General features: G+C 38.5%; 1 protein-coding gene across 8 annotated transcripts; it reads left to right on the top strand.

The window, feature by feature from the left end:
* The first annotated feature begins 24,009 nt into the window (after window positions 1-24,009).
* Window positions 24,010-69,757, top strand: LOC138165487 (DBIRD complex subunit ZNF326-like). 8 transcript variants are annotated; one of them, XM_069093863.1, is made up of 12 exons: window positions 24,010-24,216; window positions 34,264-34,337; window positions 42,787-42,822; window positions 42,915-43,041; window positions 45,225-45,630; window positions 48,563-48,761; window positions 55,283-55,391; window positions 57,132-57,279; window positions 61,259-61,358; window positions 64,465-64,595; window positions 65,940-66,035; window positions 68,666-69,757. In XM_069093863.1, exons 4-12 carry the CDS (start codon window positions 42,962-42,964, stop codon window positions 68,843-68,845), a joined length of 1,449 nt encoding a protein of 482 aa, XP_068949964.1. In that variant the 5' UTR covers window positions 24,010-24,216; window positions 34,264-34,337; window positions 42,787-42,822; window positions 42,915-42,961; the 3' UTR covers window positions 68,846-69,757. The 8 variants fall into 8 exon arrangements, with proteins under 8 accessions (XP_068949964.1, XP_068949963.1, XP_068949967.1 ...); XM_069093862.1 differs by lacking the exon at window positions 34,264-34,337; XM_069093866.1 differs by lacking the exon at window positions 45,225-45,630.
* The last annotated feature ends 2,332 nt before the right edge of the window (window positions 69,758-72,089 follow it).

Here is a 72,089-nt window from a genome sequence, read left to right as displayed (position 1 = left end):
ACATTCCACTCTATTCAGATACAATTATAATAAAACTTTGGAGCATGCCCAGAGTATCTAACATGGAGGCACCTTCTCTTTTTTCCCTATCTTATGAGTGGGAAAGTCTATTCAAACTCCTTTGATTGGCTGCATAGTCAGAACAGGCCACATCTTTAAAAGCTGCTAAACTGGAACAGGCTCTTTCTTTCCTGTGTGTTCTTTTCCTAATGCATCCCAGAGGGTAAAGATCACACTGTTTACCCACAGTGCAGAAGACATGAAATGAACTAGGAAGAGTTAAATAACTTCACTGCTTTTTAGGCTCTGTGGCTTCATGTGTTTCAGTTTTTGTTGTTTTCTTTGTCCTCAGTTTCAGGTGCCAGCAGTGATTCCCAGTGGATCCAAAAAAGTGAGCTATGACAACCTTGGAGCCAAGATTCCAGGTGGGATGCTATTGCCAGCCAGCCCAGCTGGGTACCTAGGAGTCAAAAACAAGGGTGTCTTTGCACTTGGAACTGTGCTATCTAGGAACCAAAGTAAGCTTTAAACATAATTCCCTTCCCCTCCCCAGAGACAGGTATATATAGAGAGATCCCACATGTTGGGGAGTAAGCTTGTGTATATTTTATTATACCTTTGAAGTAATTTTTTTTTGTAAAAGCTAATCTGGCTTTTAGAGATTAAATAAAACTGAGGTACAGGGGATTTATGCCCTATACTTGAGGGAAGACCATCTGTGGGGTCTGGAGCCATTAGTAGAGAGTAGATTCCCCTAAACCTCTTTAAAAGAAACAGAGAACCATATAGAAGGGGTGAGATGTAACATGTCTGGTCTTTAGGCAGTGGGGGCTAGAGTAATAAGGATTAGACCATAATTTGTCTGGTCATTTCCTACTCAGTGGGCATCTCCTTATTTTCCAGTTTGTTGCAACCACAAAAGGGATGCTATAATTATCTTTCCTAACATGGGTAATTTTCCTCCATCTATAATCTCTTTGGGGCATATGTCTAGTAGTGGTATTGCTGGGTCATTAGTATTGCTGGGTCACCCAGCAGATCAGCTGCTATTTCTGTTGTCAGGGAATAGATAGGTCACCAGAAGGAAAGCTGGAGAGCAAAGAAAGCTATTGCCTCCATACCTTAGTGAATCAGTAGTTCGTCCTTTTCCTATAAATTGTCAGAGGTGATAGGCCTGATTGACAGGATAATTCTCTGCCTGAGACAAATGTCTCCGCCAACTCAAACTCTCTCAAAGTGTATGGACGGCTAAGGAAATGTGTATTGACAAATCTCAAAATTTATAAAACATAAAATGTATTTAAATTGCAAGTCACAGAGCCTAAAACAAAGTTGCCCATCTAAATTTTCATATAGTTTGATTTTACTTATGCAAACAGATATATTTAAAAATTTTTATTAATGTATTTTGTTTCTAAATCACCTTCATTGTAGCAAAGAATAAAAAAGAAGGAAGGAGAGAGGGATTCAGGTGGGAAGGGGAGGAATTTTGCAAAATCAGGAATTATGAACTAAAACTGACAGTTTGCAATGCTTTTTTTTTAAAATTAAATCTATTTTTAAAAAATAATGGTTCTCCCTATCTCAACCAGGCTGGAAGATCAGCAGCTATTCACAAGGTAGTCTCATTCTAATCAACATGGAAGCTTTGATAGGCTCCATTTTGGACCAATTTATGCTTCCTTAGACAACCTGGTAGCTTGTATTTTCCCTTCTGGGCTCACTCTATTAATGCTGAATTTAGTGTGGACACCTGATCAACATAACCTACTGCATCTCAGAACTCCCAACTCAAGAAATCTGTCAGTGTCAGCCTCCCAGTGAGAGGGATTACAGGAATGAGCCACCATCTCTGGTGTATGCCTTATTCCATAACCATATTCTCCCACCTCTGCAAAGAAGGGAGGGTGATGCATTCTCTTCTCTCTTATTTGGGGCCAAGCTTATTCATCGTAATTACACAGCAGTTTCAATTTTTAAAAAGCTCTTGTTGCATTTTCCATTTACATTATTGTAGTCTTTGAATATATTATTTTCTGGATTCTGCTTACTTCACTTTGATAAGTACATACACGCTTTCTCATGGTGAAATAATAATCTATGAACACTGGTATACCACAGTTTATTTGTTTATTAACCTCTCCTTTTTTATATTTGTTGTTGCCCTTTTCTTTGTACAAAAAGAACAATTATGAATATTTGCATATGGATAGTTGATCTTTTCTTTTTTCTTTTCTTTCCTTCGCTCATCTCTTTTCCTTCTTTTTTATTTTTAACCTTAGAACATAATCCTAGCACTGCTATCAGTTTTATGAAATCTCATCTCTTCTCTCATAATAATATTAGTAATTAGATAATAATAATAATAACTAACATTTATATAGGACCTCTTATGTGCCACAGGCACTGTACTAATTGCTTTACAAATATCCCATTTATTCCTCATTACGATCCTAGGAAGTAGCTGTTATTATTATGCCCATTTTATGGATGAAGAAACTAAGACAAATGGAGGTTAGGTGACTTGCTCCGAATTGCACAGTAGCTGTTTGAGGACAGAATTTGAATTTGGGGATTCTTTTCTTGTCACCTAGTTTCATCTCTTTTCCCTTCTCCTCTGCCTTTTCCTCCTTCATACTGGGTTAGAGGGCATGATCAATTTTGTAACATTATGACAGTTCTAATAACAGTGTAATGGGATGCTTATTTCCCCATGGCCCTGTCAGTGTGCACAGTGATTTTGATGTTTGTGCAGCAATTATATCACACTCTGACCACTTCTGACTAAAGATGATGTATTCTTTCATTTTCTCAATCTGCCATCAAATTGTTTTCAAACCACCCCAAGGGTTCAACATTTAAGTGCAAACTGATCTATAACAGATGATCAGATGCATGCTTTTATTCTCTTTTTTGTTCTGTTCACAGCATTAAAGTAGCCCCTTCATTCTCCTGCTATTCCATATTCATATTCAATTAGCTGTAAAATCAAATGATTGGGATCTTATTTACATAGGTTCTTAACAGTGTAAATGTAAGACTGAAAACCAATTGCTGGGCATTACAAGTGCCATCTTGAAGCCATTTTAAGCCATTGTGTACCATTATAAATGTTCTCTAGAAAGAAATTTTATATTGCCTCTCATTATACTATCAAGGCTGTTTTCTGATTGAAACTTATCCTCTGTTTCTGTTACAGTTCTTTTGTCTAGCAGTTTTTCAAACAAACTAATTGGCAACACTGGTCAGTCCTTCAGTAGAGTTTCTGTAAGAGTATAGTCAATATGTCAGTGGTAGAAGAAAATCATATTTGAAGAGATTATTTCCTTATAAAGATTAGTTTAATATATAAATATTATTCAATATGAAGTAGTCAGTAAGTCAGTAAACATTTATTAAGCATTTACTATGTTCTGGTCACAAGGGTAACCTTTTGAGGTACAGAGAAAGGTAAAAGAAAGCCCCTTCCCTTGAGAAGCTCACAATGTAATGGGTGGACAACATGCATATAATTATGAACAAACAAGTTGTATACACAATGTGGAAATATACAAGATAAATTGGAAGCAATATATGCAATTGAACTTTAAGTACATTTATCATTTAATATAAAACTTGTCATTAGCCAATAGAAAAGTAAATATTTTATATCATAACTAGCTGATCATTTTACATTATTAGGTGGTTAAAATTTTTTTAAATGAATTTCCATCTCAGCAAAAGATTCCTTTGCCATTTTTTTTACTGTGTATCGGTGTGAATGAGCATTTTCAATTTTTTTTCTTATTTTAAATGAAAATACAGCAATAAACCTGATACAGAACCAGATTAAAGACTGTCTTTGTCTGGTGTTGAGATAAATATTGCAGACCTTTGTTCAAATGAAAAGGACAAATATGAAAATTAAATTTGCACATGATTATTATAGTTATAATATGTTGAACATCTTCCAAGTTGTAAGTTTTTAAATTAAAATGTTATTTATGTTCAACAAAATTTTAAAACAAAGAAAATTTAAAATAAAATCTTGCACAGAATAAAAAATATATGAGGCCTTTCTGGATTACTTTTAATTCTTACAGAATGGTCCATATAAAATATATTTTTTTACTGAGTTTTATAATTTTATGTTTAGAGTTTTCATAATTATAGGTAAAATAAGATTTTATATATTAGAGTCATAATTACATAATGTAGATTTTATTTTTAAGCTTTTGGGGGCCCATAAGGGAAACATTGGATAGACTAGGAAATTGAGTAGACAGGATATAGTCATTGGGTTCCTGAGGATTACAGTGATTAAGTCACTTGTCCATAGTCACAGTGGCAGAAGCAAGATTTTAACCTAGGTAATCCAATTCCAATTCTAGCACAATTTTTGTCAATATGACTATGAGGCTCTGAGCATGTCAAAGGGACCAACATTCTCCTGGTTATACAAATTTAGGGAAGACCAGGAAGAGGAACAGGTTTTGAGGAAAATGTGATAATAGCCAACATCCTCACAGCTAGAGATAGGAATGTGCCAGGAAGTGTAATTTAATTGCTATAAGTGCCTTTTGTAGTCAATTCCATTATGTTAGAGTGGGGACTGATTTTCAATATGTATAACTGGAGACCCAGCATCTGAGGGCTGCTAATGATAAGAATGAGTCCCCTTTTCCTCAGGAAAAGGTGGGATGGGACACTATTGTAGGCCAGACCTAAGTCAGGTTGGTGCAGTAGGTTCAAGGTTTAAAATGAAATAATTACTCATGGACCAGAAATTCCAATTAAAACCCAACTTAATTAAAAACACAATGCTGGAATTTAAAAGGATATAATATACTCCTCCCCTATTCAGTCATCATCACAAACAATCAACTGGGTCAGGAAAGATTCCTCTAGAGAACAGTAAGAGCTAAGATAAAACTTCCAACAAAATTTTCCCCAGTCTAAGTCTCTTATTTTTCAACCAGTAGAACAGTTCCTTTCTTAAGTACTAACTACCTGAAGTTAGATACAGGTGTTTTTAACCTTTAACCTTTTTGGTATGTCATGGACCCCCTTGCCCATCTATTGAAACCTATGAACATGTACTCAGGATAGTTTTTAAATGAGTAAAAGAAATCACATGAGATCATAAAGGGAACCAGTTTTTGAAATACAGCTGCATCGTTTTTTTATGGTAACATGTCTTAGCACTAGAATATAGAATATAGGGCTATTCATAGAAGATCAAAGAGGTAGGGACAAAGGAAAAATGGGAAAGGGTTTTATTCAAGACTGGGGCTGAGAAGGAAGCACAGATGTAAGCTGCCCTTGACTATGGCGGCCACATAACCTGGTGACAGTCATCAGTATAAAACAAACACATCTCCTACCACTGGAGCTCACAGTGGAACTCTGGGGCTGGGGAGAAGTGAAAAGAATTTACTTAGCTGACAGCTAGGAATAAGAACCTGGGAGCCATCTGTGAGGGGGATGGGAGTCAAATAATTGAGGTCTTGACAGTTGCTTTTATTTCCCATCCAGATGTGCAGGAAGACCTAACTAACAAAGTGTTGATTAGCTCCAGGTATATTGGCCTGAGGCAAAAATAGTCCTTCCAGAAGAAGAAGCAACCTTACCAGTAGACCAAACCTTTCATAGATGGCGGAAGTAGCTCAGGGCAGAAAAAGAGAAGGATTAAGGAGGTAGAAATGAGATATTACTAGGCACAGCTGATTGTGAAGAGATGGAAAAGTGAAAGTCACAACAACCTTCCCTCTGTGTCAGAGCAAGACCTTCCAAAGGAGGTGCTCCCTTCCTGCCTTCCCCACCCCCATGGGAATCTGATCAAACTTGCTCCTGTTTTAGAGGAGGAACAGGTTAGCTTGATCCTTTTGATAGTTTTTTTTTTCTGTTACTGACAGTAGGCTGACAATTAAACTTCATCAGAATATAAAGCAGTTTGTAGACTTGTCAAATAGGCATGGCTGAATTTTACCTCCTTTTACCAAACAACTCCCACTTTCTAGCCAGCGATCACTTTCTCTGTTCTAATTAACTGCTGTTATTGATTTAGGGCTTCTGCTTGTTCTGTTAGTGGAGTTTTCTAGGTATTCCTATCCCTGGAATACTTTCCCTCCTCCTCTTTTCCTCTTAGAATTTCTGATATTTTTCCAGGTTCAATTCAAGCATTACCATCCACAGGAAGCTTTTACTGCTCTTCCCAGATGCTATGGTCCTTTCCTTCCAAAAGCTACTTTCTTTTCTTTCTTTTTTTTTTTTAAAGCAATTGGGGTTAAGTAACTTGCTCAAGGTTACATGGCCAGTTATTTCTGGGTGTGGTGCTAAGTATCTGAGCCCGGATTCGATCCCCAGGTCATCCTGACACTGGGGCTGGTGCTCCTACTCACTGTGCCACCTGGCCTCCCCCAAAGGCTACTTTGTATTACTACTATTAAGAAACCAACTTCTGGGTTCAGAGGGCTGGGGAACATTGTGCCCACTCCTTTCTCTGCTAAGAAGCATGAGGTCCATACTAAGTTCAATCATTGGGGAGTCTAGCCTCCAATAAGAAAAGAGTCAGGTGTTCCCTCTTAAATAATCTTTGGCTTGTTTTGTCTACCATCCCAATCCCCTGGGGACAAATTATTTAAAGTTCATATTTTGGTTCATGTATAGATCTCCCCAGAAAAGGCAGCAGAAAGAAGTATTTACTTTCTATCTGTGGAGGGGAAAGGGAGGGGGAAGTGCTTATAGACACAAAGGACTCTACACTCATTGATAGTGTTATAGGAATATTTTATTATTTAGGACTCAGGGCCATCCCTCCTGCAAATTTTGTTTAACTAAAAGCCTGTCTTCATATTAACCTCATCTGATCAAAGCCTGACTCACAGAGTGATAATGATAAGGGGAGATTTGGGCCATTTCTCCTAGTTGAGACATATTGAGTTGACCAGAACCTGTCCTGTGGGGTGTGACAATTTTCTTGAGGCCTTAAACATTCCTTAGGTTAGAAGTCAGAAGAAGAATCTGAACTGTCCATGACTTCTTGGAAACATGTAAATTTTTCTTAATTAGACTATTTGTGAACCTTCTAAATGTCATGTCATTTGTAACTTGACTTAGTTTGCCCATAGAGTTTGTTTGATGAGGTTTGTTTCCTTAGGGAATGTGTGAGATTATATCTATTTAAGATTGTTCAACATTTATGACATCGAAGGAACTATGCTTGCAAGGAACTTAAGCTTAAAATTATTGATCACTCAGTCAACATACTAATAAATACTTAATAAGTCTAGGCACTGAGCACAGCATTCCCAGTACAAACAAAAATTGAAAATAGTTCCTGCCCTCAAGCGTCTTTACTTTTATTCAAATACAAAATGCTAGATACACTAGATAGCATGTCTGCATATGGTTTTATATCACAATTTAAAAATTAAATGAATACTTAAAAACTTTAATGTGGTATTTAAAAATGAAATCCACAAGAAATATAGTCTTCTCTTTGAGAGAGCACATGATAGGGACTCCACTAACATTGTCGTCCATAAATGGAGACAAGCCCACTTCAAATCTTCCTCTATATCAGTATCCCCTGGTAATCAATCAGTCAATTAATCAACAAGCATTTGAGCACTTATTACTTTTGAGGCACCACAACACTAAACAGCAGGATACAAAATGAATTGGAAAAAAAGATCCCTGCCCTCAAGGTGCTTTCATTCTAATGGGTCAGACAAGCTGTGCATTAAAAGGCACATACCAGATGCATGGAGAAGTAACCATACATGCATACAAGTACACAAGGAAATCGGGAGGGGAAGACACTAGCAGCAGGAGGGTCCGGGAAAGGCCAAGAGCCTGCAGAAATGAGAACTAGAGAAGCAAACCAGACACTGGGTTCTTGGCCTTAACTCCATGTGGTGTCTGCTGCCCTCTACCGGCTTTTTGTTGAACTATTTTGTTTGTAAGTGTTAAAGGGGTTTGGGGACATCCTAGATTTGGGGCCAAATGGGGTCCTTATAGGTAGTTTGAAAATGAAATTAAGGTCCACAAAGGTTAATAGACTCGCTAAAGGTCACACAGAAGACTCAGGATTTAAACCCAACTTCTTTAAAGACCACCATATGAAGGAGTGTGTGTATGTATGTGTTTGTGTGTGTACAAACTTGTTAAAAATCCTTCACAATCTTCCTCCTCTGCTGCCCCACCCTCATTTCCTTTGCCAGGTTCATTTTAGGTTATTTTACTTTTCCAGGTCTGTGTTTCAGCCAGACTATAGCTATTCTGTTTCAGAATAGATTATAGCTGTTCTTTGAACTCTACACTCCATCTTCCTTGTATTGGCAGAAGCCACTCCCATCCTACCATGATTGACATGCTTTCTTTCCTTGTTTTCACTTCTCAGAATTCATTGGCATGTATAGTTTGTGGGTCAGGTGAACCAGGGAGTATGAGAAAAACCTAATGCCCTTCTTTTAGGGCTCAGGCTTCCCACAAGGTATAAACCCAGTCCATTTGAGCCACTTAGTATCTTAGGAACCCAGTCCCATGCCACTTAGTAAATCAATAAAACTATTTATAGTAATCAATAAAATTAATCACAATAATTCAGGCTCTAGTGAAATCCAATGAAGGAATTAACTCTGAGTTGCTCAATCTCTACATACTTTATGTGATAGGGAGTGGACCTGTGATTATATGTACTCATATAATGAAACAATAATAATAATTCACATTAAAAAAGCTTTCAAGTTTGCAAAAGTGATTTTGCTCACCAGAACTCTGCAAATTTAAAATATGAGACCATATGTAGGAAGTTTTGCATAAACTTTAAAGCATTATATAAATGAAAGCTATGACCACAATGGATTATGATTTCCACACTGGATTCCATTCATCCATGTTTCATTTTGAAACCTCTAATTCATCATCTTGCTACTTCATGGGTTTTTTTTCTTTGTGAAGGAAGGCCTTGCAACACAAGCCTCCTTACCAGGTTAATGTAAAGGAGATTCCTACATGGGGAGAGGAGTCTAGATGAGGGGATTGCTACAATCTGTTCCATTCTCTTCAGAGGTCACAATATGATGGTGGCTTATGAATCATGACATGCAGCAAAGTGAGGAGGAGCAGGAGAGAGTTCTGTGCTTCATCTTCAGTCTTTATTATGTCTTTACTAATAATTAACACTTAAAGAGTGCTTGACGATTCCACAGAATCCAGGAACCTTGAGGTGAAAGGGACTATAGAAGTTATCAAGATCAATCTGACACTGGACAGGGATCCTCACCAACACTGCAGACTAGTGGTGAGTCATCCAAACAATCTGTTTGAACATCTCTAAGGGGAGGTAACCTGCTGCCTCCTAGGCCCAGCTTCTGTATGACCACCTTTTGAATACTTGTAGATCTAATCCAATTTATCAAGTATTTTTTAAATTCCTGCTTCATAGTTGGTCTTGATTCACCTGGGTTTGCAGCTAACTGTCTCCAACTTGCTCCAGGCCTTGCCCTGAGAGCCCTACATGAGCCTACATAGGGAGCCCAGTGTCAGCCCCCAGACCCAGTCACCTGACCCAGGGCTCTTCTTCCTGGGGCTTTTCCTAGTTCCTTGCCTCCTCCCACAACCTTATCCTCTTCCTGTCCCAGTTATACTGCCAATATACTAACCCCATGTCCTGTCACCAACTATTTACTCCTTTATCCCATCTTCTAAAACTACCTTCCTTCTTCCATGTCCCACTCCAGATCTTTCTGCCCCTTCCAATATGCTCTCTGAATTGTGCTTGCTTTCATCTTATACCTTTTCTTTTCTCCTTTATTTATTTTATGGTATTCACTGATACCTAACTTCATCATAACCCATTAGCTATGGTCATCCTTTCCAGTACTGGTTGCAATTTTACTCATGGCCCTGGTTCACTGGTCATGGTGGGTGGGATGGGGTATATAGGCTCTGGGAACCCCCTTGAACTCTCCTTGAATCTTTCCACTTGATCTGGCTTTTCGTGCTCAAAGTTACCCTTAACCTAGCCTAGACCTCCTTTGCCTCTGGATTGCTTCCAGCTACTTCCCAAACTTGATCTCATCAAAATCCCATTTTCTTGGTTCCTGGTGTCTGACCTCTAGTTACCTCAGCTACTGGCCACTCCCATCAAGACCCTCCCTAAACCCCTCCTCCCTTCCCCCCCAGACTACTTGGTCACCCCTAGATTCCTCCCACAGTCTTTCTGTATATAAGATCCATCTTGCCTCCAGGAAGGTGCTCAGATTTATTCTGGCCGGCTTGTATAAGTGTCACAAATGCTCAGATTCCTCAAGAGTCTAGCCAATGGTAAGAGTTCTTGAGAGTCTGGTGGATCTTTAATAAACTTTGTTTTTCTTTGACTGAAAGAAAGCTCGACTCCGATCCATTGAGGCAGGACCTGGTGTGTCAGTATCTGGGGTCCTGAGCATCCCTAAGCCGGAATCCTCTACTCCCAGACTCTCTCTCTACCACCATCATTAGCAACCTCTCCTCCTTTATTGGTTCACACGATTCAAATTTATGACCCAATCTAGATCATAGTGGCCAACATGCAGCAACCCCCAGAACATTCTCCTTATTTTACCAATGACGTTAGTGTCTGGCTCACAGTTTTTCTTTCCATCCCAAATTCTGCCTGCCTTCTACTAGGAAACATTGTGCCCTTAAAGGTTCTTCAGTCTACTCATTTCCCATGACCTCCATTTTACATCATTCTAGGTTGTAGGCATAGATGATTATGATGATGCTAGTGCCCATGACAGTTATAGAGAAGGTCAGAAAGGGGTAAGGTTTGGGGTGGCTAGGTGGCACAGTGAGTAGAGCACTGGCCCTGGAGTCAAGAGGACCTGAGTTCAAATCCGGCCTTTTAGACACTTAACACTTACTAATTGTGTGACCTTGGGCAAGTCACTTAACCCTAATTGCCCTGCCCTCCCCCCTCCAAAAAAGCAAAATTAAAATAAAGGGGAAAGGTTTGAGGGAAAAGACTTTCAGTATCAGAATCATTTTCAAGTTATCAGGCACAGCTATTTTTTTCATGTGAAAAATTCTAGGACATGTTATATACACTGTGACCAAGATAAAATGATCTCCTTCTCTCTATTCAATATAATTTCTCCACAGCTACAGTCCTCCTGGTTAAGTAACCCAAGGTGATTGTGTGTGAACAGCTTAACTATCTCAGACAGTTTATCTGACATATATCCCTTCCATATCCAACTGCAGAAAATGTCATTCTCTAATCCCACTTAGCTAATTGTTCAGTTTAAAGAAGTGGATAAGATCTAGCATTAAAACTTCCAGGATTAAGTGCTATAACATAATTTGGAATCTATAGAAAGAGATGGCTCAGAACAACTGTGTTAAATGTTGCTTTTCAAGACCAGTAGAGTAACACAAAGCCATAAATGCTGAACAGAAACCTGAGTTCTCCATCCCTTTCTGGTATCTGAGTCTTGTATTTACTAATATTTCAAAGTTCTTATTCAGCTCTGGTCCTTTCATCAGGAGTGCTTGAAAAGCCTCTATTCCATTAAAGGTCATTCTTCCCCCCACTCCAGTATCATTCTCAGCTTTGTAGAATAAATTATTTTGGATTATAAATATATGTATAGGAGTTTTGAATATTGTATTACAAAATCTTTAATTTTTAGTAGAAGATGATAGGTCTAGTGTGATCCTAACTTTTTTTTTGGTATTTGACCTTTTTCCTTCTGGCTGCATGTCTTTTTTCTTTGATCTGAAGTTCTGGATTTTGGCTATGACATTTCAGGGTCATTTCCTTTTAAAATAAATTCCATTGAATGTGATGGGTGGATTCGTTGTATTGTCAGTTTTCCCTCTAGTTCTATATCTGAGAAGTTTTTCTTTATGATTTCTTGAAATATAGTATCCAGGGTTTTTTTTCTTTTCTTTTTTTTTTAGTCAGGTTTTTTTTTTGTGAATACAGTGATTCTTTTTCTTTCTTCATTTTTTTTTTGAGGCAGTAAGGTTTAAGTGACTTGCCCAAGGTCACATAGCTAGTAAGTGTCAAATGTGTGAGTCCGGATTTGAACTCAGGTCCTCCTGACTCCAGGGCCTATGCTCTACCTACTGAACTGTCTACTTGCCCTAAGTACAGTGATTTTTAAATTGTATCTCCTTGACCTATTTTCTAGGTTGGTTATTTCTGATATGTTATCTTATTTCCCCCCATTTTTCAATAATTATAATTCATTCTAATATTTCATAGAGTCTTTGATTTCCTTTTCATCTATTTTAGCTTTTAGGGAGTCTTTTATTTTGGTAAGGTTTATCATTCTCACTTCCTTTATTTATTCTCCTTGTAATTTTTTCCTAAAGAGATTTAATTTCATTTTGATCTCTTGCATCATTTCTTATAGATGTTCATGAAGTCCTTGTGGGAAAATCTGTTTTTTTTTTTCCTGAGTTTCTGCTTGCAATTGTTATAGAATTATTCTCTCCTTTTAGGTTGGAGTTTTGGGTAGTTCTGGATTTACAATAAGTTTTTATAGGGTTGATGTCTTCATCTGTTCATTTATCTCTCCAGCTTTAGAGCCAAAATTGATATTTTGTGCCAGAGCCAGGCCCCACCCCCTGCATACTTTTAGCTGGAATGGACAGCACCTTGCATTTCACTTTTGGTTACCTAGGATGCTGTGCTAATCTCTACCTCTTGGACCTTTGATGTTCAGAGCATCTTTTCTTCTATAGCATTTTAGGACATAATGTTGCAGATCTTGATTCCCTTGGACCAGAATTGTTGCAGTCATGACTACACTGGTCACTACTACTCCCATTGGCTTCCAAGTTCCTTGCCAAGGAACTTGTACTACCATGAATCTTTCTTAGGGCTCTGATTCTGGATTCAGAACCTGGAGGAATCAAAGTGTCCCTGGCTTGCCTTGGGTGGCTAGTGTCTTTTTTGCTTACTTTGGTACTAGCTTTTCTAGAGGCACCATTTTTGATGGTCCATGGAATTCTGACTTATATTTTTGGTCTTTCTAGGGTGGAAAAAGTCAGTTGCAGTAACTTTGCATTGTATTTCTTGAGCATTATTTGGCCTCATGTAATTTTTGGCTTTTTACTAAAGTAGATATTTGGGAGCTGTCTGACTGCTTCTATTCAGGCAGCAATCTGGACTGAAAGTCCCTTAGAACTCTTTTTCACCACTTTTTTTTCTTCTTGGACTAGAAACAAGAGGAAGTGGTAGACATTTCTCTCCTGTCCATCACTCCAAGAATAGCTTGTAGCAGAAGAATATGTCAGTAGGAAACATATGCATACCTAGGCAAACCTTAGACTAGACATCAAGTCTAGGGATTCCTTCTGTCTTCTTAACATTTCGTTTTCTCAGCCTTGGTCAGTGAACAGAAATGATGAGAAACACTTTTCCAGCTGTGGTAGCTGTGGTTCCATTTGGGTTGAGAGTTCCAGAGATTGACAGTCAGACACAAGTGGAAACATATTTCCCTAATAGAAGACTTCTCAGACAATGGGGCTGACAACAGGAAAATTCTGTAGCTGGAGGAGAAAAGAAAGCCATGTGGTAGCTGACCAGGAGATATTGTCTTTCTGAGAGGCTCTGGTATTGCAGGACTGAGATGAATTGAAAATATCTGTTTTACAAAGGGATTATAATAAGATATAGGAGTATATGTTTTTTTTCTGACATTTTATCCTGAATTAACTAATTTACACTTTAATTTTATTTTTTAATCGACCAAAATCTGCCTTCCCTGCTTCCTATCCACATGACAATTGAGAAACAAAAAAAAAAGAAACCTCCTATTATAAATTTATGTAGTCATGTAAATCAAATTTCTGCATTAGTCATGTTAAAAATATGCCTCAATTTGCACGGAATTCATTATTTATCAGGAGGCAGGTAGCATGTTTCATCATGAGTCCTCTGGAATTATGGTTGGTCATTGTATTATTATTAGAGTTCACAAATTGCTTGTCTTTACAATATTGCTGTCATAATATAAAATGTTCTCTGGGATCTGCTCAGCTTACAATTTACATGTCTTCTCAGGTTTCTATGAAACCATCTCCTTCATCATTTCTTATACCTTATACCTTAATAATATTCCATCTACCATAACTTTCTCAGCCATAACCCAATCATAGGTACCCTCTTAGTTTCCAATTCTTTACCAATGCAAAAAGAGCTTTTATTTTGTCCATTTTTAGCATTTGTTTTGTTTAGGAATAATCTCTCCTTTAATCTGCTCTCACTCTAATACCTTCCTCTTTCCTTTCCTTCTTGTGTCCCCATTGAGTGTAATGCATTTCCATATCCAACTCAGCATGTATATTTTTTTTCCTCCTTTGGCCAGTTCAGATAAGAGTGACCAAGAATCAACTGGTCCTCCTACTTCTTCCTTCATATTTGTGTTGACTACTACTTCTGGACCCTGATTATGTGATATAATTTTCCCCATCCTTTCTCTCCCTCCTCCCTCATCCACCAGTAAATGTATCCCTCTTCTCATTACTTTTCATTCTTCTTTCAAGATCATCTAGACATAACAGAGCCACTTCTAGGCCCTCTATGTTATTAATCTCTCTATGACCTCTGTTTATGATAAGGTTCTGAGAGTACTTATGTATCATCTCTTAATAATAGGATGTAAATAGTTTTTCATTTTTTAGCTCCTTGATTGTTCATTCATGTTTACCTTTCTGTAATTCTCTTTACACCTGTGTTTGCACTTAAAAGTTTTTATGTAGCTCTGGTCTTTTCATGAAGAATGCTTAAATGTATATGTGGAGCCTATATAGAATTGTTGTTCACTGTCTTGGGGAGGAGGGAGAGAAGAAAGGTGGTGAAAACTTAAAACTTAGGGAAGTGAATGTTGAAAACTAAAAATAGATAAATGAATTTATATAAAACAAAAACAAAAAACAAGTGCTTGGAAGTCCTCCATCCCATTAAAGATCCATTCTCCTCCCCTCCCACTATCTCCCTCCCACCTCCCCCCGCAACCTGTTAGATTATTCCTGGTTTCCTGGGCAAGCTCTTCTTGGTTTTAATCCTATACACTTTGCATTCTGGACTATTCTTTTTTGCAGCTCTCCACTCCTTTTTGTGGTTGCTGCTAAATCTTGTATGAACTGACTGATTTCGCTGTACTTGAATTCTTTCTTTCTGGCTGCTTGTAGTATTGTTTAGTTTGACCTAGGAACCATGACCATTAGCTATAATGTTCCTGGGAGTTTTCATTTTGGTTTTTCTTCTGGCGTGACTGATGGATTTCTTTTATTTCCATATTACCTTTTGGTTCTAAGAGACTGGAACAGTTTTCTTTTAGGATTTTTGTGAAATATGGTGTCTAAACTCCTTTTTTTCATGGCTTACAGGGAGGTCAGTGATTTTTAAGTTATTCCTCCTCAATCTCTTTTCTAGTCCAGTTGTTTTTCCTTTTAGGCACCTCATATTTTCTTCAATTTTTTTTAGTCTACTGGCTTTATTTTAATATTCCTTGCATTCTCATGGAATCCTTAACTTAGGGAGTTTCTTGCTTAGGTAAGTTTTTGTATTTCTTGTGCTTAGCTGGTATTTCACTTTTCAATTCGTTCTTTCATAACTCCCATCTTTTTGTCAATTTTTTTTCCTCTAGCATTCTCATTTCATTTACAAAAATGTTGGAACACTTTTTGTAAACTCTTGCTTCATCTCTTCCAGGAATGCTAGTTGAACTTGTGCCAAAACTGTGGTTCTTTTTTGAGGTTTTCCTTGTAAAAGCTGCATTTTAGATAATTTACTAGGAGAATCCAGATGCATTCATCAATGAGCCAAAGAAAATGTGTTCTTCCAGTGGGATCATGTTCCTGGGGTAAACCTTGACCATATAGGTCCAGAATTGCTGATGAGAGCCCCTGAGTGAGGGTTTCGAAAATGTTGAATTGGAGATCCATGGGGGTCATAAAAGGACAATGTATTGACAATATCTAGAAGCCATCTGGAGATGTGGGACTGGAACTTAGGAGAGACGTGGGAGTAATCTGCATAGAGATGGTAGTTGAAGCCGTGGTAGCTACTGAGATCATGAAGAGACAGCATATAGAGAAAAAAGAGAAGGGCCAGGAAAGATTCCTGGGGAATACCCATAAAGAGAGTCTGGGATATGGTTGATGATGCTGTGATAGAGACAGAAATGGATCTGCCAATTAGAAAAAGAAGCACAAAAGAGAAGTGTCTGTATCAAGCCCTAAGGAGACAGTCTATAGTTAAGAGCTGTTGATATGAGCTGATAATTTATAGACTAGGAAACACAAATTGATAATAATGACTTGGAAAAAAGGTCAATGAAAAAAGGCTTCCAAGACAGGCAAATTAAGACTCAGTACCTTTGATTCAATATTTCTATTCTTGAGATATACCCCTAAAGCAGGGGTTCTTAACTTGTTGTGTCATGGGCCCCTTTGTCAATCTAGTGAAGCCTATGAACCCCTTCTCAAAATAAGGTTTTTTAGACATAAATCAATTATATTGAAATAAAATATTCAAAATATTTTTAAAACAAACCCACAGACCCCAAATTGCGAATCTCCGTCCTAAAGTTAAAAAGAAAAACAATCACAAAAAAAAACCCAAGAGCTATCTATTCAAAGATTTTTATAGTATTATTATGTGTAAATGCAAAAATCTGGAAGCAACCTATATACCCTATGGGGAAATGATTAGGTAAGTTATGATACATTGATATAATAGAAGACTATAATAATAACTAGCCTTCATACATTACTTTAAGGTTTACAGAGCACTTAAAAATATCTCATTTTATCCTCACAAAAATCCTGAAAAGTAGGTGCTATATTACTACCATTTTACAGTTGAGGAAACTGAGGTAAGTAGGTTTAGTGACTTGCCCTAGGTCATATAGCCAGGAAGTGTCTGAGGCTAGATTTGAATTTGGTCTTTCAGATTTCAGGTCCAGTATGCACCATATACCTGCTTTTCTCTGTTTCTGTCTCTTTTTCACTGTCATTGTCTCTATCTCTGTCTCTCACTGTCTCTGTCTATGTTTAGAAATTTTAAATTATATATAATTTATAATGCAATTTGGATTTAAATAAGAGGACTAAAAAGTTATCTGAGAGAACTTTTATAAAGTAATACGTAGTCCAAGGGAATCTTGTCTTGTTTTATTGCTTCTAAATCTATGGTAGGCATGATGATTTACAGAGGGGCCTTAGTGGACCAGATTCTCAGAAATGACTTTGTCCCTCTGGGATCACAGTGATCCTTGTGCAAAATGTGACAGTATTCAAAGGGAAGTTTTCTGTGCCTCTACCTTCATCTTCTTATTTGGACTTCTTGGGGAATGGAGTGAAGGAAGTTAAGGCTGAGCTGTGGCAACCAGCTAGCTACTAATTTATCCCATCAGTGAGAAGCTGATGGATGGTATAACCAGCAACACCCAGAGTCTGGAATGATGAACTCCCGGTGAAAGAAGAGGGGAATCCTTGTCCCTCTTCTTCTTCCTTTAGTTCTCAGAAGGGAGAGTGAAATCTCTCTCCTCCATTATTTTAAGGGGGCAGGCAAGGATAATTCCCCCTCTTCACAGAGCATCCAAGTCAGAGAGAATGGGTCTGAGAGATAATTAGCAATGACTATCTTTGATCCCTAACGTAAAGGACAGTGTGCCATATTTTCATTTTCATCTGTCTGCAATTAACTGCCAACATTATCTACTGAGTATCTAAATCTATAGGTACTAAAGGTAGAAATCAGAATGAATTACCTTAAAGAAGATATGATTACATAAAATATAAAAGTCCTGGGGGCTGGGGCCAAAATATAATTTTATTTCCTATTTTAATATTTCATTTTCTCCCCTACATAAGTATTCAAGACAGTAAGAACCTAATATACCCCATCTGAATTGATAGGGCAAAGGAGTTACTGCCATTCTGAGATGGGAAGTGCTTTCTAGTATGCATGAGATCTAGACAGGTATTTGGAGAGGACTGCTCCTTGAGAACAGGGATTGTTTCATCTTTTGGTCTTTGTAGCCCCTGTTTGACAAACCTGGGCAGTCATTTTTAGTAGATTGCTACCTGGTGGTAGTGATATTGCACTCTGAGGTAATTGATATTCTTTGATTAGATTATTTGTTTGATAGCATGTGCAAGCAAGTACTACAAATGAATATTCCCTTCATGTATGCCACATCTGATGGGGGTTTAGCACATGCTCAGATCATCTAAGATGGTGTTATCCATGTGGAAGACTCAGGGCACCTGCTTCTGGGAGAAAGAATTGGTGAGGGTATGGACATTCATCACTGGCCTGACCTCATAACGAAGCAGCCCTTTTTCATTGGCTATGTAGCTAGGATTGTCCCTGACTGTAAAACTGACTGAGCACAGGCTGGCTCATTTCTGAATTCACATCTAATAAATATGAAGGATGCTCTCTCTCACAGCAGGTGACGCCATTGGGTAAGAGGGTAGGGCCTGAGGACCTCCAACTTAGACCATGTGGATGCAAGAAAAAGACTCTGGGTTTTGGTCCTTTTCAGTTTCAGGTGCAGGAAGTAGAGTCCCTGACCTGGACACTCAAGCCACAGGGATCTGGGAATCCAGGAATCCAGATCAGGCATTTCAGCCAGCACAGTACCAAAGCCCATGAGGCGTATGGATCCATGATGCCAATCTGGGGGGCTTTGGACTTGGACTCCATGGGTCTTTACTTTGTACGAACTGAGTTAAATGTTGAGCCTGAAACTCCTTCCCTCCCCAGAGACCAAGGTGATGTAGTAAGGGGAATATGTTACCAGGTGTCGAGGGAAATGTTTGTACCTTTGTTCTTTCTCTATCTTTGAAGTAAATATCTCTTTGTAAAAGCTGATCTAACATTATGTACTTAATTGGAACTGGGTTGCTATCACTAACCCTTAAAAAAGAGGGGGAATACCATTGATGGAGGCTAACTGAAGCTGATGGTAGAGAGAACAGAGACTCCCTAACACCTCACTCCTCCACACACACACATGCTACACAGGAGAAGTCTGAGGGGTAGGGTTAACATAGAACAGAAACTCTCAGTCAGTAGGCACAGAGCACTCCATTTTACATACAAGTGCAGAGCGAAAATGAATAAGGAAACTGGGGAAACTAGAAGGACAAAACACAGGATTACAAGTTCCTTTTCAATGAGAATGTACAAAGAAATTGAATGGAGACAGAGGGACAAATTATGACATTTTATCAAGAGATGCATTTATTCAAAAGTAAATAGTACAAATCAAGTTTTTCAATTGTATTGATATTTAGAACTGACATCAAATAAAGTTTTTAAATGAACAATATGACGACGTAAGAAATGACAATGTCACAAAGGGGTAACTTATAGGAGTGGAGATGTTACTAGAGCAGGAGTTTGGAGACCCTGCTTTAATTTCCAGGCCTTTCAATAACTACCTATATGACCTTAATAACTTCACTTATTGGAGCCTGTTTCTTCATTCTCAAAAATGAAAGGACCAGACTAGATGACCTGTAAGGTGTGAACTGCTGGGGGGTGGGGTGGGTAGGAGGCATGAGAGACACTTCAGGGAGACTAAATAAATAGCTCAGTAAAATAGATCTGAAACATGTAGTAGAGCGTGAATTGGCCTCCAGAGGCCATCTCTGGGAGCATGTATCTAGAGCTTCCCAGGGAGACAATTCAATCTCCATCATGAGTATCTACTCTAGACAAAATGTTTTTCATATATAGGTATTATTGTTTTTCAAATGTTAGCAGATGTGAGTGATAAGTTCAGTGTATTATATTCATGGTAGCCTTTTGTCATTATGTATTTTCTCAAAAGATATAGTACAGTTACCATCATGAACTGAAAATTTTACAAAAGAATCACCTTACTAAAAAAAAGTTTGTGAACAACTGCTTTAAGGTCTACTCCAGCTATAACTTACTATCAAGACACTGTGTATTTCTTGCTTTATCTATGTTTTCATGTTGTAAGTTCCTCTAGGGCACAGGCTGTCCGCCTTTTTTTGTATTCTTAGTATTTAGCACATTTGTTGTTTGGTTGTTTAGTTGTGTCTGAGTGTGATTTCATGGATCATAGCATGCCAGGCCCTTTTATCCTCCACCATCTTCCAAAGTCTGTCCTAGGTTCATGTTTGTTGCTTCCATGATACTATCTATCCTTCTTATCCTCTGCCATCCCCTTTTCCTTTTGCCTTCAGGCTTTCCCAACATCAGGGTCTTTATCTTGCCTTTACATTATGTGGCCAAAGTATTTAAATGTCAGCTTCACTATTTGACTTTACAGTGAACAGCTGGAATTAATTTCTTTAAGTATTGACTGATTTGACCTCCTTGATGTCCACAGGTCTCTCAAAAGTCTTCTCCAGCAGCACAATTTTAAAGTGTTGCTTCTTTGGTGCTCAGCTTTCCTTATAGTCCTACTTTCACAACCATACATTGTTACTGGAAAAAACATAGCTTTAACTATATGGACCTTTGTCAGCAAGGTGATGTCTCTTCTTTTTAAATATGCTGTCCAGATTTGCCATAGCTTTCCTTCCAAGGAGCACCTTTTGCTTTTATGGCTGTAGTTGTCTGTAGTGATCTTTGAACGCAAGAATATAAAATCTGATGCTGCTTCCATTTCTTCTCTCTCTATAACCAGGAAGTGATGGACCAGTTGCCAAGATCTTAGTTTTTTTGATATTAAGCTCCAAGTCAGCTTTTACACTTTTTTTTTCACTCTTATCAAGAAACTTCCTGATTCTCTTAACTTTCTGCCATCACAGTGGTATTGTATGCATATCTGGGATTGTTGATAATTCTCCTGGCAACCTTAATTCCAACTGTTGATTCATCCAGCCAGGCATTTTGCATGATGTATTCTTCATATAAATTAAATAAATAAGGTAAAAATATACAGCCTTGTTCTACTTCTTTTCCAATCTTAAACCAAGAAATTGTTCCACGTCCAGTTCTACTTGTTGCTTCTTGCCTGGAATAGGTTCCTCAGGAGAAAAGTAAAATGATCTGGTACTTCTGTCTGTTTGGGGAGTGGCCACATTTTGTTGTGATCTACAATCAGAGGCTTTAGTGCAGTCATTGAAGCAGAAGTAGATTTTTTTTTTTTCCTGGAACTCTCTTGCTTTCTCCATAATCCAGTGAATGTTGGCAATTTGGTCTCTAGTTCTTCTGCCTCTTCAAAAACCAGTCTTCTGTTAATTCCCGGTTCACATATTACTGAAACCTAGCTTTGAAGAATGCTAAGAATAACCTTGCTAGCATGCAAAATTAGTGCAATTGTTTGGTAATTTGAACGTTCCTTGGCATCACCCTTCTTTAGAATTGGGATGTAATCTGAGCTTTTTTAACTTAGTGGCCACTGTTGAGTTTTCCAAATTTGCTGGCATAATGAGTACAGCACTTTAACAGAATCATCTTTTAGGGTTTTAAATAGCTCAGCTGGAATTCTGTTGTGTCCACTGGCCATATTGCTAGCAGTGCTTCCTAAGGCCCACTTGACTTTATTCTTTAGCATGTGTGGATGTAGATTAGAAACCACACCAGTGGTGGATATTTGTGATGTTAAGAACTTCATAATTCTTTTGTGTATTCTTGCCAAGTCCTCTTAATCTATTCTACTTCTGTTAAGTCCCTACCTGTCTTTTATGATGTCTGTTTTTGCATGAACCTTTCCCTTGATATCTCTAATTTTCTGGAAGAGATCTCTTGTCTTTACCATTCTGTTCTTTTTTTCTATTTCTTTGCATTGCACATTTAAGATAACCTTATCTTTCCTCACTAGTTTCTGGAACTTTGCATTCAGTTGGGTATATCTTTCCCTTCCTCTTTTCCCTTTTACTTTCTTCCTTTTTTCCAGCTATTTGTAAAGCCTCATTAGACAGCCATTTTGCTTTCTTGCTCTTCTTTTTCTTTGGGAAGCTTTTTGTTGCTTTCTCTGGTACAATATTGTGACCCTCTGTCCAGAGTTTGCAGCTACTCTATCTACCAGATCTAATCCCTTAAATCTGTTCATCACTTCCACTTCATCTTCATAAGGGATGTTACGTAGTTCATACTATATGATCTGGTGGTTTCCCCTACTTTCTTCAATTTAAGTCTGAATTTTGCAATAAGAAGCTCATGATTTAGCCAGGTAATTATATAGATTTTTTCAACCTTTGGCTGCAAAATATATAATCAGTTGGATTTCAGCGTTGACCATCTGGTAACGTCCATGTGTAGAGTCACCTTTTGAATGGTTGGATCACTGCCTTGTTGTGGCAGAGGAGCTTATGTAGCTCAATGAACCTATAAGCTATGTAGTTAGTGCAGGGTTACCTAAGATGAACAGGTCATGGTGAAGAGTTCTGACAAAAGGTGATCCACCGGAGAAGGAAATGGCAAACTACTTCAATATCTTTGACAAGAAAACCCCATGAACGGTACTAACATGAGAAAAGAGATGACATTGAAAGATGAGGCTCTCAGGTTGGAAGGTGTGTATAGGCTACGGGGGAAGAAGAGAGGACAACTGCAAGTAGCTGCATTCCTAATGAAGCTGAAAGGATGCTTCTGGTGGCCAAAGGAAAGTCTCATGCTGTAAAAATTAATATTACATAGGAACCTGGAATGGAAGAGCTACGAACCAAGGTAAGCTGGATGTAGTCAAATAGGAGATGGAAAGATTAAACATCAGCATCTTGGGAGTCAGCGAACTTAAAATGAACAGGATGGCTGAATTTAATTCAGGGGATCCTTACATGTACTACTGTGGACAAGAATCCCTTAGGAGAAATGGAATAGTCAATAAAAGGATGAGAAAAGCAGTACTGGGGTACAAGCTCATAAATGACTGAATGATATGTGTTCAAATCCAAGGCAAACTTTTGAACATCACAGTATACAAGTCTGTGCTTCAACCCCTAATACCAAAGAGACCAAAGTTGATTAGTAATATGAAGATCTACATCTTCTAGAAATAACACACACACACAAAAGATTGTCTTCATCCTACGGGAATGAAAAAAAAAAGCAGGAAATTAAAAGATAATTGGAATAACAGGCAAGTTTGGCCTTTGACTACAAAGTAAAGCAGGGCAAAGACTAATAGAATTTTTGCAAGATAGCTCAATGGTCATAACAAACACCCTTTTTACCAGATGGTCAACATCAAAATCAAATTGATTATATATTTTGTTTAGCATAGTGCCCGTCACAAACTAGATGCTTATTAAATGTTTATGCTTACTGTGAGATGTAATATATATATATAGACATATATGTCTATATGTAATACACACATATATGCACACTGATTCCATGTTATATATATGTATATACATACACACACACACAGATTTCATCGGCTCCTGGTGTGGAAACTCCCTTTCCCAATGCAGACGCACCAGCATCTGTGACTTAGCGGAGACGTCCTCTGAACTGCTGGGACTCAGGACGCGTCTTACAGGGTCCGAGCGGGATCGGAACCTAGGTCTTCCCCGTTCCAAGCCCAGCACTATCTAGTTCGTCGCCACCACATTAAGTGACATCTGTGTAGCACTCTGACAGTGCTTCTCACCCACTGTCTCGTGGGGCCCTCACAACGACCCCTCCGGGTCGGCGCCACAGGTCTTTGACAGACGCAAAAAGTGAGGCGCAGAGGGCTGGGGGGTGTAGGAGGCAGCCTATGGCCCCAAGTCTGGCACTGTTTTTTCTTCCTTCCCCTAAACAATAGGCCTGAGGATCCCCTTTATGGCATTTGGATAAATCCGAGGAGACCCTCCCCCCTGGCAGGCGCCCCGCCCTTCCCAGGCACCCCAGGGGCGGCCCATTGCCCACCCCTCTAGCTCCGGCCTCGCCTCCTCTCCCCGCCCCGCCCCTCCCCGCCCCGCCCCCACCTGTTGTGGGGGAGGGGGCCGGGCTGGGGAGAACCCTGGAGTGACGTAAGCAGCATCTTCCCTTCTTTTCCTCCCCCGCTCGGCCCCGCCCCTTCCACGCGCATCTCCGCCAATCGCGGGCCGCGCTCCTTCGGTGACCTTTTCCGGCCCGCCAGGCTCCCGCCCCCTCCGTCCCCGGCAGCCTCATTGTCGCGGGAGGCGCCTGAGGTGAGAGCATCTTGTTCTGTCCCCTTAATCACCTTAGTCGCCTCAGCCCCCAGAGCCGGAGCCGCCGCTTGGGGTCTCCCGGCCCGACGCGCCCGCCCGCCATGGAGTACGTTAAAGGTGAGCCCTCAGGAGCCCGCGCGGGGCCTGCCTGGCCCGGCCCCCCTCAAGATGGCCGGGGCTGCTTGGGTGGGGGGAGGGGGTCTCAGTGTGGCGCCCCGGGGAGGCCCCGCGCCTAGGCCTCGGCCCGAGCTGGGGAGGGGGTAGGGAGATTGGTGCGTAGGAGCGGGCGAGGCCGTCCCGACCTCGGCGGTCCCCCCCGGAGCCCGCCCCGGCCCGGTCCTGCGGGCGCTTTGTTTCCGAGGGGCGTCCGATCCCGGGGGCGGGGTGACCCTTTGGTGGGCCCCGGACCCCCGCGGCGGACCTTTCCTGAGGAGCACGCCCTTAAAGGCGCTCAGTAAATCCCAGACTCACAAGGAGAAGAGGGCCAGGGCTCCAAACACTGAAGGAGAAACGTTCCCGCCCCGCCCCCCAGGATAAAGCCCTCCTCCCCGGCACAAAGACGGGGCGCTCTCCGCGCGTTCGCTCCCTGCACTGTAGGAGCCTTGGAAGGTCGCGAACCCCCAGGGTCCCGGGCTCCCTTGCTGGGGCGACTTGGCCCCCGGGACCCTTCCCCTCCTTTGGGTGTTGTCTGAGATGGAGGCTGGAAGCGACCTGGTAGTCGAGTCATTCAGCTCCTTCCGTACGCCCCAAACGGGGCAGGCCATGCCCCTCCCTGCGCGTCCAGCTGGAGAAATAACCCGCATGCAGGTGCATAGAAAACACCCCGAGAGCCCCGAGGCACCGCTCTGGGGGAGGGGCGCTGACGGCCCGGAGGCCTCTGGAAGGAGGCCCCGTCGGGTCCGAGCCCTCCCGGGCCGTGAGGATGAATTATCTGCAGACTGAAGATAACCCCAAGTGTCCCCTGGCTTGTTGGTGTTTGGAGCTAGCCAAGGCTTACTGCCTCAGTGGGCCCCTAGGGTGAGCTGGGTATTTCACCGATTGTCCCTCTGGGTGAGTTTTTAGAAGGCCCTTTATCATAAAGTCCAGTAGCAGTGCCAAGGACAGAAAGACTGTGATGTGTTTATGCCGGCTTGCAGGGTGGCTTTGAAGTCAGTGGCTGTTGTAACAGGCTTTATTGCTGAGGTGGGCAACATCCTCTAGCTTTCTTCCTGGGGTAATGTCCTTCAGTATCTGGATATATGTCTTTATCTGTGATAAAGCCTGCTTTGGAGTCATTAGTTCTAGTACAGTACCACTGATAGTGCTCTGCATGATAGTGCTGTGTGTGTTGACCAACCTGAAAAGCAGCCTCTGGTCAGATCAGAACTTTAAAAAAGTGCCCTTCACTACTAGACATGTTCACAGACACAAAGCAGGTCATTGTTGATAGCCAAGTAGTCTTGCAAATGATCAAGAGGAAAGTACACAAAGGAAAGACATCATTTTAGTGTTATGTCCTTGTCACATCACCCAACCTTTAGACAAATTTCCAAAAAAAGAGTATTGATGTGTTTGAATTTCCCTTCGTTTCCTTGCCCACCTTTTATTGAAGCTTCTTTGCTTAAAATAAACAGCAAATGAAGGTCAGCGTCAGACAAAATGCTGGGACAATTCACAGAATTAGTCCTGGAATAACCAAAAATTTTGATTACTTTTCTAGGAGAAAAAAAAATCTATTGTCTTAATTGGTTGTAAGGAAGAAAAGAAAACAATTTTTCCTGGTTTTCTTTTGCATTGAAATGGAAAAAAGTATCACGTTCACTGAAAAATAATTCAAAAGATTACTTTTTAATCTGTCCTCTTTTGTTTGCATGCTTTAAATTAATAAAAATAATAACATCTGAGAATGTGTCTGGAAGTACAGTAGCATTGTTGTGTATCTTTCAGAAATTATTATTTGATGTTATTTGAAGTAGGTTTTTGTGTCACTCTTTTGAAGTAGGAAATCCATTTGCCATTTGTTGGCAAGGGCCTCTTGTTTAGTCTTTTATATCAAGAACTAATTTGATAGATATAGTTCCAAATGATGACAGCTAGAAATGGTTAGAGTTAGGAGCAATTTTTAAAAAGCATTTTTCTTGCTGCTATTGGGAGATGGACCTGAGACCAACTGTAGTTTGAGTACCAACTTCGGCTAAGTACCATGAAATGATCAGTTTATTTTTGTAGGTTTAGAACTGGAAAGGTCATTAGAATTCATGGGGGTTAATAACTATCTACAAAATGTTACGAGCTCCTCCACCCCCAATTTTTTGCTTTCCTTTTAATTTTGGTTGCATTGGTTTTGTACTTTGTCCAAAAACTTTTTAATTTTATGTAAAATTATCTATTTTTCATTTTGTAATGCTTTCTATATCGTGTTTGGTCCTAATTCTTCCTTTATCTATAGATCTGACTAGTAAACCAATCCATGCTCTCTAATTTGTTTATATTATCACTGTTATGTGTAAATCATGAACCCATTTTGACCTTATCTTGGTATAAAGTGTGAGATGTTGACAAATATACTGAGTTTCTACCATACTGTTTTCCAGTTTTCCCAGCAGTTCTTGTCAGATAATGAGTTTATTTGGAATTCAAAACTTATTAAAAAAGTTTAAAAATTATTTAACATGTAATTGGGGGAAAATTAAATATTACAAAGTAAATTTTTAAAAAGTATAATTCGTCTTTTGCATGAAATGTACGTTTTATTATGTATTAGTATTGCGTTTAAAGGTTATGGTTTACAGAGGATCCTACATATATTATTTTATGTCTTTTTAGCAATCTGGTGAGTAGGTCACGCAAGTATTTTATATCCAATTTACAGATAGAGAAATGAGACTCAAGGAGGTTCAGACTTGCCTACTCTCTTACTTCACCACAGCCATAATCCTCTTACTCTAAAACTAGTATTTTTTCCATTACATCACAATGCATTCAGATTTTAAAGGGATTTTAGGCTAATACAGGAATTGTTATTTCCTGAGGTAGAGAACTGTGTCTTGCAGTTTAGATTACCATTAATCTATGACTTAGTAAGTTAAACTACTTTCTTTAGGTCACACACAGCTGGTGTCTGAAATGACATATGAATCCGGATCTTCTCCCAAGCCCAGTGCTATGTCTACTATACTCACACTGTGTCTAAGACAGGGGTTCTTAACTTTATGTGTGTCATGGACTTTTGTGGCAGTTTAAGCCTCAGGACCCCTTCTCAGAATAATTGTTTTTAAATATATAAGATAAAATACATACAATTACCAAGAAAATTGATTATGTTTAAATAAAGTTATTAAAATATAAAATGAAAGTATATTCACAAATCTCTCATGTTAGGAACTCCTACTCTAAGAGAATTTTTAACCTGGGCTTCAAATATCTTCTTCAGTTCACCAACTCCATTTGTTATTTGAGGGCTTTCTATATCTTACCCCCCCGCCCCGCCCCGTCCCGTTCTGCGGGACCAAGTTATTCGTGGGGCCGAGGAGGAGATAAAATGGTAAAAGTCAAACTATTATCATATTGATCTTGGTAAAGCCGTAGACCCCAAGACACACCCCGGTCCCAGTTAGTATATTTTTTACCAGAACTAAATTGGATGCGCAGGGGATGGCACCACCCTGAGCACTCCTGGCTATTCCTCCACTCTGTACTATGGGGGAAAGGGTGTGTATAGTTAGCTTTAACCGTAATAAAATCCCAGGAGGAGGAGGGATGCCAGTAGGTGTCCCCAGTGGTTTCGCAGCTCCAGCTGTAGCAGTAGTAGTCTGCTAAGCCTCCGCACTTGGAGTTTAGGGCGCGATTTCTATGATAACCAGGGCAGACATAGAAGGAATAGCCTCTTAACCTACTCCTTCGCCCCTGACCCCCGCAGCCTCCCCATGCAGGAAGACCGGCTCTATTTGGAAAGGATGTGGGGGGTATCTTTCTACATCCCAGTCGGCTGGTGCCCCTAAAGCTAATTTGCAAAGATCAGGGTATAGGGTAGGCCACCAGTCTTCAGATGTTATTTTTGACTCACTCCACACTGTATCACCTACTCCATTTATTACCAGCCAGGTATGGTTGAGAAGCTGGTACGAAGGTGCCAGGGATGGCCCTGAAGATGACAAACAGGCAAAGGATCATTGTGATGTCTGGCAGGCTCGTCTGGTTCATGACGTCTCCTGAAACAAAGCACAGTTAGAAGACTTCTCAGGGAGATTCCTGGGCGAGTTGTGAAGTTTTATCAGGCGCTCTGGAAGCCATCTGGCGTTTTGTGCTTGTGTATCATAGACGCAGGCATGTCCTTTGCCCCAGATAAGGACCGGGTCGGGGCCCTGCCATTTATTGGACAGTGGATCTTTCCACATGGCCTGTGCATAAGTGCTTGCTGTGGATGAATGCCAGAGGCGGTCGGCAGCGGTTTTGCCATTAGCGTCATAAGTGAGGAAATTCAAAACAAACATTGCATGGTTTAGGAGGGTCTTAAAATTCCCTGCTCTGGGGTATAACATATCCCCCCCTGATTGTAATTTTAAGATCATATTTTTTAATGTTTGATGAGCTCTTTCAACTATGCCTTGGCCTTGAGGATTATATGGGATGCCTGTGATGTGCTTAATCCCCATTTGGGCGCAGAACTGTCGGAAAGCAATGCTAGTGTAACCAGGCCCATTATCAGTTTTGATAGTTTGGGGCTGTGGGAGGACCACTAGGGAGGCAAGAATGTGATAAATCACATGTTTAGAAGCTTCGCCCGTTTGGAGGGATGCAAAGAGGAAGCCGCTAAAGGTGTCAGTGGAGACATGAACATATTTCAATTTACCAAAAGGTGGATAATGGGTAACATCCATTTGCCATATTCCCCCGGGGCACTAACCCCCGGGGATTTACTCCCAAATGAGGTTCAGGTAGGAGGGTCAGGCAGCCCTTGCACTGACGCACTATTTGTCGTGCTTGTTCACGAGTGATGGAGTATCTATCGCAACCTAAGGGTTTGTGCATTAAGATGGTGCAAGGCATGGGCTTTTTGTGCAGCGGAAAGAGGGGAATCAGTGAGATCAACGGCCACCAGTTGAGTGGCTTGATCGACTTCATCATTTCCTTCTGCCAATGGACCGGGCAGGCCTGAATGGGCCCGGACAGGACCAATGAAAAAGGGGCAATTCGGGCAAGAATAAGATGTTGAAGTTCTGCAAATAAGGGAGAGGCATTAGTTGAAGGGCGAATGAAAGGAACTGTTTCCAGAAGGGGGACAGAGTGTGCTATATAAGCACTATCAGTATCCAAATTAAAAGGTTCTTGCAAGAGCTCAAAGACCTAATAATGGCTACAAGCTCAACTAATTGTGCAGATAAAAAATGGGTATTAAAGCAGGATACCTGACCATCAATGCTAAATGCAGCAACATCCGTGGAGGAGCCGTCGGTAAAAACCAAACGGGCTCCTTGAATTGGTGTTGTTTTTGTTCCTTTGGGGAAAACCACAGGCGTCCTTTGCAGGAAATGAATCAATCTATTTGAAGGGAAATGATTATCAATAGTGCCATGAAAGGAAATAGAACTAATAGCCCAATCATCATCATTCTGAACGAGCCACTGTACTTGTGCAGCAGCATAGGGGGATACAATATGATTGGGGTCTTTACCAAAAAGTTTTAAGGCAGCCCCCCTGCCAAGGCGCAAGAGGGTAGCAACCAAATGGGGATAGGTGGGTAAAATCTTAGAGGGGGATGGGCAAATGGATCCAAAAAAGTGGTTCTCGTTGCCAAAGCAATCCCGTGGGCACAAAAAGGGTGGGAAATATGAGGAGCCAAAGGGGTTGAAGGGGTGCATAATACCCTATGTGCTGATCACAAATGGCACGCTCAACCGTAATAAGAGCTTTGCGCGCCTCAGGAGTAAGGTGGCGGGGGGAGGATGGGTCAGAGTCCCCTTTCAAAATGTCAAACAGGGGCCTTAACTCCCCTGTAGTGAGTTTCAAATAAGGTCTCAGCCAGTTGATATCTCCAAGGAGCCTCTGGAAGTCATTAAGTGTGTGAAGGCAGTCTACCCTTAATTGGAGTTTTTGTGAGAAGACATGATTAGTGAGGAGCTCAAAACCCAAAAACAACTGGGGAGGCTGGGTTTGGATCTTTTCAGGGGAAATTAAGAGCCCCCGGGACTGTAGAGCCGCAACGAGCGATTGACAGATTTTGGACAGGTACGGCTCATCAGGTCCTGCTAGGAGGATGTCGTCCATATAGTGGATAATATAAATCTCTGGGTGGCGCAACCGGAATGGATCTATAGTCTGGGCCTCGGGGGAGGACCCTCCATTGGAAACGGGGAGAAGGGCCCACACAATTAACTATAGGGAGGCTAAAGGCAAAACGTTTGCAATCATCAGGATGTAAGGGGATGGAAAAGAAACAATCCTTTAAATCAATAATGATCTTAGAAAATCCTTTCGGAATGGCTACAGGGGAGGGGAGCCCCGGTTGAAGTGCTCCCATAGGGATCATGGTTTTATTAACTGCCCTAAGATCATGCAGTAAGCGCCACTTTGCTGAACGCTTTTGTATAACAAAAATGGGGGTATTCCAAGGTGATGTGGAGGGCTCAATGTGCCCTGCAGCCAGTTGTTCCTGCACTAATTCCACAGCTGCAGCTAGCTTTGTTATGGATGAGGGCCACTGGTCGATCCAGATGGGAAGGTCATCCTTCCAGGTGATTTTGTCTGCCTGGTGTGCAGGGGGACCAGTGGCCCTTACAAAAAATGGTTGTGGAAACCCAAGCCTGCACGACCCACCTTAGGGGCAGTCGATATGGGGGTCAAACGTCCCTGTTTGTTTTTTTCCCAGGCCTTGTCCTGGAAGGAATCCCTGGGAGAGCATCTGCTGGGCCACAATCGCATTGGGGCTGCACATAATGACTCCCATCTGAGAAAGGATGTCCCTACCCCAGAGATTAACAGGCAGTCCAGGGACCACAAATGGCCAGACAGTACCAGCATTTCCTTCATTATCCTTCCAGGGTAACCATTGGGAGCTTTGGAGGGTGTTCCTGGACTGACCAATGCCTTGTAAGTGGGTTATGGAGGCCTGCAAGGGCTAAGCAGTGGGCCAGGCTTCTTGTGACAAAACGGTAGAGTCAGCCCCAGAATCTAGAATACCTTCAAAAATCCTACCCTGTATTGTGAGCTTAAGAGTAGGGCGTTCTTGAGAGATGGCCTGGACCCAGTACAGGTCGGATGATCCGGGCCGGGATACTCTGCGCCTTTTGACAAGGGCAGGGTAAGCAGTATCCAGGGGGAGCGGCAAGGCCTGGGCCAAGCGTTGTCCCTTATCAATCGAGAGGGGGCCATAGGGGGTGGTAGCAAGCAACTGAATCTCCCCGGTATAGTCATTATCAACCAGGGAGGGGTGAATCATCAGGCCAGCAAGGGTGGAGGACGCGCGGCCCATAATAAAGAAATAAGAATTCGGTGGGGGAGGGCCAAAGACACCCGTAGGAATGGTCTGCACCCCATCTTCTGGGTTCAGTATTGTGGGGGAGGCAGCACATAGGTCCACCCCTGCGCTCCCTGTTGTTGCTCGGCAAAGGGGGGGGTACTGGGCGAGGCTCGTACAAAGGGAATGGGTTGAGGGGCCCGGGGCTGGCCCCTCTGGCCATTTCCCAGATGGGAGGGTGAGGGTTGGCCGCAGAGACGGACTGACAAGTATTGGCCCAATGTTTCCCCTTACAACAACGAGGGCAAACAGTAGAGGGTTGATTTAACTGTTTTGGAGGGCCTGCAGAGGGTGGGGTGTCCCCAGGGCATTGGCGAGCAAAATGACCAGGCTGGCCGCACTGGAAACAATTTCTAGGAGGCCCGCCTACTTGGAATGCCGCTCCTATAGCTAAATGCACGGCATGTGACATTTTGGAAGCAAGGGGGTCTACATTGCGGCACAACGAACCATCTCATCAAGGGATTTCTCTCTCCATTTGCCGGGTAATACAGCTCGGCAGGCATTATTAGCATTCTCATAAGCTAAGCGCTTAACAAGCTGGTCATTAGTAGCCTCCTGCCCCAGGGTCCTCTCAGTGGCTTCTAATAGGCGGCTGACATATTCAGAAAAATCTTCCTGCCCTCCCTGAAGGATCTTATTAAGGGGGGCAAAGGGGGAGCCAGTGTTGGGCGGGGATCGCCATGCGTCTGGGCCAAAAGCCCCACAGGGAAACGCCGCTGTAGGTCTTCTGCCGCATATTTCCCTTGTCCACTAAGTTTCTCATAAGTCTAGTTCGCAGAAGGCGAACGTGGAGATTTCAAGTTAGCAGCGGCAGCAGACTGGCAGCGATCGAAAAAATCTGCCTTCCAGGTTAGGAATTGCCCGCGTGAAAGGACTGCTTGAACTACACGGACCCATTCTCGGGGGAGCATATGGCCTCCACGGGACATGGCCTCAAGGGCTGAGAGTGTGAAAGGCGCATTAGGTCCGTAAGATTTGACTGCAGCGTTCAGATCCTTTAAAGTCTTAAAATCTAATTTACGGAACCCTGCAGGGGGAGCACCTTGTGCCGCATGAGTCTCATCGTCACTTTCGTTTTCATCCTCATTCTCCCCCTCACTATCCGATTCCTCTTGTGAGTCATCAGTAGTGGAGGGCTTTACGGCAGAAGTGGAGGGGCCATCGGAAGGAGGGGCGGACTTATCGGAGCGGGTTACTACAGGAAGGGTTAACCTTACATCTTTGGTTTTATGAGAGGGTCCCTTCTGGCAGGGAGGCGGGGGAGGACCAACTGAGGGGCCTGAAGCCGGGAGGAGAACAGAATTATGCAGCGTTTTCTGTAAGGAGGAGAGCTCAGTAGAAAGCTGAACAAACTGCTTCTGGAGGTCAAGGACCTCCCGAAGTTCATTAACCTTGGTGGAATGCTGATTTCTAGCTTCTATGAGGGTGGCAGGGGATAAGGCAGGCGAAAGAAGGGCAGGTGCACAAGTCTGAACCACATAAGGAGGAGAAATTTGATGGGGGCTTGTGTTGAGGAGAGGTCCAAGGGGCCCATCAGGGTCATTATAACGAGCTGCCTCATCCTCCAAGGTTGCAGCATCCCCAGGGTCTAAAATATCACTGCTGGATTTTTTTGTAAATATTGGAAAGTTAAGGGAGTTGGCCGTAGATGGCTCCTCCTTGGGAAGGGGGGGATAGAGGGGTTGTCTCGGGGCTGCGGGAATGTCTATTACCACCGACGGGGGCCATTGTAAAAACATCAACAAATATTACCTGTAATGGGGATAAGCTAGAAGCCTTCCCAATAAGACCAGGGGTGAAGCAAGGATGCCCATTATGACTACTATTATTCAATATAGTAATAGAAATATTAGTTATAGCACTAAGAGAAGAAAAATAAATCAAAGGAGTTAAAACAGGCAATGAGGAAACAATAACTATCATTCTTTGTGGATGATATAATCGTATACTTAGAGAACCCTAGAGAATCAACTAAAAAACTACCTTAAATAATTAATAATTTTAGCAAAGTTGCAGGATATAAGATAAACCCACATAGATCATCAGTATTTCTTTATATGACCAAAATTTTGCTGGGTAAGTGATTCTTGGTTGTGGTACTAGCTTTGCCTTCTAAAATATCATGTTTCATGACCTCTGATCTTTTTTTTTTTTTTAAGCAATGGGGGTTAAGTAACTTGCTCAAGGTTACACGGTAAGTTATTTCTGGGTGTGGTGCTAAGTATCTGAGCCCGGATTTGATCCCCAGGTCATCCCGACACTGGAGCCGGTACTCTTACTCGCTGAGCCACCTGGCCGCCCCTAAGCAATTGGGGTTAAGTAACTTGCTCAAGGTTACACGGCCAGGTGTTTCTGGGTGGGTGCTAAGTGTCTGAGTCCGGATTCAATCCCCAGGTCATCCTGACACTGGAGCCAGTGCTCTTACTCGCTGTGCTACCTGGCCGCCCCGACCTCTGATCTTTTAATGTTGCAGCTGCCAACTCCTATGTAATCCTCATTGTGGTTCCCTTTATTTGAATTGTTTTTTTCTGGCCACTTGTATTTTTTTCCTTGACCTGATAGTTCTGAAATTTGACTATAATGTTCCTTGGGGTTTTTATTTGGAGATTTCTTTCCTGAGGTGATTAGTGGATTCTTTCAGTGCCTATTTTGCCCTCTGGTTCTAGGACATCAGGATGGTTTTTCTTGATAACTTCTTGAAAGATGCTGTCCAGATCCTCCTTTTGATTATGACTTTCAGGTACTGTAATGATTCTGATACTGTCTCTCTTGAATCAATTTTCTAGGTTAGTTGTTTTTCCCATAAGGTATTTTAACATTTTCTTTCCACTTTTTTTCCATTCTTTTGAATTTGTTTGATTGATGTCTCATAGAGTTGTTAGCTTACATTTGCCCAGTTCTGATTTTTATGGTGTTGTTTTCCTCAATTAGATTTTGTACTTTCTTTTCTATTTGGCCAGTAGTACTCTTAAGGAGTTATTTTCTTCAGTGGATTTTTTATATCTCCTTTTCCATTTGGTCAGTTCTGCTTTTGATGCCGAGCACTTGAAGGCAGATCTTAGCGGGGATGGCTGTAGTTTGGGGGTGTGTTGAGAGCCAAAATATTTGATTCAGGGCTCAGATTATGTGGGGAGCAAAGGAGGCCTGATCCAGGACTCAGATAAAAATCTTGACAATGTGCTCCAAAGAAGGTCCTTTGAGACATGGCTTTTTTAAGCTTGCTCCTTGGGTTTTTTGATATGGGCTACACTTAAAAGAATGTTGTTTGAGTTTTGAAATCAAAGGCACTACCCCAAGACTTAAGTCGTTGAGGGTCAAAATATTTGATTCTTAGATGGTCGGCTCCTATGCAAATGTCCTCTATGATCTCGACTTTGGCTTCGGTCTTGAAGCCTGCTCTTGAGAGCATCCTTTGTAATGTGACTGCATATGAAAGGAGTTCACTGACTTTTCCTAAGACTTTTTGGCACCTGGATAACAGATCCTTACCAAATTATCTATTCTGTGCTACTTCCAGGATATAACAGGCTAAGATAATGTTAGGAAGACTTGAGTCCTTTTTTCCTTTGTCTTATTTGCTCTATAAAAACCTTGTTCTAAAAATCCATAAATGGAGTTCTTAGTTCTTCCTTGAACTACCCACATGGTCTGGTCATTTCTTAAACACATCTCCGACCATGCTTAGTGCTAGACACTCAGCAGCCTATGGCAAGGGTGGAAGATTAACAAATGAAGGGAAAGGATTGGTCAGATACATAGTATATATTTTGCATTTTAAAACAATAATTTTTTGGGTAGGTTTTTAGATTAATTTTGCAGCTTTAAAAATGGTATGATTATTTTGTTTATTAAAGATTATGAAGCAGAAAGTTGTGAAGCCTTTGGGAGGCAGATCATCTTTAATTAAACAGATATTTGGATATTTGGTTATTTAGTCAGGCAAAAACATCTGACGTTTACATTGCTTTTTTCTTATCTAAGCTTACCAATTTATTATAATACATTTATTTTAAACAAATATTCACACAGTTTTTACTTTTTAAATGCAACTGTGATCTGATTATTACCCATCCAAGTGTTCTTTTCATGTGTGCTGCTTGCCCTTGTTGTATATATCTTTGCAGGGTGATCACTAAATATACTGAGTACATTCTTGTATTTTTTTGATGTGTAGACACATATATATTTCTTAGTCATACCTCTTTCTGAAGACATCCTTTTTGCTTGTTTTATTTATTTTTTGGTACTTCATAGGTGGTAATGTGTTGCAGGATCATAGATTGCAACTTGGAAATAACTTTATGCATGTTCTAGACCAGCTCCCCTTTTTTATGGATAAAAAGCTGAAGCCCAGAGAAGCTCAGTGACTTGCCTGGGTTTGCACAGGTAGCAGGTAGCAGTAGCTAGCCTCTCTCCAGCTGTACCACATGCCCACTCTATACCCCTGCATTGCCTTTTAGGTGACTTTGAAGTCCAATTCTTTAGAGACTTTGGTTGTCCATGTCTTGTAGCCACATAGTACTGCTGGAAGAATATCATTGTTATAGGTGTTTGTTTCAGAATAATTAAAGGCACTAATTTTTCAAAGTCAGTCAGTCCAGGCTGTTGTCTTTCTTTCTTGTTAAGTTCTGAATGCATTACATTGTTCTATGTGTATTTTGACCAACCTCTGTGGTTTATCCACTTAATTACATATCGACTAAAGTTAGGATTTTCACCACTGTTTTATTACTCCATGGTTTTTCTTGTGTGATTATGGATTTAGAGAAGCAGTGTGATATAATGTATAAGGACTGAATGAATTTGGAGTCAGAAAAACCTGTGTTCTCATCCTGGCTCCTGTCCAAGTAAGCTGTGGCACAAATCATTGGACAAATCACTTTATCTCATTCAGCCTCTCTTATCTGTAAAATGGAGATAATAACACTTACTTGATAGTTTTTTGCAAAGTCTAATATAATGCAAACTCATAAACCTCTAAACATTTAAATTGTTACCTCATTTTGGAGGCTTTGTTGAGTCTCTGGCAAGGGTCAGGGGTGGGAAATTTCAGCCTAGAGTTCATGGCCCCTGGTTTCCCACCCCTGGGCTAGGCTAATCAGTTTAGTTTTATGCCAGACAATAGTAGGAGATCATTACAGGAAATTCTTTTTCCATTTGGTCTTTGCATTTGACCTCCTTTCTGACAGAGGCAGACATCTTTGACATCTTGTTTTATGCCTCATTTGACATCAATATCAGAGCATCGCTAAATTTATTTGTTACATTTAATTTTTCAAGTAATGCATGATTTTATTAGTTTTTGTTGTCGTCTTTGTAAAAAAATTATTTTTAGTTTTCATCATTCACTTCCATAAACTTTTTGAGTTTTCAATTGTTGTATAATTTTAACATGTGCATAGGAGACATCTTGTTAGAGATCTTTGTAGTGGGGTTTTGTTGTGCCAAATCAAATGCATTTTTATAGTCATCAAACAGTAAGTACTAATGAGATCTTTTAATTGCCTATTCTAGTCAATTGTGTTACTATAAAAATATAATTTGGTATAAAGTAATACTTGCAAAAGCCTGCCTGTTCTAGTTTTATGCTTTTATCAGGGATGCCCTTAATGCTTGCATAGATTATTTTTGTGAAATTTTGGTGGAGATGGGAAAGTAGATATAAAGGTCAGTATTTGATATTTTTTTGGTCACCTTAGTTTTTTTTCTAAACTTTTTGTTTTCCTTCTCCACTCCCTTTCAGTACTTTAAAGTTTGATCCTCTTGTGCTCTGAAAACTATCCTGCTTCCAGTATGGATGTCTTCTCCATCTTTTAAAATTTTCTTTAAAGATGTTGTTTATCATTCTTGACCTCTCTGAAACTTTATATGATGTCAGTTCACATCTCCCCCTAGATATTCTCTCTCTTCCATGTGTTTTTTTTTTTTAATGACACTGCACTTTTGTGGTTCTCCACTTGTCTGACTATTCCTCTTCAGTGACATTTGCTTAATATTCATCCAGGTCATGCCCCATTGTTGTCCCCAAAGGACATGTCTTGGGCCTTTTCCTCTTTTTGTTCTGTATTACCTTATTTGATGATCTCATCAGCTCCCATAAATTTAGTTAGCACCTTTATTAAGATTAAGATATAAATCTTAAAGCATAAACCTAAAGCATAAGTCTTACCCATTCCCTCTGCTAAATGATCTCCTGTGATTTAATGTTACTTCCAAGTATTATAGAATTCTCTTTTATCATTTAAAACTCTTCACAAAGGGCCCACTTCCTACGTTTCTTCAATTTTAATCACCTCTTCCAGTCTGAATCCAGATATACTAGTCCTTGTTAGTCCCCCCATAAGACATTCTGATTCTATTCCTTATGTCTACCTTTGAACTGACTGTTTTCTTTGTCTGGAATGTTCTCCTCTGCCCTCATCTCTGGGTAGAAGTGTTTATATTTTAAAATAGGGACCCCCTTCCCCCAACTGGGCAGTACTTAATTCTAAGAGACAAAACTGATAATAGTAGAATTTCTGGTTATCAGTGACTTTGTAGGGAAATTTTTCTTTTTTTGAAAGGTGGTTACCTTTTTGGCACCACATAGATGGCCTTCCAGTGCCGGTGGTTAGAGAGCATCCTTGCATTGTATTATTACATAGCTTCATGATTCTCATTAACAGATCAATGAACATTTTGGATTTGAATTTAGTATTTATGTATTTGATAGTTGTAAATAGAAAATAGATTTGAAATCACAGAATCTGGTTTCAAAATACCTGATCTTCTGTTTACTAGCTGTGTGGACTTTGTGCTTAACCTGGGTTTTAGCATTGTTTTATGTGAAATGAGTATATTAGATTAGATCAGAGGGCGTCAAACTCCTGAGTGCTGCCCAAACTAGATTAAAATGTAATTGGGAGGTGTTTAACAAAATAAATAAGAATATAATACAACAGAGAGTTAATTTGTTGTTTGTAAGTCAATATGTGGGGTAGCAGAGATCTGTTTCCATTTGAGTTTGACACCACTGAACTAGATAAATTGTTTCTAAGGCCTTTTCTTCCTTAAAACCTATGATCCTGTGAATTGGTTTATTTTCTTGAGTAATGGATTATTGGACATATAGCTCAAATTTAGAGTATAAGTAATTAAATTAGTATTATGTTATGCTTAGCCTTTTTATCCCCTTTTCTTCCTCTCTACAAGTGTTGCTACAAAAGTAAGATTGAGAGTCATTTAGTATTTTGTTTTGTTTTGTGAATTATCATGGTCTCCAGATTCTTCACCTGGTTGCCTCATCTACTGGTGACTAGCCTTCTCCAGTTAGCTAGGCTGGCTGGTCCTTAGATCAAGACAGTCTGTTACTGGGACTGTATGTAAAATCTTTTCCAGTTTGGCAGAACCTGCCAGAACTTGCTGGTGTTCCACTTGGAGCATCTTTCAAGAACTTAGGAATTACTTCCTTGTCTCTGAGGCATCAAAGTAGAAATTTTTTTTGAGTTGACAAGTTTGTGAACTTACTGTGAACACAATTTCCCCTTCTCTATAAACTGGAAAACAAGTAATTTTGGCTTTTAAGCCATAACATCATTTTAAAATGAATTTCTTTAAAATGAATGAACATCTTTTTCAACATTTCCTGACTAATTTACCCATAGATTTTGTAAAGTGAAATGCAGAACTTTTTTAGGAGGAAAAAGGTTGAATTTTGTTTGGCAGGGGCAGTTTTGAGAAATTAGAAACTAAGGTTTATAAGGATAGGATTTTTTTCACTAAAAAAAAAAAAACCCAAACCTGTCTATTTGTCTTGTTTGTGCTTCTCTGTAGAAGGAAGGTTATTAGAACTGGAAGGAACCTTAGAGATCATTTAGCCCAACACATAACCCTGAACTGCTCCTATAATAGAGGAAACGTTTTGCTTGGAGCTCAATTTTCAATTGTTGAGGATTGACCTAATGACTAAATATTAACTAGAAAAGAAGATGGATGAAAACAGTATGTAAAACTTTTTTTTTACAAGTATACAAGCATATATATAATGTCATATATATTATGATTAGAAGTTACAAATCTCCATTGAAGATGAAATACTTGAATATCAATGTATCTTAAATGAAAATTTTTTTGTTTATAAAATCATTTTAATTGAAAACATCTAATTAAAAAATTTAAAACCCAATATTTTATTTGATAAATTATTGCTGCTTTCAATATAACTTTGATAATATGTGCTTCGGTAAAAACTGAAGAAACCTTGCCTTATAAAACATGTTAATAGTAGAGAGATGTTTTCGTTAGTAGATTATGTGGCATAGTGGGCAGACCACTGAATTCTTGTCTTAAGACCTGGATTTCTAGTTTCCCTTCCACTCTTTACTGGACTGTATGACTTTGGTAAGCTGCTTACCACTCAGTTTATGTTTCTCCATTTGTAAAATGGGGATAGTACTATGCCCCCTCATTTGCAGGATGGTGGTGCAGTGAAAATGAGTTATTATGTGACTTTTATAAATTGTAAAAATGTATGCTGAAGTTATAGAAGTTATTATATTACATAAAACTTATTAATGAAATTAGTCCTCTTAACCTCATACCAGCACCAAACTGCTGATATTTCTATACAACTTTTCAAGTTTGCCAAGAGTTATATTGTATGATGTATGCAAATTGTAGTAGATGCTTGAGAAATGCATGTAGACTTAACTTTTTTTATTTGTCCTCATTTCAGCCTCCTAAAAACTGTTTTGAGATTGGTGTTTCAGGTATTATTATCCCCAGTTTCAGATGAAGAAACAAGCTGTAGTGCCAGTGCAATATTTATAGCACCCATTATCATAGTAAAGACTGTGACTATAAACATTGCATGACATTCGATCACAAAATATACCAGATTCTCCAGGTAGAGGACAGAAAACCGAATCCCAAAACCAGTAAGCTGATTCCATCATAGTACCAAAGATATTAAGAAGCCATAATGCTGAGAACCACAGCATTCTTCAACCTTCTCACAAACCAATACAAGATCAATATCTACTCACAAGCCTATCGACTCCTTGCCTGAGCCATCCTCTCTCTCCCACTGTCTTGCTAGCTCTTACTACCACCTTCCTGTGACTCTGTTTCCCTTCAGCAAACTCCTTCTACCACAGGTTCCATGTGACTGTATTTAGCCTATTAGGGGATAGAGTTTATATTCTCAGCAGGGAGGCTTCCTGTGGGCTCTGCTGTATCCTCCATCACAGGCTCCATGTGATTACATTTAGCCTGTTAGGGGGTAGAGTTGACTTTCAAAGCAGGGGAGGTCTTCAGACCCCCTGCTAGGTCTGTGAAGGGGCAGGGAAGATCTTCAAACTCCCATTCCCTTTACACAAGCCTAAACAGATTTTAGGTGACTTGTGCAGAGCCAACATAGCTTAGAGGTCAGAATGGTGGCTTAAAGCCTGTTCTTCCTTACTCCACATTCAACCCTCTAGTCCAGTTGTGTCAAACTCATATTGAAATAGGCCACTAAGGCTGCATATTGATTTACAGTACCACATATTAACATTATCTATGTTATATTTTATTTTTATTAATATTTCCCAATTATATTTAATCTGGTTCTGGCCACACTCTCCATCTTTGACACCTGCTCTAATGATTATGCCATACTTTCTGAGCCAGAAGAGGATGGAATTAGGGCACATAATATAATATATGCTGGGGAATATTATTTTTTTTCTAAATAGAAGTTCTGTAACAATACTTTGAGGACAAATGTATGCAGTTTTGGAACTAGAAGGTACCATATAGGCTGGACTATATGGTTTGACTGTCCCACTCCTACTTGTTTCTAAAACACCTGCATCCTTCCCCCAGGGTAACTGAAGCTATCTCTAAGAATATTCTTTGAAGTGAAATGCACAACTTTTTTAGTGGAAAAAAAGTTGAATTTTTTTTTTGTCTAGAGGCAGTTTTGAGTAATTAGAAAGTAAGGTTTATAAGTAAATTCTCATTAAAAACCTATATATTTGTCTTGTTTGTGGAGCTGTCAGGTAAGGGAAGATTAGAAAACATAGGCAGTGACTGATTTCTTTTGCATTTGGCAAGTATGTGAAGCTGAAAATTGTCTGTTGGTTCTTTTTTTCATTTTTTTTCTTTAAATGGAGTTACAATTTAAATAGTGATTTCAAACATGATAGTCTTATTCATTGTACTTCCTCTCAGGGTCAGAGGTGGGATTAAGTTAGGATTCTATTCTCTTGTATTCCTTGAACCTCTAGTTTCAATCATCATCATCACCACCATCATCATAACTAACATTTACATAGTGCTAAGCCCTTTACAATTATTATCCCATTTGAGCCTCATAACAACCCTGGAAGATAGGTACTGTTACCCACACTTTATAGGTGAGGAAATTGAGGTATACTAAAGTGATGTGACCTGTCCAGGGTCGCACAGCTAGTAAGCTTTTGAGGCTGGATTTGACCTCAGATGTTCCTGACTCAGGCCTGGTGGCCTATCTACTGCACTAGCTACCTCAGAGTATGATCTGACAATCTCTTTGGGTCCCTGAGATCCTGGGGTTTCTGGGTTTTGGGTTTCAGCGGTTCTAGTAATTATGAAAATTGTTATTTACATAATAATAATGAGATTTTATTTCAAATATAGTGAATGATGATATCTATATAAACAGAAATTCTTCGGGAGTCTTCAATAATTTTAAAGAATATAAAAGGGGTGAATTGATTCTCCAGTCTATTGTGGAATCTTAATAAGGTAACTACATTGCTAAGAACACCATTCTCAGTCTGTAGGACCTGAAGATAAAGATGATGAAAGCTGTGACTTTTGTCTAAAAGGAGGTTTTCTGAATATTTGAGTTGTGACAGATTGAAATGTTTTAAGCAAACCCATAAAGTAAAGAGAAAGCATAGCACTTGGGACAATTTCTTTTACACATAGATAAATTGTTTAGGAAACTCTGATGGAGCTATTTTTCTTTGTTTAATTTTTTTAAAAATTAGTTGCTTTTCTTTTGCTTATCAGCATGCTGGGGTTGAGCTATATGCTTTTAATTTTTGAAATTCATGAGCAGAATAATGAACTCCAGGGTCAGATGCAAAGGACAGCTCATTTTATGCTGGTCTTGAATTTGTATGAGTGCTAGAAACAGTCTTGCCTTTAGAGTGAGCAGTAATGACTTTTTTTTTCTCTTTTAGGATTAGATCGGGATTACCGCCTTGGATTTTATGGAGGTCTGACATTTAAAGTTATTTGTCCAAAAATTCTTCATTTTTGTGCCAGTAAAGGTGAGCTTAATTTAGTTTTTTTTTTAAATTTTTTATAGGGATCGATCGTGACTATGGCCATAGCTCCTATGGGGGTCGAAGATCCATGGACTCCTCCTATCTAAACCAGTCATATGTCATGGACAGTCATAGTGGTGGTGTTGGTGGTAGTAGTAGTGGTAGCAGGTAAATCACTTAATCACTTGAACAAATGATTCAACAGCTTAAGATTCAGAATAAATTCTTTTAACTTAAATGTTCCTTAGGTACATTGTCTGATGCTTATCATCAACTAATTGACATTAAATTGAAAATTTACCATGAATATCTAAAAGGTGTAATGAATAAAGAAAAATAACTGACAGATAATACTCTTTGTTTCTGGGAAATCCTAAATAGCGAAGAAATATTTTATTGTATTTCTAAAGTAGAGCTTAATTTAAAAAATTGTTCACTTATCTAACCAAGTGCTGGTTTGATTTTAAACAATATCTACTTATCAAACAAGGTACTGCAGTCAGCTGTGATCAAAGATAATTTTGGGCCTTTTATTACTGGCATTAATACTTTTTGAAGCTTTGTTAATTATTTTTCTCAATCTGCAGTTAGTGGGAAAAGCAGCAAAGCATTTTTAACTAGTATGATTTTAAGTCTGTTTAGTGTTCCACACCTAAGGAACATTTAAAATAACTTCATATTTTTTTTATTTTAATATACAATTTGAAGAGTATATTGTAATATTAAACTTTGTCTTTCTTCAAATCATATCCAGGTTATTTTATTGGCAGGTACTGCTTACACCAAAAACACATAAGCTCTATGATAAATGGCATACTTGCTTATTTTTAATTAGGTACAGTGTTATTTATATTTTAAATGTTGCTACTACCTAAGACTTAAGCTTTAGTTGACCTTCTGCAACGTTTAGGTTAATCACATTCTGGAATAAAGGGGTCTGCTGTTCCTTTAAGGCACAAAAAATCCTATTGTATGTAAGTAAAAGTAGATGGGAGGAAAGGGAAACTTGGTGTCCTCTTTCCCAAATTGTAGGGTCTGGGTTCCTTAGTGGTGGGCTGGATTGGTACTTACTTTTCCCCTGATGTTTAATGTGTGCTTCCTCTTAGTGTTTGATAGTCGTCAGTTCTTTTTGAGGGGAAAACAACTTTTTTGTACTTTCTGGGTTTCTGAAGTAAATAGTACCTTCCATTTAGTAATCTGTAAATGATTGAAATAATGTAACATGCTTTAATGTTTTAAAATGTCTGTTATTACCATATTATATTGAAAATCTGCATAGACTATTTCTGTAGACATTTTGTGTTGTTTTTGCATGTGACTTGGGGCTTTTCTTCATAAAACTAACTTCTGAATAAAATCTCAAACACACTTGTAAATCATGTTTTTAAAAGTTTATTGGCAATTGGTTTGCTTATATGAGTGATTTTAACATCTAGATTTGTATGATGAAAAAGGGTTTGTTTTGATTTCTTCTGGATTTATCTTTATTAAAAACATGAAGAGAAGGGATTGTAATTTTTTTGAGGAAATAATTTTTAATATAATTGATGTAATTTTAAAATAATTGATGACATGAGCTGTCATCATTCATAATGCATAGCCTTTCCCATCTGCCTTAAATTTCATATTTAGAGAGCATGTATTGAAGAAGGATACCATTTTTCAGTCCTGTATCATGTGCCTTACTTTTGAATTTGTTAGACTTAGTAGTCTACAAGTGGGAATAGGCTGAGGCTTGATTATTGACCTTGAAGATCATCAGATTGTTACAATTTGTTAACAGGGTTAGCATACAAAATTTTAGACTGAGGCCATCCAATAGTTTGGTGACATAGACTTTTGGCGTGTATAAGGTTCAGTTCTGTGTTCGAAATGGCATATATGTGTAGCCCAGGATAGTTTCCCAATTGAAAATTAAGGTGTTGTAAATGCTGTGTATGTTTCAATGTTAGGCATGAATTCACAGAATGTTAGGCATGAATTCAAAGAAGGAAGAATTAACTGAGTATCTGGTGACCTTTAGCAAGTGACTTTTTTATTCTTGAGACTAGGGCTGGGCTTAAATAATGCCAGGAAAACATTTTCTTTTTAATAGAAAAACCACTGAGAAGTAGATGCACCAAGTTAAGGCTTATGAAACTTGACTCTTAGAAATTGTCAGTGATAGCTTTCTATGTGGTCATGTGCCAAATTGCCCAGCCCTAATCATATTTAAAGAGAAGCAGAATTGTACAAATCAGTATAGCATAACTGAATTTTAGTTGATAAATGTCAACTGATAATTTGTGTTTGAAATGTCTAACATTAGTAAGCTTACCTTTTTTTTTTCCCTCACTGTGCAACTTTTCCAGGTTTGGACCTTATGAGTCTTACGACTCCGGGTCTTCTCTGGGTGGGCGAGATCTGTACAGATCTGGCTATGATTTTAATGAACCCGAACAAAGCCGCTTCGGAGGTAGTTATGGTGGTCGATTTGAGAGCTCCTACCGGAATAGCCTTGACTCTTTCGGAGGTAGAAACCAGGGCGGGTCTAGCTGGGAAGCACCTTACTCCCGTTCAGAATTGAGGCCTGGGTTTATGGAGGACAGAGGAAGAGAGAATTACTCTTCCTACAGCAGTTCTTCTTCACCCCATATGCAGCCTGCACCTGTAGGCTCTCGGGGGAGAGGAACGCCTGCTTATCCTGAAAGTACGTTTGGAAGCAGAAACTATGATGCTTTTGGAGGACCATCAACAGGCAGAGGCCGAGGCCGAGGAGTAAGTACAACAGAATCTTTTCAGATTCTTTTTGCTAGTCACTCTTTTAAACCCTTTCAAGACCATAGTCTTAACATGCATCACACACTGTTTTCATCCCACTCTACTTTGGCCAAGCACAAGCTGAGCTGTAAACAAGTTCTTCTTAAGTGGACAAAGTGTGTTTTCTGGTATCTCTTTGCAAATGAATGGTGGTAGGAGAGGAGTGGTTCCTGAAGTTTTTGCCCAGTCCTTTTATTGAAAAGGTGGGGATGATACAGGTTTGGTCTAAAAGGGGTTAAAAGGAGTTGCATTTTCCTTGTAAACACAAGCATTTTTGCTAGTGTGATATTCTTGGATTATTGTAAAAGGTAACTGAAACCTTTTAAGCTTTGAGTAGGTTAAAGGTGCAATGTATAACCCAAAAACGTTTTGTTGATAAGCTCTGGCAAGCATAATTCTCAGCAGTTTCCACATTAAAAAATAAAGCTAGTGGGGCGGCCAGGTAGCACAGAGAGTAAGAGCACCGGCCCCAGAGTCGGGATGACCCGGGATCGAATCCGGGCTCAGATACTTAGCACCACACCCAGAAATAACTGGCCGTGTAACCTTGAGCAAGTTACTTAACCCCAATTGCTTTAAAAAAAAATAAAGACTAAAAGTTGGAAGCATTTCATTTTTATTTAATCATATTTCTCTCTTGGGGCAGTGGGTGGAGGTAGGATTGCTTGGAGAAGATGTGTAAAATAGGTTGCATTATGTCGTTCTTTGTTCCCTTTTAATTCATTAATGCAGTCTCTTACTGTATGCCACTGGTCGACTCCCTCCCTTTTCTCCCCACCATATAACTAGTTTTACCAGTGAGGATTAGTTTCTTATGTATTTTTATTGCCTTATTTTACAATAAAGGGCATTGTTTTGGGCAGGTAGGTAGTGCAGCTTGCAGGCCTGGAGTCAGGGGCAACTGAGTTTAAATTTGGCCTCAGACACTTTCTAGCTCTGTGACCCTTGGCAAGTCACTTAACTCTTTTTGCTCCAGTTCCTCATCTGTCAAATGAGCTGGAGAAGGAAAATGGCAAACCACTTCATTATCTTTGCCAAGAAAACCCCAAATATGATCACAAAGAGTTGGACACAATTAAAAATGACTGGTTTGAACATAACAGAAAGCAAAATATCATGCACTAGGTTAAAATTTAAATGAGTATATTTTACTAGGTCTAATTATTTAATTTCAGAATATAATAACTTAAAAGTTTTTTATAATTATATTCATAAGTAACTTGATTGAGAAATTTTTTATAGTAAGTGTGTAGATTTGGGGGTTATAATGTAGCTTGGTCTATAGTATTTATAGAATTGGGGGTCATATTGTAGCTTGGTTGTATAAGAATATTGCATCTCTGTCATTGTTTTAATTAAAGAAGTCAGGTGCTTTTTTCTTTGCAAAGGAAAATACTTTGGAGCAGATATATGTTTTGCTTGTTAACAGCCAAAGGTACTTCAATAAAACTTGGTGTTCTTATTTTGAAATTTTGCATTTATAGCTGTTTACTATTATGTAAAATGCATTGCACCTTTAATGGATAATCAATGAAGTTGCTTTTTTTAAAAAAAATCATGAACCTGTAAGTCATCTTGGAAACTATTCATTTGTTAATTTAGTTAGGTATAGTTCACATACATAACATGCAATTATAAACAGTATAGCTGTTTCACATGCCATTATATTTTGTAAATAAGAGAAATTGAAAATAATTTTGAGATTTTAGATGTTAGATTTGAAAAATCAAAGTCAGTGACTTTGCAAAACTTGTGTTAAAAATTATACAATATTAAGAATGTTTTCTCCATGGTTTGGTTTCTTATTTTACTTCAAATAGGTTTTTTGGTGGAATTTCATTTTAAAAATAGTACTTTTTAAAAAAACATCAGTTTTGTTTTCATGGCAGTAAAACAGATGTTTCTGTTTGGATTCACTAGTCCAGTCTGAATGGGCTCTCTTTTTCCCCTTCTTTAGATGAATTAAATAGACCGTTAAGACTTTTCTTTTTTCCCCTATAGTACTTGTACAGTTCCCATTGGTTTCTTCTCTTCAGATTACTCCTGTGTTTTGTATTAGAAGGTTGTAGTTGTTTAAGTAAAACTCGGTGAGGCATTTGGCCTTTGAGAGTTTGGTAGTGGCTAGAGAAAAGAAGGAAAAGGAAGAAAAAATTATTTGGATTTCTGTTCATCTGTAAGCTTTTTTCCTACATGAAACTACTGTTAAGAATCTGTTTTCCAGGTGAGGGATGCTTAGAGAGTAGATGAGATGCGATTACTTTATACTCTGTGCTGAATCTGGAGGATAATAAATGATCCTACTTTAAATCTGCATGATCCTGGGCTGGTTTCTTAATCTCTCTGGGATCTCAGTCTTTTCATGTGTAAAATGGGGTATGGGAAGAGGTGTTGGACTAGATTGTGTCTGGGATCCCTTTCAGCTCTGAATCTTTAGCTTGGGAAGATTCTTATGGATTTTAGCACCTTTTTTTTCCCTTTCATAAAGCTACAAACACAAGCAGCTTTTCTGCTTAGTTAAAGGCAGAGTTTTAGCAAAGTAAAGATTCACTGTAAGGTATTTTCTTGGGCTACTTCAATTGGGAACTCTGAAGAGGAGTTGTCAGAGAGAGTTGTACAAGTTTTAGCCTTTTGATAGGCATGTTCACGATCAGGGTTAATCATTGTGATTAATCAGAAATCCAGCATATAGGTAGGAAAAATCCATATTCTTTTGGTGGTAAAAATATATACTGATCCATTGAATGTTTTTCTTGGGTGCTGCATACATGAAAATACAAATTCTGGGGATTTTTCAGAGTAAACATTAAAGAATAGGAAATGTATAACTTGCTTATGAATTAATATTTTTATATTTGGTAATTTCCTAATTACTGGTTTCACAAATTTACAGCATATGGGTGATTTTGGAGGCAAGCGTAGACCTGGAATTGTTGTAGACTATCATAAGAAACCCAGCAATTTAGCAGCAGTTGATGCGAAAGGAATCAAGAAAAAACTGATGCAGCCACCTAATAAGCCTGGAGGGACATTGATCAAGAAGCACAAACTGACAAAACTGATTGAGAAAATAAACCAGAAAAAATCACCTAGTAAGTAGTAAAGAAATGATCACTTTGGCTTTTTTATTTTTAAAGGAGTTTTTTTTCCTTGATGCTGTCTAGTTTGAATTGCACAGAAGTTTTATTTAGAAAATTGTATTGATTGTCTTATATTCAGTACTGATTGTTGAAAGTTAATTCTTAAACTTGACAGGTACTTAAGATTTCTAAAATATTTTCAGTTTTTCTGTTACAGCAATACAACAGCTATGACATTGGTCTAAGTGAATCTTAAGGGGGGAGGTGTTTTCAGCAAATTAAGTTTAGCAAGTTTGATATGTTCAGCTTTTCATTTCTACCTAGTTTTAGATATATTTTTTCAGATGCAATAGAAAAATATATTTATTAACATGTTTTCATAGTTATTCTGTATTATGATCTAAAATTCTAAAGAGAATTATGACTATGGATAATTTTTACTTTGGAAGATTAACTTTTTTCTAGGAGTTTCAGTAGGGTATCTCTGGACCATCCCTTTGATTGTATGCTCAATTGCTTTAATTAATTTGATATAATATAATAATAAGCTCATATTTACTATTTATATTTACTAAGCAAATAAAGAACATTGAGGTATCATTCAAAACTTATCACATTTTATTTAATAGATACATTTATAAAATCTAAACAAATATATGAATTCTCATTTTGTGTGAATTATTCAGTTTTTGTGCTCTGGTATTTATTAAATTATTGCTTTTTTATTTCTTGCAAAATAAGAATGAATATGAATAGAAATAATAACTAAATCAGTGTGAGTAAATGAGTATGGCAAAGAAGAGGGTGTAGAGAAAGAAGAAACACAGATCATAGGAGTATAGACACACTAAGGAGTTTTACAATGGAAGTGGAGCCCCTGAATAATGTGTTAGAAAAATCATCAGGGTAGTATGCTGTGGGTGTGAGTTGAATGTTAAAGATTGAATATTTCGGAATCTTCAAGGAGAGTGAGTTTTTGGAGAAGGGAAGGTTATTAAATTTGATCTCTGAGATTCGGTTTTGAATTGGTTTATGAAACATATTGTCATCAATATCAAGGGTTTATCACAGTGTTGCCCCAGAGTATTAAAGTGCCACTTATTTGTTCAGAGAGGAAGAGCACAAGCCAGGCACTAATTTCATAGAAAGAGTTGGGAATAGTAGTATAGCTTGGCAGTTAACAGTAGCATGGATGGATAGAAGGGTATATAAATTGTCCAAGGGACCAAAGGTCATAAAGATGAAGAATAAGTTTGTGTAAATAAGAGAGAAGTTTAGTAAGGATATTGTGATCAAAGTGTAGAATTTCAAGATTGTGAACCTTGAAAGTAGTATAATTTCAAGAGCCCAAGATGTGATGTTTACCAGTGCTGTTATTTGGTTCAAGTCTGATGGAGAAAGAGATTTTTGGATTAGGCATTTAGGTTATTTGTGATTTTTGAGAGAGCAGTTTTAGTAGAGTGCCAAGGGTGGATTCCAGATCCCAGGGGGTGCAAGAGAGATTTAAATAAAAAGAAATGGGTGTAGAAAATTTTTATTTCTTAGGAAGTTTAGCAGGGAAGGGGAGAAGGGAGATGAGATCCTGATAGTTGAAGTAGAAGTTCAGATGAGGGCTTTTTAGGATTGAGGAGACCTGAGCATGATGGGGCAGATGGCAAGAAGCCAGTGGTAAAGTAAAGGAAGAGACTGAAGAATATTTTTTGGAGCAAATGTTGGATGAAGATCACAGAATCTCAGAGTTGGATGGAATCTCAGATGATAACAGTTCTTTAGGAATCAGCAATTACACCTGCCAGATTTTTATATTTGGGTGTGTGCTTCATTGATCAGCTTGGCCACTTGAACTTGAGAGTAGCTAGGTGTTCTCTTTCTCTCTCTGTTGGATACCAAGTCCCTACTGGCTGTTTTGTACTTTGTGCTCCAGTCCAGAGGTTGTTCTTATGGACAGAGAATAGAAGCAAAGTAAGTTGAGTAGCTCTTCCCACTCTGCTTCTTCATCTTGTCACCCCTGGACAGCTGTCTTTTACCTTCTTTGATCCACTTTGACTCAGTATTTAAAACACCAACAACAAATGCCAGTGCTTTTTGTTGTCCTTTAATTTCCTCCTGTTCTCCTCCCTCTAAGATCTTCATCAGCTTTGGGGCATCCTGAAGCCTTAGCGTTCCTTTATTCACTTAAGATGCTGCCACATTTTTGTCTTTACCTGCTGTTTTCTGCCCTCATTTCCTTTTGTTGAGCGTATTAAAAAATCTAAGTTCGTGGAGGAGGTTTCCTGATGGAACACCAGTGCAATATTTACAGTGCCCATGATCACGATAAAGACGGTTACAATAAGTATCGCATGATGTTTGATTGCAAAATATACCAAACTCTCCAGATAGAGAATAGAACTGAAGCATTTATTTAGACACCAGAAAACTGAATCCCCAAACCAGTAAGCGATTCCATCATAGTACCAAAGATATTCAGAAGCCATAGTAACGCTGAGAGCGGCAGCATCCTTCAGCCTTCCTACAAACCAGTACAAGATCAGTATTTACTCACCAAGCTCTCTATCTCCTTGCCCCAACCTTCTCTCTCTCCCAATGTCTGGCTAGCTCTGACTAACTTCCTGTGGGCTCTGCTTCCCTTCAGCAAACTCCTCCCACCACAGGCTCCATGTGACTACATTCAGCCTATTAGGGGGTAGAATTTATCTTCACAGCAGGGAGGCTTCCTGTGGGCTCTGCTGCACCCTTCAGCAAATTCCCTCCATCACAGGCTCCATGTGATTATATTCAGCCTACTAGGGGGAAAAGTTTACTTTGAAAGCAGGGGAGGTCTTCAAACCTCCCATAGGTCTATTAAGGGGCAGGGAAGATCTTCAAATTCCCATTCTCATTACACCTGGGCATTCATATTTGTCTCTTTAGGCAACTCCATCTTTTTCTATTGGGAATTATTTCCCCTTTTGTCCTTATAGTGACATTTATGAGAGCTTTCTGTTCCTTTTAGAGGCAGCTTGTGGCTCATGCAAAGGGAGCTGGGTTTGGAGTCAGAGCAACTCAAGTTCAAATCTGGCCTCACTCTGACTAAGACACTTAACTAGTTGCCCTATAAAAGTGGCGATAGTACTATCTCACAAGATTGTTGTAAAGAGCTTTTGCAATTCTGTACATTGCTCAGCATGTAGTATGCTACATACATTCTTATTCTTTTCTCTTTCCTTCCCTTTTGGGCTGACTTCCCTTCTGGAATTTTAAATTATGGAATCCCATTTGTTTTGATTTCAGAACTCTTTGAATTATGTCCTTTCCAGATTTGAGCTGCATGTCAGACTATACCTGGCTTTTTTCTCCTCTGTTACATGAGCCTTGAGTCCGTGCCATGAGGAGTGGTTGGAGGGTCTGGGGCTTGTTAGCCTGGAGGGGAGAAAACTTAAGTGGTAAGGAGGGGTTAATGGGGAAATGGTAATTCTGTTGAAGTATTTGAAGGGCTGCCATGTGGATCATGTCACCCACTTACTTAATAAACTTCAGTGGCTTCCTTGTTGCCTCTAGGAAGAAGTATAGAATGCCCAGTTTGGCATTCTAATATGGTGCCAACCTATCTCTCCAGTCTTTTTACACTTTACTCCTCAACATGTATTCTTTGATGCAGTGGCACTGGTCTCCTGGCTATTCTGCAGATGAGACATTCTGTCTCATTGCTCTGGGCATTTTCTCTAGCTGTCACCTGTACCTGGAACACTCTCTTTTCTATTTTGACTACTTTTCTTTCAGGCTTCCTTTAAGTCTCAACTAAAATCCTACCTTTTATAGGAAGTCTTTTCTAACCTCTCTTAATTCCAGTGCTTTTCCTTTTAATTATTTCCTATTTGTCCTCTATGTACCTTGCTTTGTATATATTTGTTTGTATGTTGTCTTCCCTATTATATTGTAAACTTCTTGATGGCAAGGACTCTCTTTTGCTTTTTTTAGTCCCCAGTGCCTGGCACATAGTAAGCACACAAAAATGTCTATTGAACAAATGAAAATTACTTCTGTGTGACCTCAGGGATGAGTATCTAGAGCAATGGGTAGAAGTTCCAAAGGGCTAATTTAAGCTGAATGTGAGGAAAAACTTGTAAGAATTAGAGCTATCCAAAAGTAGATTAGACTTTTCTTCAGAGGTGGTAGATTCCCCCCTCTTTGGAAGGCTTCAAAACAGAAGAAACCATATGCTAAGTTATAAGGTGGATTCCTATAAGGGTTGTAATAGATAGCACCTGAAGTCCACTCAGATTCTGATGTTTTTATAATTTTTGAAAAAGAAGGGTAACTTCTTCAATTAAGTTCCTGTTATTTCCACTTCCGTTAAGTAGTTCCCCCTTGTTGGTGAGCACCAGGTCCAGAACTGGAATTTTGGTGACTGGTTCATTCACCTTTTGAAGAAACAAATTTTTATTAAGGCAAGCCAGGGAATTAGTAGCTATTCTGTTTTTGTCTGAATGAGAGCTTCAGCAGATGTCTAGACAACTGAAGCCCCCCAATCAGTATATGTCATGCCTCAGTGCCAGGCTTGCAATCTGTTTTCTGAATTTCTCATCTATTTTATATGTTTAGGTGGTTTGTAGAATTTGTCAGTGATAAATTTGATGATTAGGATCTATACAATGGTGGTTGGTAGTAGGTATAGAGTCCAGCTGGTATATATCTATATCTGTGTCTATATATTGCCATATTGGAAGTGACGGGATGATAACTCAAGTAGCTATGAAAAGTGAGAGGGGGAACCATCAATTATCATAAAGGTTTAGTCAGACTAGTTGAATTGTGGGACCACAGACTGAAAAAATAAAGTCTGAATGGAGAAATGAGGTGGGGGGAGGAAGGAAAACAGGTTTTTGTACTTAGTAAACAGCAGAACACAAGTAGAGGATTATATATGAAACAATGAATCTCCTTTTCATGACACTTTAAAAAAATATATAATAAATTCCCCACATTATTTTTGCAGTTATCCTGCTTGTCTCTGCTTCCTTCTGAATTTCATTCTGTTCTCTTCTGTGCATTTTGAAAAAATGTTTTTAATGCCCCCCCCAATTTCATCAGTATTAATTAACATTCTCTCCCAATTTGACTCTCAAGTTAAAAAAAAAAGAGGAAAAAAAATCTTGTGACAGCAAATCATTAGTCAAACAAAGTGAATCTTTTCAGTGATTATGTTCAAGAATGTGTTTCTGCACTTTGAGTCTGTTTCACCTCGTCAGTAAGTGCTTAATGTTTTCTCATGAGTCTTCTGGAGACATGGTGGTCAAGTTGATCCGAATTCGTAAATGTTTCTACTTGTAAAAATTATTATCCTGGTTCTATTCCCTTCACTCTGCATTACTATCCAGGATTCATCTATCACTTTCATATACCATAGTTTGTTTAGCAAGAATTTTCCAAATAATGAGCACACCCTTAGAGTTGAGTTCTTTTCTTTCCTTCCCCACCCATCTTTTCCTCTTCCTTCAGATTCAGAAAGTCAGTTTTGATTATAAGTTTTCCTTCCTAGTATTATCTTCTTGCTTAATACCCCCATTCCCACTTGTGTTTCCCTATTGGATTTGATAATATTTCTCCACAAAGTTGTGTGTGTGTTGTATGGGTTTGTGTGTATGTGTGTGTATTTTATCCTCCTTTGTCCATTTCAGACAAAAGTAAAGTTCATTTAATGTTCACTCTCCCACACCTTACTTCATGCTTGTATTTTCTTCTTCTCGTGTACCTGTAGAAATAAGAAATAGCAAGTTCTATTCTCATCTTCCTCCTTTCTACACTTGCTGATCCTTTTACTCTCCCTTCTCTCTCAAAACCTTTACTACAGAAGTAATCCACCCTCTGATCCTCTATTTTTTCTTACTTAACTACCTTAGTCCCTTTGAGGATATTTAGGTTCTGAAAGGACACTTGTTTCTTCCACTGCCCTATGTTCCCCTCTACCATTAGATCATTAGTAGCTATGTCATCATACAGCCCTTTCCAGTTTCTCAGGTATATTTATCTTTCCAGGTTTCTCCTTATTTCAGTGTTTTTACGTGTAAAGCTCATACTCAGCTCTAGTCGTTTTGTCAGAAATACTTCAAAGTCTAAAGTTCCATTTTTTCCCCCATAGGATTATACTCACCTTTGCAGGGAAAGTTATTCTTGATTGTAAGCTTTTAACTTTTGCCTTTTGGAATAGTGAATTCCAAGATCTCTTCTCATTTTGAGTTGGAGCTATGAGATCTTGGGTGATCCTGACTATGATTTCTTGGTATTTGAACTGCTGTTACTGCTTCTTTTTTTTGGAAAAGAAGAGAAAACCAGAAAAAAAAAAACTTTAACCTCAAACTCTCCCCACCAAAAGACCATTTCTCATACATAACACAGAACACATTCTAGCTAGTACAAGAAAGTTAGTTTGAAGCATCATCACTGCTAGCCTAAAACAAGTTGTTTTCTGAACCTGTTGGCTAGAAGAGAGGGGAGAAATTTTATTAAATGTTCTTTTAGTTTTAACTGTTATTATTCATATAATACACTAGCTAAAATGGCCCCTAAAAGTGAAGAAGAGAAGCGACGGTTTGAAATACGAAAAGAGAAACAAAGGCGGAGAAGAGAGAAGATCAGTGAGAAGTATGGTGATCTGTACAGGTCTGTGCTTAATGGGATAAAACAATCAGACTTTGTTTAAGTAAACTTTAAGTGCCTAATGTGTAGGAGGCGTGAGTCATGCTAGGCGCCAGAAATTGTGTAGGAGGCATCACGCTAGGCGCCAGAAATATATGAAGTAAAGGTAGTTGGCTTTTCAGAGAAACTGAGTAATTTCTTCCTTATTTGGCATTTTCTGGAAATTTTAAAACATGATTATGAAGCAGGTACAGGACTGAAGCAGCCATGCAGACCAATCCATAACTAACCGAAGCATCCCCTTTGCAGCATACCTGGGAAGTGGTTCTGGATGAACGCACTAAGAAGCATTTGTTAAGTGTGTAATGTCTGGTGGGCAGTTTGCTAGACATTGAGCAGACAGCCCCTTGCCTGAAGGAGCTAAGACCCCATAAGTAGGGGAGCGGTGGCAGTGGGAGGGGCAGTCCTAGCAATGCTGGTGGAGTCCTAGGACTGCCGAGTGTCGTATCCTTTCCATCAGCAGTGAGAGGCACTGTGCTGTATCTGGAGAAGATGCTCAGGCTTGGTGTCTGAGAACAAGGGCTTAGATCTTGGTTTGGCTGCTTCCTGCATCATACTGGGCAAGTCCCTCAGTCTCTGTGAGCCTCATTTTCATCATCTGTAGACCCTGTGAGCTCTAAATCTGTGATCCTCTCATTTTGATTACTGTTGCTCATGCAAGAAGTAGAAAGTGGGAAAGGAGAAGGAGAGCTAGGTACATGGCCCAGAGGGTGCCTGGAAAGATGTCCCAAAATGTTGAGCATGGTCTGGCATTGTTAAGAGACAGTTGGTTAGTGAGTTTGTATTCCTTCACCAAAGTCACCTCTAGGGTGGGGTTCCAAAGCTGAGTGGGTTAGGTCACCTGGGGAGCAAGGCAGGGTTTCAGGCCTAGAGAGAGGAGGTTGCTTTTCAGGTGAGTGGGGGAAAGGAGTGGCAGTGGTCAGATGAATGACAAGATGTGTCAAGATGTCATTCAGGTTTTACTTACATTTTCAAGGGAGGGGGATTTCTTTAGCCCCTGAGGCAACTCCTTCCACTTGTGGATAGCTTTTTGTTTTCTTCTTGTAAATTGTCATCTGGCCCCATTATGCTTGGTTCTCTTATAACTGTGATCCTAAATTCTAGGATTATTTCAGAGGCTCTGAATGAATGTGTGGGTCTAGATGGAGGTAGACTCAGTGAGGCAGCAAGTCATTCTGGAGTGCTCTCTTTAAAGAAGGTTTATGGTCTTCAGAGACACCCAAAGAAATGACTTATTTCTGAAATTTGAGTGATGCTGCTTTGGTCCAGATTTCCTAGAACTTCTCCTAATTCATCTAGAAGCCTAAGCATGAAATCAAAATTAGGGTAAAGAATTTGGTCTTGATAACACCCAGTTAGAGAACTGGGGGTTCTGTAGTATGACCTTGAAGTGAACATCTCTGGACTCTGGCTTAACTTTGCAGCTCAGTACAGGGATGGTTGAGACTTTTCAGTCATGCATTGATTGAGGGATACAGACCAGAAACACTGAGTTGTGCAGTTACAATGATGAGACCATAAGTGGTGAACATTTCTTGACTTGGCAAACTACTGTAAAAGTGGTATTGTTTCCCCTTGTCCTCAAGTGGGACTTCAGAAAATTAATAATGTGTATTGTATCAATTTCATTGGTACAGTGTTCAGAAACCTCGAGTATCACCATTTTCTTAAAATAATGCCTTTTTGATTTTTTTGTCCTTGTAGGATGGCATTCACATGTTCATTTTGTAAATTTCGAACATTTGAAGAAAGAGAAATTGAAGGTCATCTGGAAAGTTCTTTTCACCAGGAAACTTTAAATTATATTCAGAAAGAAACCAAATTTGATAAAATAGTTTTGGAATTTTTGCATGTAAGTAGCTTTTTTCTTAACTATGAACACTTCTTCCCTGTTTAGCATTAAGATAGTGGAAATAATATTAAGCTAATAATCAGAATGCTGAATTCCAAAGAGGTAGGCCTTAATAACTTTCAGGTTATTATTTATTGAGTGTCTGTGAGGAAAGCATTCTCTTAGGGTATCAGAGATGGGGTATGGATTCAAAGCTAAGCAAGGTGTAAAGCAAGAACAAACAAGATGCTGGAGAATAATATGCAGGAAGCTGTACCTGGTCCTTCATTTATCAGGCCTTTACTAAGTGCCCACTGCATGTCAGTTATTGTGCTATTTGATGGGCATACAAATAGAAAAGCAAAGCAGTCTCTATCTTTAGGAAACTGCCTAAGCATGTGGGGTCAACCAAGGTTAGGCTGGAAAATGGGAAAAGGAATGTGTAATGGTGGTCCAGTTTTTCGAAGGCTTTGCAATAGGGGAGCAGTAGATGCGAATAGTTTGTTCCTCCCAGCTTCTCTGTCCACTGTATTGGCATTTACTGGGCCTAAATACCATCCCTTCCCCTGGATTGTTTCCACAGAACTTGTACCTGTATCATGATGCTGTACTATAGTTTTGGAAGGTCTTTACAGAGTGTATGTTTGTTCCCTTGTCATCTCTTTGGCACATGTCCTAACAATCAATGAGGTACCGGAAGCAACTGTGTTAATTCCATGAATCTTGGCATTTCTGGAGTATAAATTGTTCAATATCTATGATTAATAGAAGGAGTATACAATATTGGTAAGTGAATCAAATGATAGACTATAGCAAGAACTTCCTTTGGGTGGACAGGTGAACTGAACTCTTCTTAGGAAGTTGCTTTGCTAGGAGTGTAGCATCTGACAGTTCTGTTCTTTTGCTACCTGCCCATTGGACTTTTAGTGATAAGCCATGAAAAAGTGAACTTTTACTTAGGTGTCATGAATACTGCAGCTCAGAAATAAGAAATAAATTGGGACTCTGATTAATGCTATGTGAGATGAAAGTCTTTAGAATCGAAGCATTTTTATCAGTATGAATGGGCACCTTTGGTGAGAGTGAGAGATGTAAGATAGAGAAGGAAGCAAGCCATCTTAACAGTTTTTTTTTTTTAAAGCAATTGGGGTTAAGTAACTTGCTCAAGGTTACACGGCCAGTTATTATTTCTGGGTGTGGTGCTGAGTATCTGAGCCCGGATTTGATCCAGGTCATCCCAACACTGGAGCCAGTGCTCTTACTCGCTGAGCCACCTGGCCGCCCCTAAGCAATCGGGGTTAAGTAACTTGCTCAAGGTTACACGGCCAGGTGTTTCTGGGTGGGTGCTAAGTGTCTGAGCCCGGGATTCGATCTCCAGGTCTTCTCAACACTGGAGCCGGTGCTCTTACTTGCTGTGCTACCTGGCCGCCCTCATCTTAACAGTTATAATGGCTACACTCCTGAGATGAAAGCATGTCTTTGACAAAATTTAGATTTATCATTGCTCCAGTTTGGTAGGGTTGCAGCAAGCTTATCTGTATTGATATAAGGTTCTTTGCTTTACCACAGATTTTACAGGGTTGGACATATTGGCAAATGTGTAACTAATGTGGCCGTCAAAAGTTCCAGTCATCAATATGTAAAGTTTTAAAAGGGCTAACTTGTCTTCTAGTACTGTTATAGCAAAGGTAGAAACTTGTCCCTGGAATATTATGGTGAAAGCTCTGTAGTCATGAACTGAGATGTAGGTACATATTTGATTTATGTAGTTTGAAATTAAGTGAATCCATCACAGTAAGGATTTCTTTGGGCTTGTTGAGAGTCATGACAACTTGGAATGTGAACAAGTGGGTCTTGGATATTAGCAGATAAAATTTAGTATGTCTTATAGAAGTTGAGGCAACACAAAGTTTGTCATTGGTCAGAAACACCTCTTTGCTGTAATTTATTTTCCTACTGTAAAAATGACAATTTTCTTGAAAACACATAAATACTGGTGTCCTGTAAAATAGATGTTGCTAAAATTGAACCTCCGAAAAATATGTTGGTTACACTACTAGTTTCTCTGGGAGTTCTTTTGTTTTTTTATGGTTGGTGTAGACAGTGATGAAGTCCTGTACTCTCTCAGTATGGCACCTTCACAGATCTCAAATGTTTCTATTTCTGTGAAAAACTCCTCCCATATCATGTAGGTCATTTGTGTGGCAGTCACCTAAGAGGTCTGTGTCTCGGGAAAGTTGATATGTCTTGGGGGAAGATGGCTCTCCAGATGATGTTTTTGTAGCTTCAAGGAGATAAATTTGGGACTAGGATAAACTTGGTTTTTTAAGTTCATGGCAGGTATATTCTGTCATTGGATCCCTCTGGAAAACTTTGTGCTGATTAAGCACAAAGAGATAGAATCACTGGAAAAGCTGGTGATAAAGTGACTTCCTATGAAATTGTGGAATTGTTTTCTTCAGGAATTTAGACACTGTGGGCATCATCCCTTGCAGTATAGGTTCTGCCTTGTTTGGACATCTTCTGTATTGGCCTGATCCCATCACCTTTTGGAATGAGCACTTCTCTAACTTGGCAGATGTACAGTGCATAGCCACTAGTCAGTGCCACCCTGGAGGGCTGAAGCATGGGTTTGACCCAGTTTGGTGTGCTGGCCTTAGTCCTGGTAGTAGTCTAATCACTAGCCTCTAGTCAAGGCTTTTATCAGTGCCCTGCCTCAGAGCTTTTGTAGCCAGTGCTCTCAAAAGTTTTCCAAAACAAATACAAAAATAGAGTCTAGGAGTCCATACTGTATCTTTTATAACTTTTTTCATTCCTGCATGCTTTTCCCCCTGTATTTCTTTTATTTAAAGAAAGTATATGAACCTAACCAAAATTTAGGTAAATTTGGTTTTTCTAGAGTTTGAATTTGTTAGCTTATTAGGTAGAACATAAATTTAATTCATAGAATATTTGCATCTAAAATTACTTAATGGTAAAAGCCTTAGGCAATAAATACCTGTATTTATTGCAGAGGTATCAGAAGAAATAGTCAGTATAATAATAAAAAAGTAATCATTGAGTATTTTGACTGTTTGCCCTGTCCGTAGTTAGCTCTAGGTACTCAGGCGATTAGAACAGAAGTAGAGAATGTAATCCATAACCTTGGACCTTCTTGTTTGGCATAAGAGAAGAGATGAATACACTGAAAGAAGAAATAGGTAGGTATAGGGTATGACTGGGCTAAAATGAGTACCGTTGAATGGAAGAAAGCTGAAAGAAAAAGGAGAGCTCTTGGTGTGTAGTGACCAAGGAATAAAGACTTAGGGCTTGGAGAGTTGGATAGGCCTTTGAGAGATAGATGAGTATGGTAATAACTTAGACACTTGGCATGCTCATTGTTGCCCCCACCTCACTGTACCTGTAGTGTTCCTTCTTAATTCACTGGCCCTTTACCTACTCCAAATCTGACCCCATTATTTCCCTAGCTCAGATCTTCCTTACCTCCTCTGGGAAAGCTTCAGTTAACTGTTGCAGCTTGTATTGGCTTCCATTTAAAAACAACAATAACAACAAAACCAAACCAAAAATTCCTTCTCAATTTGTGATCCATTCAGTATACCTTTGTACTTTGTTAGATTATGTTATTTCTTAATTATGTTATATCCTTGAGGACCTTATACATTTCTTGAGTGCTGGGACTACTTAATTTATTCATTTTGTAGTCAGGAATGACTGAGTTGGAATTCCACTTCCAGTATGGTTAGCTATGACCTAGCCATGGCTAGGTCGCTTAAACTTTTTGAGCCTCAGTTTCCTCTTCTTTAAAATGAAGATGATAATACCTATAGTCCTCTTCTTTAAAATGAAGATGATAATACCTATAGTTCCCATCTCACAAAACTCAAGTACAGCAACAGATGTCAAGTGCTTTGTAAAACCTTAAAAGTACTATATGAATGTTAGCTGTTGTTATATATTTATACTACTTGATCTTATTTCTTAATCGCTTTCTTTTTAGGCATGTATGGTGAATAAATTCAAGAAAACATCAATGCGTAAACAACTGACAACTAATGATTCAGAAACTGTCAAAGCAACTGACAGGATTGTAATGGAAGGTGGGTATCTTCTGACCAACTGAGTTTTCTAAATTGTTGCTACAAGTGTTTGATAAGCTTGGGAGCTTGTTGTGCTCCCTTTCTTTCTCCCTTTCTGTCTCTTTTGATTGATATTCAGAATTTCATGCATTTTTCAATTTTCTAAAAGAGAATTGGGACAAAGTCCTTTTTATCCAATTAGGAGAAAGATTCAGAATGTGAAGAGAAAAGATATTTGCTAAATACTTAAACAGAAAATCATTTTAAAGGCAGAGATCTTATTGTATGTATTAGATTTTCATATCCCCAGTATATAAGGGGTGAAGTATTTTGCAAAACATCCTTAAAAATCTTTAAGCCAGATTTATTGAAACTTCCTTTTATAAATTCAGATATTTTGATTTAGATATAGGAATAAAGAAGAAAAATGAAGAATCACGGTGAATAATTAATTGCATATTGTTATATGCTCCTTGATTAAAGCAAGTCCCAAAGATGTCTCTACGTGACTTTTAACACCCTCATCACCCTTTATTTCCTGATCTTTTTGACCTTTTCTGTGAATTTAACCTGGGTTTATTGTTCTTATTGTGCAATTATAGTTGTAGAGTATCTATCATTATTCTTTTGGTTCCATTTTACATTATATGTCATCCTATAATTCTTCCTAAAGTTCTTTGCATTCCTTTCTTATGGTAGAGTAATATAACCACCATGGCTTGTTCTGCCATTCTTCAGTGTCTGGATATTTGGGCTTGTTGCTAGTATGAGTAGTGAGTGTTACTGCTGGGTGTGCTTTTATATAGACTATTGTTTTTTTCTCTCATCATAAGTTCATGATGTTAACAGTCCCAGGCATGGAATCATTGACTTAAGGGGTGTGTATATTGTTTTAACACGTTTTATATAATTTCAGGTTGCTTACCCATGGTGGGGTGGGAATTGATTTGCAGCTCCACCCACAGTTCTTGATTTTACCATGGTTTGCCCTAGTTTGTTGTCTTTACCAATTTGATGGGTATCAGGTCAAATCATAAGAATTTTAATTTACATTTCTCTCACTTATAGAAATTTTTGGACTTTTTGATGTGATTATTGATAATTTATGGGTTTGCAGAACTGCCTTTTCAGTTCCTTGTGGTATGGTGGGACAAGAGCCCTGGATTTGGAGTCGGATGACCTGGGTTCAAATCCTGGCTCTACCACTTTGTGGCCTTGGGTAAGTTAGTTCATTACCCTGAACTTTTGTTTCCTCATCTGTAAAGTGAGGTAATTGAAAAAGATTGCCTCTGTGGTCCATTTAATGCAAATTTTTTGGTATTTTTTCTTTTTAAGTGATCAGATGAATCTATTTTGTCTTTTATTTTCTCTTAAGTAGTGCCTTGTTGAAAGACGTTATTTTCTCCTCCTTTTAAAAAATATAATTTATTAATATGGCTTTATCCTCTCTCTGTAATTTTCTCCACAGAAAATTATGAGTTACTTTTTAAACTCTTTAAACAATCTTTTTTAGGTTTAATTTCTAAAGTTCCATTTAGTATTACAGCAATAAATATTTTGGTAGTCTAAATGCTTCTAGTTCATCATCTTTTAAAATGAGCTTATACTTTAAAATAAATTTACAGAATGTGAACCCTTCTAAAATGAAAGAAAACTACTTATTTTTCCAGTTCCTAGCTTATATTCAATTGTTCAAAATAATTGTATTAGGTCAGGATTTCTTAACCTTTTTTGTGTCGTGAATTCCTTTGGCAGTCTGGTGAAGTTCATGGACGCCCTTTTCAGAATAGTGTTTTTAATTGCATAAGATAAAATGTATAATATTAGAGAGGAAAATAATTATATTGAAATACTTATTAGAAAATATTTAAAAAAACAAAAAAATAGTTCATGCACTCTCAGGTAAAGAACCTTGCATTAGATGATTATCATTTTTTGTATTAGGCATTTACATTTGCATTTACAAATGCAAATTTGGTATTGGGTCTCTTAAGGGTTAATGGTACTCATGTTAGGGGTAAGAATTTTTTTTTTTTTTGAGGAGAGGTTAAGAGTAGATGGCCAGAAATGAAATGGTTTATTCTGGAATGAAGTTATGTTTTAGTGTTTTGTCTTGGATAAAGAGATGATACATGAGAGATTTGAAGGAAATTAGAGGTGAGACATTGGAATCCTAAGAGAATTCTCTTTTGCACTTTCCTTCAGTTTGTCCTTTCTTCTTTCCTGAATCCTGCTGCAGAGAAGCTTCTCACCACCTTTTATTTCAATATTTAGTTATTCTCTGTCTCTTTCTCATTCTTTGAAATTATTGACTCACTGAAGAGCTCACCATATTCCTTTTTCTTTTAGTAGGGAAGTTAGATTGTAAGAACATCAGTGATCCTATGATCCATAATACTGGGTCAGACCCCCATAGTCTCTCCACATTTTCTTGGGTTGCTTCATAATGACACCAGAGGGAATTGTGTAATAAGGCAAATTGTCCTGTGTTAGCATTGCCTTTAAGTTTCTAATGTAACCCCAAACGTGCCTAACTCACTTTCTGCCTCATTGATACTCTGTTGTCTGCAAATTTATATAAATCTTGGTTAATTCTATTTTGGTTTATCTTTGACCTCTTCTGCCTTGTAGGGTAACACTGTCCTTGCCCTACTTTGTAAATTGGTAGTTGGCATATAATTTGGAAACTTGCATATTTTTGTGAGTATTAAGGTGTGCCAGACTGGTATACTGGGATTTGGTGAATTTATATTCACCCTGTCTATCCATAGTCTTCATAATTTTATGCAGTTTGATTGTATTTCTTGGTGGCCTCCATCTTTGCAAATTTGAGCATTGTAGTTTTTTTTCAGTCTATCCTCCTGTGTTATGGAATAACTTTTTTTTCTGCCCTGCAATGTTATATGGGGATGAAGCCTTATTCGTGTGAGGTTTCTCCTATAGAGAAAATGTTTATGTAAATCCTGTTCTTTTCTGATGTGTGTGTTCTTTGATCAACATAGTGGTTTCTCATATTTATTGAAATAACAGTATTTGACACATGATTTCGTCTATTACTCGCAAGGCAACATTTTAATGTTGCATTATGAGTTATTAATTCTCTTTAATAGTTGAATGTATTTTTTAGGGATTACTGCAGATGACCACATGATGAAAGTAGAGGCTGTACACTGCAGTGCTTGCAGTGTGTATGTACCTGCCTTACGCAGTTCGGTTCAGCAGCACTTAAAATCTCCTGACCATGCCAAGGGGAAACAAGTATGTTTGAATCTAGTCTAGTAAGCCATTGACTTCTCTTACATTTGTCCTACTAAGGGCTGGTTTCACACTGATCCCTGTAAATATCTTCAGGTGTATTGTATCTGAAAGTTTACTCAGATTTGTAGTTTTTACAATCATAATGAATGATTTTAAGTCTTTTATTTTTGAGGAGAGGAAAAATAAGAAAACAAGTAATGCTTTTAAAAATCGTTGGGTTTTCTCTGTGACTAAAAGTCCACAGAGCTCCCAAATCCTAAAAATACCATCCTTCACTGAGAGAGTAAAAACTTAGAATTTTTTTTAACTAACTCTGGTGATCTGTAGGTAGGGAAGACTTGTTAAAAGGAGGAAATGCATTAGAGTTATTAGATACTTGATCATTATATCATCTTTAGAAAATTGAGTTGCATTCTGGTTCAAGTAGTTTTGCTTCTCTGCTGGTCTAGCATTCAGCCATGTTGTATTTCATGCAAGGTCGTTATTATTAAGGTCAATAAGACGGTTTTGTAGTTTTGGGGGGTCAAAATTAGAACACTGTCCCAAGGATAAAGAAATTTAATACATCTCTTTTTGCTTTCTAGTGGAACATACTTTGAGAGTATTTGTCAATATTTTCATACTGATTCCTCAGGGATAAGACCTAAAACATTATTGAATCCACTTTTTATTCTGTGAATTTCAGGTTTACCATCCCTGTTCCAGCCATCATCCCTTCTCCTTCCCTCTTTGCTTTTGCCCATCTTCCCTGTTCTACTTTTTTGCCACTAGAATCTTCCCTTTAAACACCTTAATTCCTATACCCAAACCCAGTTTTAGAATGACTGTAGCTTTAGTGAGAACTGTTGCTCACTCTTCATGATAAGAAGTAAATCAAAAAAAGAGAAAGAGACAGAAAAGGAAAAGAAGAATAAAAGGGGGGAAAAGAACGAAGGTGGGGAAAAGGGGTTGAGGGCAGAAAAATTCCCTTACAGCTGTTACCTCTCAAGACAAGTCTCCCTAAACTTTTATTATTGGAACGTTATCAGGAATGTCATAAAGGAGAGGCAAATTTATTTCTTAATAATGAGCATATGTATGGATTCCCAGTCAGAAATAGGATTTATTTGTACAAGATAATAAATGATTAGTGATTTTTATTTAATTGTATTAAGGTTCAGAACCTTTTCAAATCTAGAAATCCTGTAGATTAACAGTTAGCTTTCATATCTACTGTTAGACTTTATCAGCAATTTTCAAATGTTACTGAAAAGGATTGATTTGAATAAAAGTGTTTATGAATCTGAATACTTTAACATGGATTACATCTTTTAGTATTTATGGGTGTTTTTCTTCTTCTTGTAGGCATATAGGGAACAAGTAAATAGAGAGAGCATCGTAACTGCTACCAGCCTCTTGAATAATCCAGTTGTAAAAGCCCGATATGAACTTTTTGTTAAGGTAAGAGTTTGAAAAGATTTTCCAGGTGTTGATATAATGCGGTGATGATTAAATTGCTACAGTGTTCATGTGTTACCATATTTAGATTTAATAAATTATGTTGGGGAATTACGCTGAGTGTTTTGAGTACAGATAGATAATAGGTAACTTTTTCTGTTTCTGAACCGTTTTATGGTACTTGAATGTTGCTTTGTATTACTGTACACAATTTTCCCCAAAAAAAGTGAATCACAAGTAATTGCTTCAGAAATGAGAAACCCTGGGTTACCTTTATGTCATGGTAAGACAGTAGAGTAGAAATTTGTGGAGTGATATCTCCTTTTCCAGAGAGTTATCTGTTGTAACAGAGGATTTAAAAAGAGAAAAAAAGTTCAGTATAGATTAACTATGCCGAAAGGATTAAATGCGAGTATGTATGTAAAGTGTTTTGCCAAACTTAATGCGTATATAAATGTTTGTTGTTTTTGTTGTCAGTGTCATATAGTCCACCCAAAGTATAAAAACGCTTTATTACCATTCCTAGACAAGTGGTCATACCCCCTGTCCATGGAAGCCCTCCAGTAACAGGGAAGTCGTACTTTGTAGAGCTTTACTCTTCCCATTTTAGATAGCTGTGAGAAAGTTTTGCCTTTTTTTTTTTAATGTATAATCTGCCTTTTAAAAATTTCTATATACTGGTCTTCTTTCTGCCTTTTTGGGCTTAGCAAAAATAAGTATGATTCATCTTCCATGTGACTTTCCTTTGAAGGAAGCTATCAGATCCTCCCTTGTTTTCTGTTCTTTAAGCCAAATATTCTCATTTCTTTAAGTAAATTCTTTTATGTCTTGTTTTCCAATTTATTTTCATCTGGCTCACTTTGTCTAGGTAAACTGCTGAAGCTCTCAGACTTTTGTAAAATGGATTCAGATCTTGACATAGTTCACTACCTGTGGTATGACCGGGGCATCTTTTTCTCTGTGACCTGTCCTTCCAGCAATGCAAATTTAGATTGTGAACTTTTTTGCCTGCCACATGACAGTGCTGACTCTGATTGAGCTTGTAGTCTCCTAAAATTGAATTAACCTCTAGAAGTAATTTACCCATCTTATAATAGCAGAGATGATTTTTGAACAGAGCTTCAGAATTTTATATTTATCCCCATTAAATTCCAGACTTTTGAAACCTTGTTTTATACATCCTGTTGACTGTTCTTCTCCCTAAGTGAGACAGCTGTGGTCTTGACAAGACTGCAGAAAAATCTGGAAGATTTGCTGTAGGAAGTGTCATGTTAGTTCCTAATTATGATATTGACTGACTATAGCTAAGTAGGCAGATTTCTATTCTGTCTTTTCTGGAAAAAGCAGTTATTCCTTTTTTGTCATTGCCTCAGTTTTTGTAATGTTTCCTGTCTTAGGTTTTTAGATGAGAATTTTAGGTGAACAGAAATCAAAGACTAAATTGTTAGCTATAATTTTTATGTAAATTATCTAATATGGTTGATATTTTAAACAAAACGATTTAAAGGCACAAATGTAGGTATTTTCAGTGAATACCCTTATCTTAGTTCTTAATGTTAACCAGCAATCATATAATCTAATAGAAAAGAAGAATGAAGTTCCAAATTATTTTGAAGGATTTCTATAAGCCACTAAGTGAATGTGTTTCTATCTGAATCTATTTCATTGAGTAGAGGAACATGAGAATGAATACCACATTCCTGTGAAGTGGCTGGGCTTTGTGGGCCTTTTCTGAGGCTCCCTGCAGAAATCCCTTGAGCTTGTTGACTTTAACTACTTTCTTGCTCACATCTACTCTTAAATGTTCTTGCGGTGGAAATGTAGGCTGAGCCGGTAGAACTGAAGTCCTACTGGTGAAGTAAAACCCTACTTTTTAGTCCAACCAGTGTAGTAATTTGTATTCTAGGTTCCTTTCAAACTTTAATTATCTAAAAGATGGTAATGATTTTTTTTTTTTGCAGAGTAGGACAGTAGCTCTGAATTAGTACTATAATTTGGAATGGAAAGCCACCTCCTTAGACTGCTACATGAAGCAAGTGAAATAGGCTTAAGTTATTAAGTGTTAACTTTCGTCAAGTCACTTTTGAGTTGTTAAAATGACATGTTCCATTTTGTAAATATTCTCTTATTTTTGATAGTCTGTGTTTTTATTCTGCTTAGACCAATAATTGAGACATCCAGATTGTGTGTCTGTCATAAATTTTTAATAATGTTGACAAATTATGAAACTTGATTCATTCAAATGAAGTTTAAGGAGACTTATAAAAATATATTGACTCTGATTAGGAGTTTGCCTTCAGTTAGCCTTTATAACATTTGCTTTGTTTTTACTAAAAATTAATTGCATACATTAAAAAACTATTTCACATGGATGTGTTTAGAATTTCATTAGGAAGAAGGCAGAGGCTGTAGAGAAATGGGAAATAAGGTGGTATTTTCAGTAGTTTCACAGACCTCCTTGGTTGCTTTTTGTTGGTAAAAGTTGAGATAAAAGGCACAAACATGCCTTATTCATGCTATGATCACAGCAGGTCACATGTATCTACAATTTTAGAGTGTTCAGAGGGCTTTCTAGGAATTTGATTCTCATAAAGTGAAGATATCACTTCCATAAACAGATTGTGATTTTTCAGGGTAAGAATCCCTTCGAAGCTGCAGATCAGAGTCAGGATCAACAGGGAGAAGAGTCTGATGAGGAAGAAGAGAAGATGGATGAACCTGTGGAGGAAGAGGAAGAAGCAGAGGAAGAGGAAGGAGCAGAGGAACAGACTGACTTCAGCACTGAACAGCCTGAAGAGAATCAACTACAATAAGGAGTTAGATGTAGCCGTTTTTTTTCTTTCCAAAATTGGTTAAGTGGAAGACTTTAAATAGTTTAAAATCTGAGTTGTTTAATACCCTGTGCATGCATTCCCTGATTTTAAAATTTGGTTATATAAATACAACATGTTTTGGATTTGTTTTACAAAAATGAAAGTAAGACTATTTTAGTAAGGCTTTTATAATAACCAAACTTAGATCCAGCAAATTGTATAATTTTTACTTTATTGGATGTGGAGGCTGAGATGTATAGTATTAATATGTCTATTCTAATCATTTTAACAGAAATGCAGCTCATGGGAGTAAATATTCAGAATGTATAAAAAACTTGTTGAATACTTACCCTTTAGAGAGATGAATGGGATGAATGGGCCAGAGCTTTTTGCTTCAAGAGTATGGCTACTTTTAGACTGCATTTCTCTGTGTATGCTTGTTTGTGTTAGGGTATACACTTAATAGCCTTTTTGTGACTGTGTACCAATTTATAGCAGAAAATGTTTTCTAGAAACATTTTTTTCCTGAAGTAACAACTTTAGATCAAATGTAATTTATCAATGGAGTATTTTTAAAATCAGGATTGTGTAGCTTCTATTCAGATAGTTAAAAAAAGGTGGAAAGAACTTCACTTATCTCAGTAATCATTTTTTTGACAAGTATGGATATTTCCAAATTTCATTTTAACCTGCATATAAAGTTAGTTTTGAATATTTTGCTGATGTTTAGAGATTTTTTTTCCGTGCCAAATCTTGATTTCCTTTTGATTATGTGTTTGAATACAGAATTGTATCATAACTGTTGTGAGTTCCTTTGTCATGCCTCCTACTGGCTGACACGTTCAGAATTTGTCATATTTTTGTGAATGTTGTCTTTTTTTTGGAATAAATAATCACTGAGTTCTAAAAAGATATTCTTATGTTTGCTTTTTTAAAAATAGCTGTGGTGAAGGGGTGGGGTGGATCTTAAGTTATTTTAACCATTTTTTTCTTTACTGAGTAAGTAAATAGAACATGAATGTTCATAACTGTTCACCTTTGATAATATTTAAAAGTACCATTGGTTTGTCTCTAATTGTATGTTTTCTCCAGTAATCTTAATGTAATTTTTAATTTAGGTATAAGGGCTCTCATTTTTTCCCAAAGATATGAAATATTTTAGATTTTGGGACAATAACTAGATGCCATTAATGAAAGGCATATGACATAGAGGATACGGAGTGTAGGAAACCTAGATTACAATCCTAGCTTTGACCCTTGTAACCAGGGACAAATTATTTAGTCTCTGTAGCCTTTAGGCAACTCTGAGATGCCTTTGTGAACTGTGTAGGTGGAAGAATTTCCCACATGAAAGAAATAAGAGGTCTTTGAAGTATTGCTGTGATAACATTTGTAGGATCTGACAGGCCATTAACTCTTTTAGCACCTTCAATTTCATCAGTTGCAACTAGGAGGTAAAAGTTTCTTCACTCCTGAAGGGCCATAAGCTGCCCTTGCCAAGCTGCTCTTTGTGTCTATGTTAGATACACACCATGCTTTGTTTTGCTTTCAAAATAGGCTGAACCCTGCTACACAGCTGAGATGCAGGTTCAGTCAGGAAAAATGAGTTTAGTGCTTTCTTTGGAATTTGACATTTATCTTAATGCTTATCTTTGTATTAGCATTCTACTAAAGCCTTTTGCAGTCTCTTCTAATTGATGTGATGGAATTAAAATTTTGTATGGGATAGAATAAAGATATAAATAGTTAAGAACATGTTTACTGTCCAGTAGTAAACCAGTAATTCTCATTTCTGTTTGTTTCCTCTGGGTATTAGTTAGACAGGTGTCCATAGGTAGATGACTTTTAGGATGCAGAGACACCTAGAAACATAACAAGCCAGGGTGCTTTAATACATGTTTAAAGAGAAGAGCCTTGAAGCAATATATCTGGAAGGTTTCTTCTGGAAGAAATACATACATGAACATTCTTATAAAGTAAATGGATCACTTGCAAATATCAAATGTGTTCATGTTTTCCAAGACTTTTCATTTTTTCTCTGTATTTAGCTAGGCTTTATTTGATAGATTGTAGATGGATTTTCCAGTTACTGTTAATTCTGTTACATTGGCCTTAAAGATTTTTTTCTGATGCTTTTGGCCATCTTGGTTTCAGGTTACCAAAAACTATGCTTAATTTAAGTAGATCTATAATCTTATTAGTAGAGAGTAGTCCCTGCTGTGGGGTGGCTCATCCACACTTTCTTATCCTGGGCATTTCTTTCCATGGATTCATCCATTACCTTTTTTTTTTTCAGTATGTCATGGAGAACAGTTAGGGTTCTCAGCTGGTTATCCCTTTTCCATATCATTTTCAGCCACATGTGGCCGTGATGAGATATTTTTTGTCACTTTTGGTGCGTAGGTCACTGTCAATAATGTATTGTAGTCTGCTTAACCCTGCCATGCATCTTTCCGTTCCCCATTGGTTCACTTGGAGTTTTTCTTGTTCTTAGATGGGGTTGTTCCTAGATTTGCAGTCGTACAGGATCCACAGGATGATATTTATTTGGATGTATCTGGGACTTGTAATTTAATTGTTTTGGCTGCTTCCTTTATTCATATGTATAATAACCCCTCTGTGATGTAATAAATGGTCTTAGAAAATTGTTATGAATATTTCCTCATCCAAGACTGACTTAGAACGTACTTTGGAACATTGGTCTTTTTAAAAGAGTTTGTGTTTCAGGACACACAGATCCACATCTGTTTAAATGTGCAGACCAGTGTGTATCTATTAAAAGCAAGAAAACTGCCTGTTTTTGAGTGACACTAACATACACTGCATTCACATATTGTTTCTGCTAGTTTTGATGTGACATAAGCCATTCTCTTCTATGTACTTTGGTGGCACAGTATATATGTGTATACTACTATGTTATTTTTTATTATTTTGGTTTGTAAATGTAGCATTATATGTGTAATGCTATGTCACTACATTGTTTCTCCCCACTCCAGTCACTTAATCTTTCAGAGATCATCTGAAAAATGAGGATATACCACCTATGTAGTATGTAAAATGGTTATAAAAAGAATGCTTTGAAATCCTCAAATGCACAGTGTAAAATGAGTTCTTATTTGATATGCCCTCAGAAACTTTTCATAAGAACATCATTAGATACTTTTTAAATAATTAGATACTTTAAAGAAACTCATTTTGTCCTTTAGAACCACTTTTTGAAACTGTCATGTCCAAGCTCAGGATT

This window comes from Petaurus breviceps, unplaced genomic scaffold (genome assembly GCF_028583685.1).
Source record: "Petaurus breviceps papuanus isolate PSGF00001 unplaced genomic scaffold, PetGlider_PUasm1.0 209, whole genome shotgun sequence".
Taxonomy (NCBI): domain Eukaryota; kingdom Metazoa; phylum Chordata; class Mammalia; order Diprotodontia; family Petauridae; genus Petaurus; species Petaurus breviceps.
This window is presented reverse-complemented; position numbering and strand designations above follow the sequence as displayed.

Coding starts and splice junctions, on each gene's coding strand:
- LOC138165487 (XM_069093862.1), top strand. Junction 48,762..55,282: donor AAACCAGAAAAAATCACCTA/GTAAGTAGTAAA, acceptor ATAATACACTAG/CTAAAATGGCCCCTAAAAGT. Junction 57,280..61,258: donor TAGTTTTGGAATTTTTGCAT/GTAAGTAGCTTT, acceptor CTTTCTTTTTAG/GCATGTATGGTGAATAAATT.